The sequence below is a fragment of the Nicotiana tabacum genome, chromosome 3 (genome assembly GCF_000715075.1).
Source record: "Nicotiana tabacum cultivar K326 chromosome 3, ASM71507v2, whole genome shotgun sequence".
Lineage (NCBI taxonomy): Eukaryota > Viridiplantae > Streptophyta > Magnoliopsida > Solanales > Solanaceae > Nicotiana > Nicotiana tabacum.
The window spans coordinates 7,014,305-7,086,393 of record NC_134082.1 but is presented as its reverse complement, the minus strand read 5'-3'; the positions used below and the strand labels follow the sequence as shown (position 1 = coordinate 7,086,393).

At 36.7% G+C, this 72,089-nt stretch overlaps 2 protein-coding genes across 4 annotated transcripts; one reads left to right on the top strand and one right to left on the bottom strand.

Annotated features, from left to right (window-relative positions):
- The first annotated feature begins 43,643 nt into the window (after positions 1–43,643).
- LOC107797116 (sterol 3-beta-glucosyltransferase UGT80A2) lies at positions 43,644–63,416 on the top strand. Of its 3 annotated transcripts, none has more exons than XM_075249173.1 (14): positions 43,644–44,121; positions 46,844–47,031; positions 51,121–51,360; positions 52,646–52,757; positions 53,497–53,667; positions 54,991–55,054; positions 55,189–55,246; positions 55,400–55,577; positions 55,820–55,950; positions 57,614–57,716; positions 57,857–57,933; positions 62,065–62,112; positions 62,192–62,341; positions 62,909–63,416. In XM_075249173.1, the coding sequence occupies exons 1-14, from the start codon at positions 43,926–43,928 to the stop codon at positions 63,074–63,076; spliced, it is 1,884 nt and encodes a 627-aa protein (XP_075105274.1). In that variant the 5' UTR covers positions 43,644–43,925; the 3' UTR covers positions 63,077–63,416. The 3 variants fall into 3 exon arrangements, 1 of the variants encoding a protein (XP_075105274.1); XR_012707381.1 differs by lacking the exon at positions 62,909–63,416 and adding an exon at positions 58,849–58,966 and having other exon boundaries at positions 43,648–44,121; positions 62,192–62,279; XR_012707382.1 differs by lacking the exons at positions 62,192–62,341; positions 62,909–63,416 and adding an exon at positions 58,865–58,966 and having other exon boundaries at positions 43,648–44,121; positions 62,065–62,099.
- Positions 63,417–64,052: 636 nt separating this feature from the next.
- On the bottom strand, positions 64,053–67,278 carry LOC142179387 (uncharacterized). Its single transcript, XM_075249172.1, has 4 exons — positions 66,861–67,278; positions 65,157–65,218; positions 64,945–65,049; positions 64,053–64,419 (listed from the first exon to the last, which is right to left on the bottom strand). The coding sequence occupies exons 1-4, from the start codon at positions 67,102–67,104 to the stop codon at positions 64,282–64,284; spliced, it is 549 nt and encodes a 182-aa protein (XP_075105273.1). The 5' UTR covers positions 67,105–67,278; the 3' UTR covers positions 64,053–64,281.
- Between the last annotated feature and the right edge of the window lie 4,811 nt (positions 67,279–72,089).

Sequence of the window (72,089 nt, the reverse complement as noted above, 5' to 3'; positions counted from 1 at the left end):
GACTATTACCATACCCCTCCCATGTGCCTTTAAACTTTTCAGTTCCACTTTAGTTAATTAGGTATAAAAACCCCATCATTCCTTGGCAGATTTAGCTTTTCCATTTTATTTAACTAAAAGCAAGTATGGGCAGTAGGATATGTTGACAGCATATGCTGTCAAACCATTTTAAAATTAAACAAGGACCTTTATGCAGGCCACAGGTTGTGCACAAAGCACATGAGGTGCACCAATGCACATGAGGTGCACTAATGCAAATGCTGTGCAAGAGTGCACATGCCCTCCAATTCAGCATTTAAACCAAACATCCCTTTTACATTACTGATCCAAATCAACAGCTATAAGTAAACAAAATTGTTTCTCAATTGATTCAAAAAATGTTCGACAGAAGCAAATCGATTTGCTATGCTCAGACAGTTGAAACTAATTGACGACTCATGTCGACTCGACTATATTAGCATTAACGTACACAATCGTAGCCAAAAATCAGACATTCAGAAGTATGGGACACATGACTCGACTTATACTGATTAAAATAGAATGGTACTTCGAGGAATCAGTTAGTCAGTACAAATTGGAATACAACCAATACGCATGCCGTATCAGAATAGGAGGAGAGGGATTCAGACAAACACAGATGTTCAAACAAAGTGGACAAACAAAAGTTGATAAAAATTAAAACAAATATGAACAGTCTTTTAAAACAAATCATACGGACTAAAAACAAATAAAGGAAAAGAAAGAAGACTTACCTTAAAACTTGAAAAGTTTAACAGTTTGAACTTGGATTTGGACAAACTTTCTTAAGGCTGAATGGACTTTAATCGAAGTGTTTCTCAGATGAGAAACACTTTGATTGAAGTCCATTAGACCTTAATCTCTTCGGTTGAACCGGTATGAACCAGTGACGAAGGACACAAAACCTTTCAAACTTAGATCTGGGATTCAGGCTTCCCTGATCAGATTCGGACCAAACCAAGTATGGTTTGGTCACGAGGGGGGTCTGGGGAGTATCTGGTGTGAAGCTAGGGTTGAACCGTGTAGATCGAGTTTCGACTCGAACCTTCAAATGAAGATTCGAGAAGGTGGGGAGGGATTCGAACTACAGGGTTAATGGATTCATGCTCAGGATGGCAAGGGGGTTCTAGGGTGTTAAGGGGAAGGTCACCGGCGTCCATGCCGCCGGTTTTCATGGTGGAGGATACAGGGGCGGCTCTAGGGTTTGATGGGGATGAGGTTGAAGACGGGAGCTGGGGTATCTGATGGGGGGGGCAGGGTAAGGTTATAGGCTTATATATGGAATAGGCGGCTGATCTCAGCCATCGGATTAACTGGAATCAATGGCTTGGATCTAAAGGCCTCGGGGAAACGATGTCGTTTCAACTAAAGGGGGTTCGGGTTGGTCCGGGTGGAAACGGGTCGGGTTCTGTTCGTGGGTATAGGAAATGTGATCTTGGCCGTTGATCAATTTGAGATCAACGGCCCAGATCAACCTGTACCAAAACGACGTCGTTTGGATTCTCTGGGCATCAGGTGGTGTTGGACCGGGCAGGCCTGGGTTTTGGGCTGTTTGTTTGGGCCAATTTTGTTAAAATTGGCCCAAGTTCGGGAGGGAAAGGGGTCCTTTCAATATATATTTTTTCTTTTTTTTCTTTTTTTTTCTTATTTATTTTAAAACTAAGCCAAAAAATCAAATTAAAATTAAACACACACTCAATACAATTATTTGCACACACACTAAAATATTTCAAAGCAGGTAAAGTTAATCAAAATAAAATCACGGACGAAGATGCCCATTCGTGATTTTCTTATTCAACGACCGGATTACGGTTCGAATTATGCAGGACACATATATTTTTTGAATTTTGTTTTAATAAAGTAAATAAATAAAAATGGGCCGAAGTCACAAATAAATCAACAAGGTGCTGCACAGAAATCCAAAATTTGTACAGCAGGGCCAATTATTATTTATTTTTTTATTTCCTTTTGGAGCGATTGTCGTGCGAAACAAAAATCACGTGCTCACAGCTGCCCCGCTTTGTTCGGAAACACGAAGGGTTTTCGTGCAAAGATAAAGTGAGCGTGTATGAGCGATTTTTGCCTATAGACCACTCCGTATGAAGCATGTTTTTAAAAGATCTGACCGAATCTTGCTTCAAAGATTTCCTACATATCCTGGGCTAAACAGGAATCAGGTCAATGTAGTTCGGGAAGTTTTGGTAGCTGGGACTACCATGGGTTTGCAATGCTTGCTGCTACTGCTGCTGTTGTTGTCACTGCTACGTCACTGACCGCCTTATTACAACCAAACGAAAATTAGAAACTGAACTAGCTACTTATATGTATGTCAACTGCTAGTTACAAGATTCCTATCTATGATTCTTTTACGACTTGATCTTGGGTCTTAGCTGTTTCTGCTTGTAGACTCTGATCTGAATCTTGATGCTTGCGAGTTGCGGCGACTTGTTTAATCTCCGGGATACTGAATAAAATGTGACTGGCAGAGTTCAGGACCTTAGTCAAATGTTGGAGTCGATCTTCTTTCCCTTCACTCTGATATCTCGGGATATCTTCTTTTGTCTTTTTTCTTCTTTGATTCCGAACTGGGATTTATCTCGTGGGTCATTTCGATCCATGTGGCTCGAGGTCAGACCTGCGGGAGAAAACAAACAAACGAACGAAATTTTCTGCCCCAGTTTCACTAGGAAAATTTCGTTAATTATTCACCAGGAAGTTCATAAAATTGATGAAAGAGGATATACATGTTCAGTTCAGGGCTGGAGCCCTAACACCGGCTAGCTGGGGAGAGGTTCGGTTTGGGGTTTAAAAACCCTAACGCCGAACAAAGGAAGAATTCAGTTTAGGGTTTAAAACCCTAATGCTGATTGCATGGAAAAGCTCAGTTTAGGGTTTAAAACCCTAATGCTGATTGCATGGAAAAGCTCAGTTTAGAGTTTAAAACTCTAATGCTGGCTGAAAGGAAAAAGTTCAGTTTAGGGTTTAAAACCCTAATGCTCACTAAAAGGAAAATTCAGTTTAGGGTTTAAAACCCTAATGCTGATTGCATGGAAAAGCTCAGTTTAGGGTTTAAAACCCTAATGCTGGCTGAAAGGAAAAAGTTCAGTTTAGGGTTTAAAACCCTAATGCTGACTAAAAGGAAAATTCAGTTTAGGGTTTAAAACCCTAATACTGATTGCATGGAAAAGCTCAGTTTAGAGTTTAAAACTCTAATGCTGGCTGAAAGGAAAAAGTTCAGTTTAGGGTTTAAAACCCTAATGCTGACTAAAAGGAAAATTCAGTTTAGGGTTTAAAACCCTAATGCTGATTGCATGGAAAAAGCTCAGTTTAGAGTTTAAAACTCTAATGCTGGCTGAAAGGAAAAAGTTCAGTTTAGGGTTTAAAACCCTAATGCTGACTAAAAGGAAAATTCAGTTTAGGGTTTAAAACCCTAATGCTAATTGGCTGGGGACAAAGTTCGAGAATACTAAGCGACCTCTTTTTTTTTGAATTTTCTTGTTTTAGTAGAAGATAAAAGGGAGTTTCGTGGAAACTTACCTTTCGAGTGAATTCCTTATTGCCAAAATATTTCTTGTACCCATGTACCTTCTTCTTTGGGCGACACCTGCTTCTTGCACGGTTGTCTTGGATTACACCTGTTTCAACTTTTCAGACAAAGGACAATTGTTAGTTCGGAAATGACGGTCGGTTTGGTGACCTTGATCGTTCCCGGTTGCTTTGTTGCGTCTTCATTTCTGTTGTGAAGTCCCGCCATTGATTTGATTCATATGCCGAAACCCTTTAGACCGCTCAGGCTTGTATTTCCAGATTCTGTGATGATTTGCCTCGTAAGGCTCTTTTTTCTTTTCTCTTTTTTTTTGTGTCCCGTTTTGCTTGGAGGTTCTCAACGGGGATTTTATTGGAGGTATTTTGTGGGGATTTGTACAAAGGAAACCCTATGGGGGAATATTTACAAAGTGGATTCTTTGTGTGTATTTCTGTACAATGGGGCATGCTGGGGATTTGTTTCGAAGCGGGCTTTCTAGGCTTGGTTGGGGTAAGCTTGTTGGGGAATTTTTACAAAGGGACTCGCTGGGGATGTGCTGGGGAAATTCCAACGGGGATTTTTTTTATATATATATTGGGGAGACTTTGTGGGGGATTGTACAAAGGGAGACTCTGTGGGGATTCGTTCGAAGGCGGACTTGCTGGGGGAATTTCTCTTTTTCCTCTTTACTTTGAACGCCATCAAACATCATGATTCATCAGGCTTGGACAAACGTACCAACGAAACGAGGCGTTTTCCTTCATGAAACGGAATTCCGTGAAAACAAACTTGCCACCTGCCCTTTCCGGTGTATCCTGAACTTGGGGTTAAAACATAAAAGGGATTCGAAGAGAAACAAAGAAAGGAGAAAACAAATTTCAGGAAGGGAGTGTCCCTTTTGGGACGAGAAAGACTTATCTGAGGAAGATAACGCTGGCTTTAAATGACATGACATGCTCTTTGGACTGGACGCCTGACCTTCCATGAACTTGCGTTTCCCTGAACCAGAACGGATCTGTGATTCCAAACCGGTGGAGCTTTGCCGAGACCTCCTTGGGGTGGAGTCATTCTTTTCGGCCAACAGCACCCTTTGCGGGTTTTCGCTGGCTGACCTCTCTCATTTCTCTTCCTGTCATCGCTTGATAGCACTCTTTGTGAGTTTTTAACTAAACAAGCTCTCATTTTGGTTTCTCTACTCCCGTCGCCTCGCGGTGCCCGAAGGTTTTCACCGACGAGACTCTCTCATTTTATCTCTCTCAATTCAGAGTGTGTCGGTCTCCATTTGTGACGCTTATTGGCTTCCCACTATCTTTGGTAATTGATTTGAAAGCTTGTGCTTGGTAAAGAGAGGTAGATGATACTAACTTCTAAACTGCTCGACGTGCCCCGGTTTCAATTTCAGGGTGAATGGGATTTTATTGTTGGTGTGACTGAACCTCAGGGAGAGGCTGCCTACGTATCCTTTCGGAATCAAGTCAAACGTAGTTCAGGCCTCAATCAAATTTTGTTTTGTTTTGTTTTTTTTTTTGTTTTTTTTTGTTTCTCTTTTTTTCTTTTTGTAGAGAGGATTGGGTAGTGTTTGGGAGTAGTGGGGGATAAAACCTTCGCCATTCTCAAACGTGTCAGGACCACTGGAGTATGATTTAGACGTAGTACCTCTTGACTGCATCTGCATTTACTGCTGTGTCGGGGTCATTTCCTTCGATATCACCTAAATACAATGCTCCTCTTGGCAATATTTTCCTTACGATGTATGGGCCTTTCCAATTTGGGGCAAACTTTCCTTTTGCTTCTTCATGATGCGGCAGAATACGCCTCAGTACCAATTGTCCTACTTCGAAATTCCGGGGTCGGACTTTCTTGTTGTAAGCACGGGCCATCCTTCGTTGGTATAACTGTCCGTGACAAACTGCAGCCATCCGCTTTTCATCAATCAACGTCAATTGCTCTAACCGAGTCTTAACCCACTCGCTGTCCTCGATTTCTGCTTCGACAATGGTTCGAAGCGAAGGAATTTCTACCTCTGCCGGTATTACAGCCTCGGTCCCATAAACCAAAAGATAAGGAGTCGCTCCTACTGATGTGCGTACCATAGTGCGATACCCCAACAATGCAAATGGTAACTGCTCATGCCACTGTCGGGAATTCTGGATCGTTTTCCTCAAAATCTTCTTGATGTTTTTGTTTGCCGCTTCTACAGCGCCATTGGCCTTCGGCCGATAAGGAGTAGAATTCCTATGCGTTATTTTGAATTGCTCGCATACATCTCCCATCAAGTGACTGTTCAAGTTTGCTGCATTATCTGTAATGATAGTCCCAGGAATACCGAAACGACAGATAAGATTTGAGTGTACAAAATCCACCACAGCTTTCTTGGTGACCGACTTGAGAGTGACAGCCTCTACCCATTTTGTAAAGTAGTCGATGGCAACCAGTATAAACCTGTGTCCATTCGAAGCCTTTGGTTCAATTGGTCCAATGACGTCCATGCCCCAAGCGACAAATGGCCAAGGTGCGGACATGGGATGCAGTTCCGTGGGAGGTGCATGAATCAAATTACCGTGCACCTGACACTGATGACACTTCCGGACAAAGCTAAAGCAATCCTTTTCCATGGTCATCCAGTAATAACCTGCTCTAAGGATCTTCTTCGCTAAGACATACCCGTTCATGTGAGGTCCGCACACACCTGCGTGTATTTCGTGCATGATCTTTCTTGCTTCCTCGATATCGACACATCTTAAGAGATTGAGGTCCGGAGTCCTCTTATATAACAATTCATCGCTCAAAAAGAAACCACTTGCATGTCGCCTAATGGTCCTCTTTTGATCTCCAGTAGCGTGCTCGGGGTATTCTTGCGTCTTCAGGAACCTCTTGATGTCATGGTACCAAGGCTGCGTATTTGATCCCGCCTCGATTACACTGCAGTAACCGTGTCTTTCCTTGATTTGGATTTCCAAAGGATCGACGTGGGCGTTGCCCGGGTAGGGTAGCATAGAAGCCAAAGTAGCAAGTGCATCTGCCAGTTCATTGTGACACCTCGGAATATACCTGAACTCTATTGAGGTAAAGCGCTTGCTGAGGTCCTCTACATGTTGTCGGTATGGGATAAGCTTGACATCCCGAGTTTCCCACTCGCCTTGAACTTGCCGGATGATCAGGTCAGAATCTCCCATAATCAGTAAGTCTTTGACATCCTGATCGATTGCCATATGTATGCCCATAATGCAGGCTTCATATTCAGCTGTATTATTTGTGCAGAAGAAACGAAGTCTAGCTGTGGCGGGATAATGCTGACCGGCAGGTGAGATCAAAATTGCCCCAATCCCTATACCCTTGGCGTTCACGGCTCCGTCAAAGAACATCTTCCAAACATGAGCTTCCTCCGAGATCACTTCTACGGTGTTTACCTCTTCATCTGGAAAGTAAGTATCTAATGGCTGGTATTCCTCATCGACCAGGTTTTCGGCCAAATGATCTGCTAACGCCTGGGCTTTCATTGCCGTGCGAGTGACATAAACTATGTCGAATTCCGTAAGCAAGATTTGCCATTTAGCCAGTCTCCCAGTAGGCATTGGTTTCTGAAATATATATTTCAAGGGATCCAACCTGCTTATGAGGAATGTAGTGTGGGCTTGGAGATAATGCCTCAGCTTTTGAGCAACCCATGTGAGAGCGCAGCATGTCTTTTCCAACAGAGTGTATTTGGCCTCGTAGCTGGTGAATTTCTTGCTCAGGTAGTAGATCGCCTGCTCCCTTTTCCCGGTTACGTCGTGTTGCCCGAGGACGCAGCCAAAAGAGTTCTCCAAGACTGTCAGATACAAGAAAAGTGGCCTCCCTGGTTCTGGAGGGACCAAGACTGGGGGATTCGAAAGGTACTCTTTGACTTTATCAAAGGCTTCTTGACACTCCGTTGTCCACTTAATCGCCGCATCTTTTCTTAACAACTTGAATATGGGCTCACACGTGCTTGTCAGCTGGGCAATAAACCGACTGATGTAGTTCAGCCTGCCCAAAAGACTCATCACGTCTTTCTTCGTTCTCGGGGGAGGTAGATCTTTGATAGATTTTATCTTAGTCGGATCTAGCTCGATACCTCTCCTGCTTACGATGAAACCCAAAAGTTTACCTGACGGAACTCCGAAAGCGCATTTGGCTGGATTTAGCTTCAAGTCATACTTCCTTAGCCTCTCGAAGAATTTCCTCAAGTCTTGGATGTGATTATCCTGTGTCCTGGACTTGACTATTACATCGTCCACGTACACCTCTATTTCCTGATGCATCATGTCATGGAAAATGGCGGTCATGGCCCTCATGTAAGTAGCCCCAACATTCTTTAGACCAAATGGCATGACCCGATAACAGTAGGTGCCCCAAGGCGTGGTGAAAGCGGTTTTCTCGGCGTCCTCTTCATCCATCAGCACCTGATGATATCCAGCGTAACAATCTACGAAGGACTGTATCTCGTGTTTGGCGCAATTATCAACGAGGATGTGGATGTTAGGCAGCGGGAAATTATCTTTAGGACTTGCTCTGTTCAGATCTCGGTAATCTACACATACCCGAGTTTTCCCGTCCTTTTTCGGTACTGGAACCACATTCGCCAACCACGTTGTGTATTGGACTACCCGGATCACTCCTGTTTTCAGTTGCTTGGTGATCTCCTCTTTAATTTTGTCACTGACCTCGGTTTTGAACTTTCGTTGCTTTTGTTGAACTGGAGGACAATCAGGATGAATCGGCAATTTGTGAACCACTAGATCGACACCTAGTCCCGGCATGTCATCATATGACCAAGCAAACACGTCTTTGAATTCGAAAAGAAGTTGAATTATCGCCTCTCTCGTTTTCTTGTCCGTGTGAATGCTTATCTTGGTCTCCCGGATTTCTTCCGGGGTTCCTAGATTTACCGGTTCAGTGTCATTTAGATTTGGTTTAGGTTTATTCTCAAAATATTCCAACTCTCGGTTTATCTCCCTAAAAGCCTCTTCCGCATCATATTCTGGTTCTGGGTTCATTAATTCGCAGTTAAATAGCTCATTGTGATCTGGGCGTGAAGTCCGCAAGCATGTCATATTTAAAGCCGCATTATTTGGACTGAAAAGGAAGATAAAAGGAAAAGTAATAAAAATCAGAACAAGAGAAAGAATAGGAAAGCAATGATGATTTTTTTGTATTTTTGTATATTTCTTTTGGAAAGTTGGAATACAACAATGTTTACAACTAGGAATTCAAAACAACAATCGAAAAGAAGAAAACGTTCAAGTTATGTCCCGGGGATAACTTGTGATACAGGAAAGGTGGCAGGGCAGGTCTACCCGGACTTCCGTCTAGTCGGGAATGGCGTGGCCTTCCAGTTTTGAAGTTGGGCGTTCAGTCCCATGTACAGCATCTCAGCAGTGCTTGTGCCTTCACCTGGTTGAACCATGTGGACCTCGTAGAGCATTTCTCTCATCGCCCCACATATTTCCTCGATTTCCTCAGCTGTGAAGACCTCATCATCTTCTTCTTCAGCGTACCTTGGCCTGACGAAAGTCGCATATAAATCTGGCAGCGGTTGAGGCAACTTCCAGCCCTCATTTCTCCTTTTCTTTGCCCATTTTTCGTCTGCCGGAGTAGGTTTGAAACCTAGTCCAAAAGGTTTCTTGATGACTGGTAAAGTAATGGGTTCCGTCATTCCCTGAAGGGTTCGTCCAAGCCCCTTCCCCGGCCTAAATCCGTGTCGGATCATCTCTTTGGCCACCATAACCGAAGCGTTAGACAAGAAAGGCTGGGGGCAAGGTACTCCCTCTTCGTGCTGCTCTGCCAATACCACCTCGAAAGCTTGATAGACCGTATGCTCGCTCCCTTCTCTTGGTTCAAGATACGGGATGGATGGGTCCCGATAAATGGCATGTTCGTCTTCCCCATGGACCACGATCTCTTGGTCTTCATACTCGAACTTCACCATCTGGTGAAGAGTAGAAGGCACGGCTCCTGCCGCATGGATCCAAGGCCTGCCAAGGAGGAAATTGTAAGATGTGTCCATGTCGATCACTTGGAAAGTGACTCGAAATTCGACTGGTCCTATGACCAGCAGCAGGTCTATTTCTCCCATGGTGTCTCTTTTGATACCATCGAAAGCTCTTACACAGACGTTGTTGGGTCGGATTCTTCCGGTCCCAATTTCCATTCTCTGTAGCGTGGAGAGCGGGCAAATGTCAACACCTGATCCCCCATCCAGCATTACCCGCTTGACCTAGTAGTCCTCACATTTGACTGTTAAATGCAATGACTTGTTGTGTGCTGCTCCTTCCGGGGGTAGATCGTTCTTGCTGAAGGAGATTTGGTTGACGGTGAAGAATCTTTCTGTCATCCGCTCTAATTGCTCCACCGAGGTTTCAACCGGCACATATGCCTCATTCAGGGTCTTCAGTAAGATCTTTTGATGCTCGGCCGACCTTGTCAATAATGATAGCATGGACACCTGCTCAGGGTGCTTGCGCAACTGATCTATCACTTCGTAATCCGGCATCTTCATTTGTTGGAAGAACACTTCCGCCTCTTCAACACTCACAGGCTTCTTTGGAGGAAAGCGCCTTTGTGTGGCGTTGTTCAGTTCTTGGGTATTTGAGTACCCTCTAATGAAAGTATTTTCTGGAAGTTCTCCCACGACCTCTTTTCCTTTGTACATCACCAAGGTCTTTTGATAATTCCACGGCACTGTGGTCGGGTTGGTCATTGGCTTTTGTGGCACGCGTCCGATAACCACTGGCTCATTCAGCCGAGGTGGTTGAATCGTCCCTCGGACCACATAGGCCCCTTTTGGCACGTACATAGGTTTTGTCTTTTTGATCCCGGATTTCTGCGTCTTCTCAGCTTGACCTCGCGGTACGTAAAGAACTCCGCCCTTTGCTGGTACCACTTTCTTTTCCACCTTCTTTTCAGACTTGCTCTCTGCAACCTTGGCCTCCTCCCCTTTTTCTGATTTTTGGTCTATTTCAGGCCTCTTCCCCATGTCGACAATGGCAATTATGGCTTTCAAAGCAGGGTCGAACTCTTTGTCTTCACAAATCATGCCGATCAACGGCCCATTATTGTGAGCGGGCAATGGATTGTTTGTTACATTCGGGATCTCCTCGTCCCTTAGCACTATTTTCCCCTGCTCTATCAAATTTTCGACCAATCTTTTCAATGACCAGCAGTCGTTTGTATCATGTCCCTCGGCCCCTGAATGATAGGCGCATCTGACTCCGGCTTTGTAAGAAGGAGATGTCGGGTTTTGCCTTATTTGAGGGATGGGTTGCAAGAAACCCAACTGGACCAACTTTGGGAACAAAGTTGAGTATGGCTCACCGATGGGCGTGAAAGTCCGCCGTCGAGGTGGCTCTTGGGGGCGGTAGTTATTCTGCGGGGGTTGTGGGTTATAGTGGTTGCGGTAGTGAGGCTGATTTCTAGGAGGTGGAGCTGGGCCTCGGTTGGCTTGTTGTGGTGGATGGTTATAAGGTTGGGCATTCATGACCATATAAGGTTGATGAGCATATGCCGAATTTGAATGGGGGTAATAGTGTTGTGGGGCTCTTTCCGGAAAATGGGGCCTGGGATGACGATACTCCCTTGCTTCAGAGGCTGCCATAGTCGTTTCTTCTTTCTTCTTCCCCCTTGTTGTTCCTACAGACCCGCTTTGGACGGCCTGGGAGGTTGCCCTTATGGCTGCTTGACTCAAAATCCTTCCCGTTTTCAAACCGTTCTCCACCATCTCTCCAATCTTGATTGCTTCCGCGAATGGCTTACCCATGGCCGACATCATGTTCTGGAAATAGTCAGACTCTTGAGCCTGGAGAAAGGTAGTGACCATTTCCACTTCATCCATGGGAGGCTTCACTCTCGATGCCTGTTCACGCCACTTAATAGCATACTCTCTAAAGCTTTCTGAAGGCTTCTTCTTCAAATTTGAAAGAGAGTTTCGGTCTGGCGCAATGTCGATGTTATACTGGAATTGTTTTACAAAATCTCTGGCGAGATCATCCCATATATGCCATCGGGACATTTCCTGATCCATATACCATTCCGAGGCTATCCCTACTAAACTTTCCCCAAAGTATGCCATTAGCAGTTCTTCTTTTCCGCCGGCTCCCCGCAATTGGTTGCAGTATTTCTTAAGATGTGCAATGGGGTCACCGTGCCCATCGTACTTCTCAAACTTGGGGGTCTTGAAACCCGTTGGCAGGTGTAGGTGAGGAAACATGCATAGGTCGGTGTAAGAGACGCTCTTTTGCCCGCTCAATCCTTGCATATTCTTCAGACTTTGCTCAAGGCTTCTCATCCTTTTGGCCATTTCGTTTTGTTCTACAACTCTGGGGTTCTGATCCTGCCCTGATACAAGCTCGCACTGAGGCGGTAGAGGATTAGTACTGGTAGCGAACCTATTTGGTTCCACTGAGAACGACGGTGCTTGGAATGTAAAAGAGGATGAGTCAAGGCTTTGCTTGTACGTGGCAGGCTGTGCCGTAGCTGGGCAAGGCGATGTAGTAAAGATGTTCATGCTTGCATCATTGGCCGACATTCGGGGATGAGGCTCATACGGTGATCCTGCAGAGAAGGCGGAGGTGGTTGGGTACCCAAATGGGGTAGCAGGGTAATTTATGGGAACATTAGAAGTCCCACTTGACCTGGAGAATAGTTCAGGGAATCCAGGGACGACACTTGGCGGCTCTTTCCCATTGTTCCAGTCATCCAACATTTCCAACATGCGGAGCCGTAGGATCCTATTTTCCTCCGCAGTTGCGGATTCAGGTGTGAGGATGGCTGAGATTGAGCTCTCCTCGGAGACGGGGACTGTTTGTAATGGAATTTCCGAAGACATTTCCACACTTCCTTTTGACCTGGTGAAGTAAGTGTGAGTACTGCTTCTGGTCCTAACAATAGGTAGTTGAACACCTTTCCTTGATCTCGTGAAGTATGAGGGCGATGCCAGACTTTCACCAAACCAACCGTCTTTTCAAAAACCCTGAAGGAAAATGCTCAATGACAAACGCACGGTTAATTCTGCAGCAAATAATAGATAGTTAATCTCACGTTGGGCATGATGCACCTATACAGTTAAGTGGATTACTATATGTTTGCTACGAGAGCATGCGTCATTCCGGCATTTTTTCTCTTATTAGTTTTTCCCCCTTTTTTTTCTTTTCTTTTCTCTTTTGTTTTCCTTTTATTTTATTTATTATATATATATATATATATATATTTTTTTTTTATTATTTTTTTATTTTTTTATTTTTATTTTTGTAGTAAAAGAAATGCGACCGGATCCGATGAGGATTGCCTACGTATCACGATGCCTACGTGAATCAGATCATTACGTAGTTCGAAAAACACAAATGGACGTAAAAGAAACAACCTCTTCATTGTTGAAATGTTCTATTACAAGCTACATTCTGCAAAAGAAAAAGCAAACTTGGAAAATGAACCTAGACTCAAAATAGACTGAAAATCACCTTGATGAAAAAACAGGCAGAAGATGCTAAAATACAGATTTGACCTATGAATGCATTATGGTTTTAAAAATTGGTCTCCGCGGGGCATCGTTCGGCCTCGCCGCGGTCCTAGGCGTGAGATCCCTCTCGAGTTGCTCCAGCTCGTGCATAGTCTGCTTGACATAACCCATTACTGCCGAGAGGACGGTAGCGCTGGACATGTTCTCACATCGTAGACATCGTCTGGTGATGGCATGGGCAATGGCATTGATCCTATCTCTGGTTTGCTTCTTCTCTATGAGTAGGTGCCTTATCTGATCACTGCTCGTCTTGAATGCCTGTGAGTCCTGTATGTGCTGATCCCTCAACTGCCGCACTTCTTCCTTCATTTGGGCCAACAAGTCGTAACAGTATCTACTCTCCATTTGGAAATCCCTGGCCTGCTTAACTGCTTTAAACTCAAGTGCAGCCATTTCCCTTTTTATTTTGGAAACAGCCTTCTCGTGATCACGTTTCAATTGGTTCAAACATCGGCGATGCTTATCTACTCTTGTTTCCCACCGTGCCTTGAATTCTGTCATGACCTTTTCGGATTCTTCTAACCTGTCTCGCCATTCCGTGATCTCTCTTTTCAAACCCTTTATCAACCGCTGGTCTGACTGACTTCTGGGTTGCTCATTAAGAGACAGTCTCAATTTTTGGACTTGGGCCTTAAGTTCTTCATTCTTTTGGATCAACCTATTCTTTTCGCTTCGATCCGCCGCAATTTGTACGCTGTTATCGAATTTCAAACTATCTATTTGTAGCTTCAAATTGCCAATCTCTGCTCGATAACCCTTCTCTTTTGCTAACCAGTTCCATTGCCCTTGGGATGATTCTACGAAATCTTTGAGATGCGGCCTCTTAGCCGGTCTTTCGTAAGACAGGCTACCTCTAAACCAAGCGTGATATCCTGGGGCGACTTCCCCTTTTGCCGTGTCGATCACACAAGTGTTTGCTGTCAGATGTTGGCATTCACTCCAGATTTGGCGAACTTCTTCTTCAGGGAAATGACCGTGCGGACTGATTTCGATCACTTGGGTACTCAAATCTTCATCTTTCGGTACCACTTGGTACCTCCCAAGCTGCCTCAAAACCCGATACGGTGCATAGGGTTGGATATTTTTCAGTCCCATCAACAGAAAGTGAGGCCGTGTCGCCGGCATGTATATGATTTCCTCGATAGGTGACCATCCGAGCGTCCATTGGATTTGGCTGGCAGTGAGAGTTCGGAGAAATGAGGTCCATGATGTGACTCCCTCAGGTAAATTGAGCCCTTTGATTCTCGTGTAGAATTCTCCAATACAAGTTTTCTCTGGCGAACCATAACCCACAAGTGAGGAGCGATGACATAAATGATCGGTCATCCATACTTGCAACAGTAGGTTACATCCTTCGAAGAAGTCACCCCTGGCTCGACAAACAGTGAGAGCCTGGAAAATGTCAGCCATAATCATAGGCGCCAGAGTACTTTTATCTTGGGTAAGCAAAGTACTGACAACCCCAGTTATTCTTAGATCGATGTTGCCGTCCTTCCTTGGGAACACTATAAGACCTAAGAAAGCCGTCATGAAAGCCAATTGCCTGTGTTCGTCCCATTTTTGCCGGTTGCCTTTACTACATAGTTTGAAATCCGGCTTATTGAACCCACCCTCATGACCGTATCTAGCATACATGAGATGGAGACTGCAGAAGCCTTTGGCAAGATCTGGATGGTGAAATGTTCGGGGTATTTTCAGAAAGTCCAAAAATCGGTGTACCGTGACGGCTCTAGGTGAAATCAAGTACTTGAACCTTAACGGAGCTTCATCACCCCCAATGTATCCCGCTATTTCCTCCAGCGTCGGGGTGAGTTCGAAGTCTGAAAAATGGAATACATTGTGCGCCGAGTCCCAGTAAGTGACCAATGATCTGATAATATCACCCCGAGGCTGAATGTCTAGTAAATCCGGGAGATTTTTCAGATATTTCCTCACTTTGCCTTGCCCTTCTTTGCCTAAGTCGTTCCACCATAATCGCAACTCAAAAGAGATCTTGGTCATTATTGAAAACGATTCATTTTGTATCGTGCTCATCCTGCACATTTATTTAAGGCGATAAACTTTATTAGACTCAAAAAATTAAAATTATCTAGATTTTTTTTTTTTGAAAATGGGAGGTTGGACCCGCCGAGGGTTGCCTACGTATCTCACCCCGTGCGAGAATCAAACCGGCGTAGTTCGGTCATAGAGAAAATTAAATAAACCTAGTAATCGAGAATAAGCATTTTTATTTTTTTTGGAGAAAGATAAATACTAAAAAAAATATTTTTTTTTGTTTTATTTTTTTGCACTATTTGGACTATTAGTCCGAATTTATAAAAGGGTATTACAAAAGAAACAACACATTTTTGAATTATGAGTTTTCCATTTTTTTTATTTTATTTTTTTTTTGAAATAAATACCCTCTTTTTTCTTAAAAGAAAAGAAACAATTTTTTATATGTTTTTTTTTATCAGACTAAAAGGCAACTTTTGGTTTTATTTTTTTTCTTTTTTTTTTAGAAAAATTCCGACGAGGTTTCGACACTACTTGGACATTGGTTTTATTTTTCCAAAATAAGTAATTATCTCCCTACGCTGCTATTTTTCTTTTTCTTTTTAGAAACCGATCAACATGCGGAACCGAAGCAAATAAATGCGCAAAACAAATAAGATGCAGCAGGGTGACCTTTTCATTTCTGGTTGCTTGTCCTAGACGGACCCAACCCCTGTGTTGAGCCCCCTAAGTCGAATGCAGCATGATGCAAATAAGCGTTCCTACTAGGGATCCGGCATGAAGTCGAGTTATACTAGGTTTAAACCTTGGTATTTGTTCTAGACTGTGTACCCGAGCGGACAACTCGAGTCGAGGAGGGGCAACTTATCGGGAACCAAAAAGCCGTCCGGCTTCGTAACTTATCCGTCCTCTTTCTTATTTCGGGTATTGACACTAACAGAATAGGGAGTCTCGACCAGCGAGCTTCTCCCCGGAGGTGAAAAGAGAAAGGTTTCGGCACAGTTTATATACAGTTCAGATAATATCAAAGCGGTAAAAGACAATATTTAGCACGTTATGCAAAAATATGTAATAAAGATCAGATAATAAAGCCAAATATAACAGTTATTCTAAGCTCGAATTCTTGAACCCTGAACCAGAGATTCTGGGTTCATCCCCAGCAGAGTCGCCAGAGCTGTCACACCTCCTTTTTGCGTGCCCGGCCCCGAAGGGTTAAAATGCGCGGGTGGAGTTTTTCCAATTTAAGTGACAATATTCGAAATGGGATTATTTATTTAATTCAGAGTCGCCACTTGGGAAAGGTTTGGCTTTTGGTGTCCCAAGTCACCGGTTTATCTTGAATCCCAAATCGAGGAAATTTTCGACTTTTCCAAATGAAGTCTGCGAACCAGAAATTCTAAGTAAGGAATTCTGTTGACCCGAGGGAAGGTGTTAGGCACCCTCGAATCCCGTGGTTCTAGCACGGTCGCTTAAATTGTTATAATGGCTAAATATCTGATTTAAATACATGTTGTGACTTATGTGCTTTTATTAAGTTTTAACCGCTTTTATTATTATCATTTATTTTACAGAATTGCAACGTCGTGAAAATGCATCTCGAACCACGTCACAATCAATGCACCCGTGATTGTCGACACATTTGGACTTCGTTGAGATTTGGATTTGGGTCACATCAATGTGCACCCGAATTTAAGAATGTGATTTAATTAAGCCGCGCCAACAGAGTCTAACGCGTTATTATCTTTGTAGAAGGCCATGAAATTTATTAAATGGCCTATCTTGAATTCTAAATAATTATCATCAGTTGTTGAGGGCCCCGCAATTGTTTTTTTTTTTTTTGGCGAGGCTTGTCTTATTATTTTTAGAAGGGTATCCTACAGTGACTACATTTCTATTATTTTTATTTCCAGAGATAGAAGAAAGGAAAGTGTGTGTGCTAATTGAAGTATATACTTCAGCTTAAACCAAACTCCTGTCAATTTTGATTGATTACTTTTAAAGTAAAAAAACGTCATGCCTTTTACGAAAATGATTTGGTCGAATAAAAGATTACATATGAGATAGATGAAATGCAATACTTAATCCGAACATTTCTTAATTTGAACTTAACTGAACCTATTTGAACTAGGTTAAAGGATAACTGGCGAAGTAAAATGCTTTAATTTGACAAGGAATCATATACGAGTTAGCAAAATACAACGTTTAATCTGAGCATTTCTGGTATTAAACTTAACCAAACTTATATGGACTAGTCTTACTAAAAAAAAATGAAACAGAAAACAGTATTGTGTAAAGTCGAAATATGCATACTTATACTAACAGACAATTGTCGAGCTCAAATACAAAGGGGTGAAACTCAGTCGGCTATCAGTATACTCTTTTGAACTATTGAAACATAAGCTAAATCAATTTCCACAAGGCCTGTTAATGTACTATGAATATTACAGCAAATGCTTGAACTTCTTCAACCTTTTTCATTTCATGCTTTCAAACTGTTTCAATTACATCAATATGGGACTTGAAATGTGTACCTGAAAATGCTGAAAGTGCAAAGGAGAAGAAGAAGAAGATGGGAATCAGCAGCAGCAAAAAGGCAGAATTAACAGTAGCAGCAGGACAAAAATGCAGCAGCAATAGCGAGCAAGATAGCAGCAGTAATCAGAGCAGCACAACAGAAAGGATTCTGTTGCGAGGTGGAACTAGAGTTGAAGGAGAAACAACTCGATGAAACAGCACACAGTGCGATACTCCAGACAGTCCAATTCCGGAATATACCAAATGCAGCAGAACACTAACAATAATCTCGATTGAAATTTAGAAGAAAGAACACTGCCTAACGTATTGACAATAAATGAACTTCGGACAAACAAGACCAAGTTTCTGATTTCTTAATCTGTTTTCTCTCTTTCTTGCTCTCTTTCTATTCCTGTCAACTCTCTCTTTTCTTTCTATCTTCGCAGTGTGCGTGTGTTTCTATTTCTCTTTTACCTTCAGAAAATCCAGTCCTCTTAAACTCCTCACCTCCCCCTCTTATAGGCCTCAACACTATCCTTTTTAAACAGCCTGTTCAGACTATTACCATACCCCTCCCATGTGCCTTTAAACTTTTCAGTTCCACTTTAGTTAATTAGGTATAAAAACCCCATCATTCCTTGGCAGATTTAGCTTTTCCATTTTATTTAACTAAAAGCAAGTATGGGCAGTAGGATATGTTGACAGCATATGCTGTCAAACCATTTTAAAATTAAACAAGGACCTTTATGCAGGCCACAGGTTGTGCACAAAGCACATGAGGTGCACTAATGCAAATGTTGTGCAAGAGTGCACATGCCCTCCAATTCAGCATTTAAACCAAACATCCCTTTTACATTACTGATCCAAATCAACAGCTATAAGTAAACAAAATTGTTTCTCAATTGATTCAAAAAATGTTCGACAGAAGCAAATCGATTTGCTATGCTCAGACAGTTGAAACTAATTGACGACTCATGTCGACTCGACTATATTAGCATTAACGTACACAATCGTAGCCAAAAATCAGACATTCAGAAGTATGGGACACATGACTCGACTTATACTGATTAAAATAGAATGGTACTTCGAGGAATCAGTTAGTCAGTACAAATTGGAATACAACCAATACGTATGCCGTATCAGAATAGGAGGAGAGGGATTCAGACAAACACAGATGTTCAAACAAAGTGGACAAACAAAAGTTGATAAAAATTAAAACAAATATGAACAGTCTTTTAAAACAAATCATACGGACTAAAAACAAATAAAGGAAAAGAAAGCAGACTTACCTTAAAACTTGAAAAGTTTAACAGTTTGAACTTGGATTTGGACAAACTTTCTTAAGGCTGAATGGACTTTAATATGAGAAACACTTTGATTGAAGTCCATTAGACCTTAATCTCTTCGGTTGAACCGGTATGAACCAGTGACGAAGGACACAAAACCTTTCAAACTTAGATCTGGGATTCAGGCTTCCCTGATCAGATTCGGACCAAACCAAGTATGGTTTGGTCACGAGGGGGTCTGGGGAGTGTCTGGTGTGAAGCTAGGGTTGAACCGTGTAGATCGAGTTTCGACTCGAACCTTCAAATGAAGATTCGAGAAGGTGGGGAGGGATTCGAACTACAGGGTTAATGGATTCATGCTCAGGATGGCAAGGGGGTTCTAGGGTGTTAAGGGGAAGGTCACCGGCGTCCATGCCGCCGGTTTTCATGGTGGAGGATACAGGGGCGGCTCTAGGGTTTGATGGGGATGAGGTTGAAGACGGGAGCTGGGGTATCTGATGGGGGGCAGGGTAAGGTTATAGGCTTATATATGGAATAGGCGGCTGATCTCAGCCATCGGATTAACTGGAATCAATGGCTTGGATCTAAAGGCCTCGGGGAAACGATGTCGTTTCAACTAAAGGGGGTTCGGGTTGGTCCGGGTGGAAACGGGTCGGGTTCTGTTCGTGGGTATAGGAAATGTGATCTTGGCCGTTGATCAATTTGAGATCAACGGCCCAGATCAACCTGTACCAAAACGACGTCGTTTGAATTCTCTGGGCATCAGGTGGTGTTGGACCGGGCAGGCCTGGGTTTTGGGCTGTTTGTTTGGGCCAATTTTGTTAAAATTGGCCCAAGTCCGGGAGGGAAAGGGGTCCTTTCAATATATATTTTTTTTCTTTTTTTTTCTTTTTTTTTCTTATTTATTTTAAAACTAAGCCAAAAAATCAAATTAAAATTAAACACACACTCAATACAATTATTTGCACACACACTAAAATATTTCAAAGCAGGTAAAGTTAATCAAAATAAAATCACGGACGAAGATGCCCATTCGTGATTTTCTTATTCAACGACCGGATTACGGTTCGAATTATGCAGGACACATATATTTTTTGAATTTTGTTTTAATAAAGTAAATAAATAAAAATGGGCCGATGTCACAAATAAATAAACAAGGTGCCGCACAGAAATCCAAAATTTGTACAGCATGGCCAATTATTATTTATTTTTTTATTTCCTTTTGGAGCGATTGTCGTGCGAAACAAAAATCACGTGCTCACAGCGAGAAGACGTGCATCTTTTCAAGTATCAGAGATTGTTCAGGAACTTTTCCTCCAAGCAAGGAATCTTCACTTGCTTCCCGGTAACACTAAGTTGCATCACTAAAAAGTAGGGGGCTATCTGTATAGGGTAAAATTGGTTGATAACAAGTGGTCGAATGGTAAGATGACACATGGAGCTGTAGATAGACAAAGGACGAGTTGGGAAATAATAAGTACCGAATGCGACATGTGTGACCGGTACTGGATGGATTCCTAAAGGAATGTTGTCGGCAGTAGAAGTTCAAAGATTTGCCATCAAACAACATTCAATGAGGAAATATTTGCTAGCGTTAAATGTGCAGCCGTTATAGAGATTATTTACATTCAAGGCCTGTCGTTACATATTTATCAATGACGCTTTTATTCTCCTTTAAAGAGGAGCTTAATCCTAGGATATTATTTCCCTAGGTAGAACTATAAATAGTGGGTTAACAATCATTGTGGGGGAGAAAACATTCTGCACACAAAAGTTATACTTTATATTTCGCTTTCATACTTTACTATTTAGTGCTCAATTAAAGAGCTTGATCGTTGTTTTGTTATTATTTTTGCTCTACTCTCGGAAAGGCTGAGCTCGGAACCAGACTTGTTATCTTCTTTAATTTCAGTCGCTAAATCTCAATTTTAATCTTATTTCTTTATCACTTTTGGGGTCAAATCAATTCGTTTGTCTATAAACCATGTTGTAAATTCAACTGTATCGTTTTACGGGTAAACAGAGGTGTCTTAGTGTATGTTATTTATAGATGATATGGTTCTGATTGACGAAATATGGGGTGGTTTTAATGAAAGGCTAGAGGTTTGGAGACAAACTCTAGAGTCTAAAAGTTTCAAGGTGAACAGGACCAACACATGATACTTGGAGCATAAGTTCAACGATATTACCAGGAAGCGAACATGGATGTGAGGCTTGATATACAAGTCATCCCAGGAGAAGAAGTTTCAAATACCTTGGGTCTATAATACCAAAAAATGGAGAAATTGATCGGGATGTCACACATTGTATCGAAGCAGGATGGATGAAATGGAGGCTCACTTTCGATGTCTTTGTAATAAGAACGTGACACTAAAACTTAAAGATAAATGCTATAAAGTGGTGGTTATACCGACTATATTATATGGGGCAGAGTGCCGGTCAGTTAATAACTCCCATGTCCTGAAGTGGAAAGTAGCTAAATGGGGATGTTGAGATGAATGTGTGTGCATACCAAGTTAGATAAGATTAGGAATGAAGATATTCAGGATAAGGTGGGAGTTGATCTTGTGGAGGATAAGATGCGCGGGAAGAGTAGAAGTACATATGCCCCAGTTAGGAGGTGTGAGAGGTTGGTGTTGATGGGTATAAGTAAGGGTAGAGGTAGGCCAAGTATTAGGGAGAAGTGATTAGGCCGGTGCCACATGTGGAGCTTACTAAGGACATAGACCCCTAGATAGGAGGGTGTGAAACACAATGATTCGGGTAGAAGTTTAGTAGGTGTGATGACCCAAAAAGCCATCTATTATTTTAGAAGTCAAATCTATATTATGAGGCCTTAAAATCTCATTTTATCTCACATCGATTTGCGTGCACAGTCCGGACGTATATCCGGAAAGCCTTTATGTGAAAATTTAAGAAAAATGCTTAATTTTGCCTTTAAAAATTAAATTAAGTTGACTTCGGTCAACATTTTGGGTAAACAGACCCGGACCCATGATTTGACGGTCCCGGAGGGTCCGTAGAAAATATGGGACTTAGGCGTATGCCCGAAATTGAATTTCGAGGTCCCTAGCCCGAGAAATAAATTTTTGAAGAAAATTGTTTAACTAAAAATATAATGATTTTTGAAAATTTAACGATGCTTGATTTCACTGGTATCGGACCCGTATTTTGGTTCCGGAGCCCAGTACATGTTTAATATGGTATTTAAGTGGTGCCTGTGAAATTTGGTAAGAAACAAAGTTTATATGACGTGATTCGGACCCTCGGTTGTGAAAATAGAAACTTTAAGTGTTCTTGAGAGTTTTATTGATTTTGATGCTAAATTCGTTATTTAAGATGTTATTTCAGTGATTTGATCGCATGAGAAAGTCCGTATGATATTTTTAGACTTGTGAGTATGTTTTGTTTGGAGCCTTGAGGGCTCGGGTGAGTTTCGGATAAGCTTCGGGGTGTTTTAGACTTAGAGATTTCTGCTGTTTTGGCTATTGCAAGTGCTCAGATGTGTCCTTCTTCACGTTCGCGAAGAGTAAAGTTGTCTGAGGGAGATTTCTTCTATGTGAACGCGAGGCACATGTTGCGAACGCATAGCGTTGGGGGCGTTACCCTTCGCAGACGCGACCTGGCTATCGCGAACGCGAAGGCCATTTTGGCAGGGACATTGGGTAGGGGATGGATACATTACGCGAATGCAGCTAGCGGCTCGCGAACACGAAGGTTGGGGGGGACATACCTTCGCGAATGCGTAGTGTGTCTCGCGAACGTGAAGGTTAATAGGATCGTTGCTTCGCGAATGCGACAGGCTTCTTGCGAACGCGAAGAAGACATGTCCAGTGATTTTAAAATAGAACCTAGGTCAGGATTAGACCAAAATTTCATATTTTCTTCCATAGAATCCGACCTTGGGCGATTTTTGAAGAGGGATTTCAACACCAAATCATAGGTTTGTGTTCTTAAACTCATCTCTTTAATTTTTCATCAACACTCATTAAATTTCTAGGCTTAAATCGTGTTCTTTAAGGGTAGAAATTAGAGATTTTGGGGAAATTGGGGATTTTACAAATTTGGAAATTTAGACCTTTATTTGGGGTCGGATTCCAAAATTAATTATATATCTGGGCTCGTGGATGAATGAGTGAATAGGTTTTGGTCTGAACCTCGAGTTTTGACCAAGCGGGCCTGGGGTGGTCAATTTTTGACTTTTTGGGGAAAATGATAGAAAACCTATAATTAAGCATTGAAGTTGAATTCTTTAGTATTTATTGATGTTGTTAAGTTAATTATGGCTAGATACAAGCGGTATTTGAGGCTTGATTTGTAGTGCCCGAAGGGTTTTCACTGTCAAGCCTCTCTCATTTTGTTTTTTCTCTCAACTTTCATCGCCTTTGTCGCACCTCCTTTTTACCGCGCCCGCGGGGCGCGTGGGGAGTTTTCTCCAATTAAAGGACAGTCGAAACGGGATTTATTTAATTATTTAAGAGTCGCCACCTGGGAATTTTAAGGCGTCCCAAGTCACCAATTTCAATCCCTGAATCGAGGAGAATATGACTCTGTTTATTATTCTGCGAACCAGAAATCCTGAGTAAGGAATTCTGTTAATCCGGAAGAAGGTGTTAGGCATTTCCGAATTCCGTGGTTCTAGCACGGTCGCTTAACTGTTTTTATTATTGGCTTAATTATCTTGATTTTTATTAAATACTTTTTGTTACGTGATTTTTCTACCGCTTTTACTTATTGTGATTAAAGACCATTCTTTTGAATCGAATTACGCGTACGTATATTCGTGTAAATTAAAAGATGCGGAATTGCGTCACGCGTACGTGTACACAATAACTTTTGATAATATATTTATTAAGCAATCATTTTTCAAGATTGTGTTGAATCAAGAATATTTTTTTTTCTTAAATAGTGAACCGTACATCTCGGGTTTTTATGAAATTGATTTAACGCCTTTGGAAAAATCCTTTTATTAAATATTCGCTTGAAATTGCGCGTACGCATAATCCGAATTTTTTGCTTTTAAAAATATAATCAGGGTACGCGAACGTATCCCTCATTGCGCAAAATATTTGTAGTGGTATTAGGGATTTTTCCACAAATTGTTTATTATATTATGAGAAATCTTCATTTAAGATACCCTTTAATTCTGGAAAAAAAAAAATTCACAATTTATTGAATGTTGCCCGTTGATTATAATTTCTGCATATAACATGTTCATCCAAGACTATTCAAATTCAAAATAAAGAATAAGAACATGATTAATACTATTCTTCACAAATACAACATATATATCTACATGCCCAATAATGAATTGTATATGAAACTAAAAATGATTTATAAAGGGAAGAATATTTTTTTTAAGAACTTTTATTATTTCTATTTAGTGCAAGTCCTATTTCTAATTGTCGTTGATAAAAAGTGTTGCAATTTGTATATCTCATCTTATTCTCATATACTTGCTTTTAATCTAATAGGCCTAATTATATTTAGGACGGTAAATAGGCATCAAATTGATAATAAAGGGAATTATTGTACAAATTAATTAACAACATTACCTTACATGCCACCTATTTGTATGTCTTGAAACATTCATAGCACTTTAATATCATAATGAGCCATAACAACTCAACTCACCATCCACTAATGGTTCTATAAATACCTGTTATCATACCACATAAAAACGTACAACTTATATCATTCCATCCATAACTAAATCAAGTATAAGAATAAATTAGCAATATGGTTTTGATATTTTCACTCTATTCTAACAACGCCACATGGCCTAGTAAATGGCCAATCTTTATGTCATGTTTCTTGCCTTGACAGTTCAAATATGATTAAACTAATGAGATGAAGGACTAACATTATTACAAAGCTTTATACGAACTTTCAAAGTAAGACAATTAGCTTATAGCTATCAAATTGAATTCACTACTAATTAACTAACATGAAACAAAAAATGAAATTTAAACTGATGAACTTGGACAAATGGAAAACATAATTTCAATTCAAGCTTCATTGATGAGTCATGTTGAATCTCTTTCCAACTTAAAATTTAAAAGAAATGTACCTGAAAATGAGGGTAGAAGGAGTAAATTTCAGCAGTAGCAGCAGTGACAAAATCAGCAGAATATACCAATAACACAGCAAGTCTGAACAAGACCCGTTAACCCAGATGAACAGTGACAAAGACTTGAGAAAAATTTCAGATTTGGACCGAACAATATTCACAAGCAAACAACGGACAGATTCTAGAAAGATAACATTTCAGATTTCAGTTTCTTTCCTCTTCCTGTTTCATATTCCTATTTCACATTTTCATTCTTTCTGTTTTTTCACAAATGTGTATGTATTTCTGTATGTATTTCCTAATGTTTTAGAAATCAGCCTCTCTTAAACAGACAACCTGAAGAAAAACAAAAACTGCCTTTCTAAATCAGATTGTTTCTCCTCTTAAAATCTACCCAAGATCTCAATTTTCCTTGTTCTAATCTCTCTGAAAACTGAACTCTAAAATTTCTGTCTGAAAACTGATTTCTCTCTCTCTGAAAACTGATTTTTTATCTTTTCTGAAAAATGCCCTAAATCAGTCCCAATTCCCTCTCTAAAAAAATAACTCTTAAACTCTCTTCCAGTTCCCCCTAAATTCTGTTTTCTGTCTCACTAATAAATCAGATTTTTTCTTTTAAAATCTCTCCAAACTCTCCTTTTCTTCTCCTGAAACTGATCCCATCAGATTCTGTATTTATACAGGTCTGCCCCCTTTCTTTTAGTGCTGCCTGGACCCTTTCTTTTTTTTAAAATCAGAAAAGTTCCATTAAGACTACTTTTGAATACTTTAAATCCTATTGAGTGCTATTTATCCTGTTTTTCAGCAGCCCATTATCCCTTGTTCCCCATTAATATCATTAACTAATAGCCATTAACACTCCATTATCAGCACACTATCACATTATTTCAATCCCAATAGTACCCCCCTGAAATCCTGATGTTATTACTGAAAAATCAGAACCTATTGCAAAACAGATTCTATAATCTGTATAAACTTAATTATCCTTCTGATTTACAGCTATAACCAATCCTATTAACCTCCTAACACAATTGTATTTGACCAACTTTTGTAAACTTGAATTCAAACTTGACATTACAACAATATTACACTGAGTTCAGCATGATAATTCAAACTGAACTTCAAATTTGAACCAAAATCAAACAAACACAGGAGCATTGTCAATATACTGACAATGCCCTGAAACTCACTGATTTCAGAAATCAACATATACACAGCATTCATTTTGCTTCACTGATTTGCAAACAAACATGATTTAATTGACGAGTATTAATCAGTTGACTATTTACAACATTTGTCCATAATCAGTCTAAAACAATAGAAGCAGACTGTTTCAGTCAGCATTTTCAGAAATGAAAATTCGTAATATAACTAATCGACGAACTTAATCGAGTCGATTACACACATTGTAAACAATCACAACCAACAGAAATAATTCATGTTTGGATTAAGTAGACGGGTAGGAGACAAAGATGACAGAATTAATCAAAATAAAAACATGAAAAATTAACAGGTTATTAAACAAACAAGAATACATGTAGAATACTCATAAGAAACAGAAAAAATACCTTTGAATCCTTCAATTTTATTCCGACTTGGACTCAACTCGGCTTCAGATTTTGTTTGAAATCAAACAGACCTTAGTCGAAGTATTTTCCACTGAAAATACTTCGACTAAGGTCGATTAAACCTCAATCTTTATTCAATCTGAACGGAATCCAAAAGTTTGGTATTTTTAGGGTTCTTGAAAGTTCGATTTGGGATTTAACCATTTCTGGTCAGATTCGAGGAGAACCAAACATGATACAAGGGTGAGGGTAGCCTAGGGGTCATTTGGTTTCAGCTTAAAACAAATCTGAGTTTGTTCTTGTTTGGTCCGAATCTTCAAAAGAAGATTCGAGAAGCTCGGAACTGATTCGAGCCAAACAAACAATAGATCCATACTCAGGGTGGCTAGGGGAAGCTATGGCATCGATTTGAGACTGTTAGGTTTAGATCTAAACTCAACTCGAATCTTCAAATGAAGATTCGAGAACCTTCAGGAAGATTCAAGCCAAACGACTAACATATTTGGATAGAGGAGGTTCAGGGGGTTCTAGGGTGTTATTTTGGTGACCGGCGGCGTTGATGCCGCCGGGTTTCAGGCGGTGGGATCTTAGGGCGGCTAGGGTTAGGGGGAGGGTCTGAGGAAGATGATGAACAGTGAGAGGAGGGGGGGTGTTCAGTTAGGGGCCGGGGTAGGGGCTTGGGACTTATATAGGGGTGGGGTGGATTGATGCTATCCGTCCGATCAAGTAAGATGAAGGGCCAGGATCAATCCACTTATCAAAATGACATCGTTTGATTTAAGTTGGGGAAAGGGTCAACCCGGGGTTGAAATGGATCGGGTTTGAGTGAGTATTTTAAGACCGTGGGATCAAAATGGATGAACGGTTCAGATCTAGTTGCCCTAAACGTCGTCGTTTTATTTATGCACGGGCTGAACTGGACCGTTTGATTGCAATGAATCAACGGCTCAGATTTGAAGTACCTCATGCGACGTCGTTTAGTCTGGTTCGAATTGGACCGGACAGGGGGATGTTGGATTGGGCTGTGGGGGGGGGAATTAATTCATTTGGGCCTGGATTTTAATCCAGGTCCGAATTTGCATATATATACATTTAAATTTCTAATTTTAATTGTAAAACAATTTTAAATTCGCAAAATATATTAATTATTTTATAACAATTATTTAACACATAGACAAAACATCAATCACACAGTGAAATATTTAAAATGGAACTATTGCATATTTTTGTGATTTTATTTAAATTATCTTTTAAATGTATCATTAAATCCTATATGCATGCAATATGTATTTTATTTTATTTTTTCACTTTATTATGACAATGTAAACACTTACGGACATAACACAAGTATTTAACACCACGCAAATTCAAAAATTACACAGTAAAAGAAATTTATTTTATTTTTTGATTTATTTTGGAGTAGTTTTTCGTAAGGCAAAAATCACGTGCTCACAGTCTTATTTACTACATGTTAGTGTTGAGTACGATGTATAGGTGTGGTGACGAGTATCTATACGTTGGTGTCAAGCATGCCCGTGAGTCTTATATTGTGACTGTTGTGACTCTTATTATGTACTGTCTATGCTTAAATTGATGATTATTCATGTTGAACAAGACTTATGTTAATTTCTTGGTAATTGACCATTATAGAGTATTGGCTCAAGTTGATATTTATTTTGTAAAGTTAACTGTTGGAACGAGATTGATTATAGCTAATTCCCTTGTCGGGATGTATTTGTTTCTATTGTTGGTTCCTTTGCCGGGATGTTATTGTTTCTACTATTTGGGTGATGAAAGAGTGATAAAGCACGAAAGGTGATGGCATGCACATTCATACTTATGCATATGGTGAGGAAAAGTGATAAAGCACGAAGGGTGATGTCGTGCACATTTACATTTATATTGATTCATATGGTGAGGAAGAGAGATAAAGCACGAAGGGTGATGTTGTGCACATTTCTATTATTCATATGGTGAGGAAGAGTGATAAAGCACGAAGGGTGATGCCGTGCACATTTTTATTATTGATTACATGGTGAGGATTGAGAGTAAAAGCACGAAGGGTGATGTTATGCATTTTTTGTTTGTTGTGTTCATTTGCTATTATCGGTTCAAGTGTTTTGACTGTTTAAATTCCTTACTGTCGTAATTCTTTATATTGGAACCCCCATAGTATGTTGCCCATTTTCGTACATTTTTGCTTAGTTTTTATTACTTGTTACTCTGTTATTATACTGATTAACTACACAAGTTTATGATGTTTGTCGTGTCCTAGCCTCATCGCTACTTCGCCGAGGTTAGGCTCGACACTTACCAGTACATGGGATCGGTTGTACTGATACTGCACTTTACACTTTGTGCAGATCTCGGTGTCGGACCGTGTGAGTAGAGTTGGGTGGCTGCCTTTAGTCCAGTGGAGACCTGAGGTAGTCTTGTAGGCGTCTGCAGGCCTTGGCATCCCCTTCTATCCTGTTTCTTTTCTATTTTATCTATTTTCGAGACAAATATGTACTTCTTTGTTCAGACCATTGTTTGTAGTACTCGTAGACTGTCTGTGAGTAGTGACACCAGTTATGGGTGGAGTTTTATTACGATTTCGTTGTTTGTATTAAGATAATCTATTAAATTCTGTTCTTCCGCATTTATTCCGCTGATTTATTTTTTGTTAACTTGTGAGAAGTTAAAAGATAAAGGAAAAAGGTAAAATAATCAGTAACATTGGCTTGCCTAGCGGGTACAATGTTAGGCGCCATCACGGTCCCGACGGTGGGAAATTCGGGTCGTGATAGAAACCACGACACCCTTTTTCTTTCTTAGTCTGGTAGTATTAATGTTATTATGGGTTTGTTTATTCTTAGATTGCTATTACTACCTTTTGTTTGTGTGCTATCTTTGCGTTGGTTTTCTTAATATCTTGTATTGTTACTACTTGTCGCCACTGCTTCTTCTTATTTTTTCTTCAGTCGAGGATCTATCAAAAATATTATCTCTGCCTTTTTTAGAGTAGGAGGTAAGGCTGCAAATTTGGAATTTCTCATCTATATTATATTAAAAGGAGAGTAGTATGCATTGTGGTTAAGCCAAGTGGCAAGCTAAAATGAAGTCACTTTGCAATTTTAGGACAACATTAATAATTAGAAATTATTTATAGAAACATAATTAATTGAGGTAGTTTAATGAATCTTATGCATAATCTAAATAGATCTAGACAAATCTAATATATATATATTTAAATTTATATGTATATTTGTATCAATATCTATATTTATATCTATATATTGATCCACTCATAGATTTTTTTCTATGTTAGCTAGAAATATCTATATCTATATTATATTAAAAGGAGAGTAGTATGCATTGTGGTTAAGCCAAGTGGCAAGCTAAAATGAAGCTACTTGGCAATTTTAGGACAACATTAATAATTAGAAATTATATATAGAAATATAATTAATGGAGGTAGTTTAATTAATCTTATACATAATCTAAATAGATCTAGACAAATCTAGACAAATCTAATATATATATATTTAAATTTATATGTATATTTGTATCAATATCTATATTTATATCTATATATTGATCCACTCATAGATTTTCTTCTATGTTAGCTAGAAATATGGAGGTGAAAAATTAATTAAAAACTATAATAGAAAAAATATATATAAAGACATAAATATATAACGACGTGAATTGAGATAACCTATGACTATTTATACTTTGGAGTAAGTTAAAATATAAAATAAAACTAAAAATTACTTAAGATATTAAAGATTTATTGAGTTTAAAAACTAAATAAATTCAAGCAATAAAATAAGATCTTATATAAAGTATACAAATTAATTATAAGGTAAGAAAAAAACATATCAGCAAAAGATATTTTAATAACAAGAAAAATAAATTCATATTAATATTGATAAATCGTGTAAATGAATATTTTATACGTAAATATTACTACAACATTTAAATATAATGTGTTCAAACAATTAAGAAAATATTTTTCTATGATTAATATTTGAATTGAGTTTAGTTAGTTTAAGTTTGAAAGCATACCATAATCTTTTGAAAATATGGTCCAATTAAAAAAATAGAATGATAAAAATTATTTGAATTTGAGATGAGAAAGTATTTTAATTTTTATCTATATTATATTGGAATGAATGTGGTAAAAATAGATACTAAATTCAAACAGGCTAATAACAATTCACATGACAATGTAACAATATTAGGTATTGAATAATATAAAATCAATAATAAAGAATAAATAGAAAAAAAAACTAAGATTTTTTATCATAGGAAAAAGTGTAAAACTTATTTAAATTTGAGATGAGAAAGTTTTTTATATTATGATAAGAAAAGTCATAATATAAGTTCGCATAACTCAAGTCTAATATATTAAAATCAAAAACTAAAACTATTGAACAATAAAAATAAATTAGAGATAATATAAGGACATTTATAAATCATTAGTTTAGAAAATAAAATAAAGTAAATATACAATACTTACAAATATTTTTAAATTTTAAATAATTTAAAATTTTCGAGCAATATTTTTAAAACAAAATAAATATTTATTTTATAATTAAAAAATTATATATTTATCTTATATTATTAAAGAAAAGTAGTTGAGAATGATATTAAATAAAGTTACGAGTTAATGAAAAGCCACATAAAACGTAATAAGACTATATATTAGATTAAAAAAATAGGAAAATTATGTTAACTTATTAGAAATTTACTATTAGAAATGAAAAGAAAAAACTATTTGAATTTGAGATTAGAAAGTTCTTAAAACTATGTTGTGAATGCTCAAATTATGAATAATACCACGAAATTGAAGTTTTATTTATGAAAAATTTATTATGTAAAGAAGTAAAATGACAGTGAAAATATTACTACAATATTTAGATATAATATGTTCAAACAATTAAGAAAATATTTTTCTGTGATTAATATCTGAATCGAGTGCAGTTAGTTTGAGTTTGAATGCATAGCATAATGATTTGAAAATGCGGTCCAGTTTAGAAAATAAAATGATAAGAATTATTTGAGTTTGAGATGAATTTTTTTTTTTTGAAAATATTACGTAAAGGATTAAAATGATAGTAAAAATATTATTACAAAATTTAGAAATAGTGTGATAAAAAATTAAGAAATTTTTTTCTATGAATAAATAATTTTTTTAAAATAAAAAATAAAATTCTAATATTGGTAACCTTAATAATGAAAATTAAAAAATAAATTTTATCTTATAGCTAAAAAGGAACAATAATTTAACTGCACCTAATACAAAATTAATTATAAGAGAACTCAATACATTTGGAACATGATAATCAAATAATTTATGTATTAATATTTTAGACTTATGATTAATATCTTAATCAAGTGCAGTTAGTTTGAGTTTGAATGCATAGCATAATTTTTTGAAAATGTGGTCCAGTTTAGAAAATAAAATGATAAGAATTATTTGAGTTTGAGATAAAAAAAATTTAAAAAAACTATTACGTAAAGAATTAAAATGATAGTAAAAATATTATTATAATATTTAGAAATAATGTGTTCATAAAATTAAGAAAGATTTTTCTATGATTAAATAAATTTTTAAAAATACAAAATAAATTTCTAATATTGATAATCTTAATAATGAAAATTAAAATAATATTTTATCTTGTAGCTAAAAAGAAAGAAAATTTAATAGCATCTAATACAAAATTAATTATAAGAGAACTCAATACATTTGGAATATAATAATCAAATAACTTATGTATTAATATTTTAGACTAATTAAAAATTACAATTTAAAACAAAATATGACATTATTTTGGTTATAAGTAAAAAATTAATATAAAACTAATTAACATTTATAGTAGGGAAGAAAATGTATATTAAAAAGAAAATAGAGGTAGTGTGAGGATACTTATACTATAAATTAATTTTAATATATATAAAAACAATTAATTAAATTATATTTAAAAATATTATTGACAAATTTAAATGACTAAAATATTATGAATAAGAGGATAAAAGCATAAAAATATATCAAATTTCTAGAATAAAACATTTATTTTATCACATATTATTAAAAGGATAATAAGCAAGACATTAATTTAATCATAAGCTAACAAAAAATTATATGATAGTATGATAATATGAAATATTAAATAATATAATAACTATAAGAAAAGAACAAAAAAAAAGAATTTACGTAAAAATGATGTGATGAATAAGACATATTTGACTTCGTGATAAAAATAAAGTGATTGCAAGAATTTTGTTAAAATAATATGATCCAGTGTGCTCGAACAAGAGAGATCACAATATGACATGTTTAGTATTCTTTAATATCGACAACGGAACGAAATGCAAGTACTAAAATCAAGGGGTTAGGTTGCTACAAATATATGTTAAAAAGATTGGTTGTCTACTACGAGATTTGATCAATAATTTCATATCCTACTTTATAATTAAATTCTCATGTTATATAATTTTTATATGAGAGATATATATTTTAAGGTTATTTGTACATAATTCAAACAACATACATCGCAATTTGAAATGATTTGTCCGCACATCCCGCGGGTATTAATACTAGTATTCTTTAATGGGAATACACTAATTTGTTGTTGTTGCATAACTTTATGAATTCTACATTGCTAATGTCCCACTAAAATCTTGTTTTAAAAGAAAAAAAATAACTGTTGTGATCAGTATTTTATTAGTTTGACGTTTGAATGCATCTTACCATTATTTAATTTATTTTGATAGAACCACCCACTCAAAAAGACAACATTAATTAAAAAGAAAACAAAGATTATCAGTTAATTAATATAATTTAGGCTTTTGAATCACGAAATATATTCACAAAATCTTTTATTCTCCGAAAAAATGTACTCCAACTCATGACGAGAAAAAGAAGGAAAATAAAATATTCGCCAACTGGAAACCTCAGTTCCGTCAAGCCAAAGCCAGCTGATATTTATAAAATATTATATCTTCAATTATTTATTTGAATATCTGTTAATTTTAGAACTCCTCTTTTCTCGTTTTAGATGGTATTGTTATTATTAAAAAGGCAAATAATTTGTTTACCTATAATATTTATAACATAATAAAATATGGTTTAGCTATAGAATCATTATTTTAATCATGTAGATTTTGTTGCAATATAATTAAAATTGTAAGAAAATTGATGTGTTCATCCTCACACTCTAGTCGTGCCGTTATTTTTGGGATGCATAAGATACTTTTATCAATAAATTTGGACTCTAGACAATTCTTTAATAAGTCAAATAATATTTGTATGATATCTTCTTACGGTTTGAAATATTTTTAGCTATAAAAATTATGAATTCATCTTTTTATAACTTCTAGGGTGTGAATGTTTTTCATGAAAAATATTTTTAATTTTTTAATTTATTTTTTGGTGTTTGTAAGTAAGTAGAAAATATTATTTCAACATCATTTATGTATAATTTATACAAACAATATGAAGCCTTGAGCCGAGAGTCTATCGGAAACAGGCTCATCTACCTTCACAGGATAGAGGTAAGGTCTGCATACATAATACCCACCTCAAACCCCACTTATAATATTATACTAAATTTTTTATTATTGTTGTTGTTGTTGTTGTTAGACTAACAATATAAAGGTGGGATAGGAGCGGGGTGGGTGGGGGTTGGATGAGTGGAGGTCAGGTGGAGCTGGGGCGTGTTTGGGGTGAATAGAAAATTATCAACATGAAATATCACTAATAAAACTTACTTTTTCTTTTTTATTTCCACTAGAGAAGTTATTTTTCTTTTTTTAAGTAACTTATTTAATTAAATTTGGCCAACTAAACATGATAAAATTTCTCCCTGCTCAAGATTTGTTTCAAAATCATTATTAATTTAAGTAAATAGATGTATTAACTTTAGATCCAGACATTTCTTTTTGATGAAGGGCGTATTCTCTTTTCGTGAAAATTGGACTTTGGACAGTACCAAACAACCAAAAGGGAATATAAGACAAGGTAGGAGATGAAGAAAAATAAAAAGAAAATTTACACATGTAAAGCTGATTTTTAGAATATTTTTTTTCTTCATTTTCTTGTGCATTTGGCACATGTGTTAAGACAAAGATCTAGTAGCAATCTCGAATGTCGTGGTAGAAATTTTCAACTTTTAATTTACCAAAGTGGTACTTCTAGTCCTTTTCTATTATTTTCTCCGTCTCAAATTATTTGTCCTGATTTCTAAAAATAATTATTTTAACTTATTTATTATTTTAAAAGTTCAAAAGTAAATTAATTATTTTTTTCTATCCTATCCTTAATATTAATTATTCTTGAAAACTACAAATATCTTAATTATGAGTAATTATTAAATGAAGAAAGATTAAATTTTAAGGCATAAATAAGGGTAAAATAGTCAAAAAACTTTCATATCTAATATTTTCTTAAGGAGCGTAAAGAGAAACACGACAGATAATTTGAGACGGATGGAGTAGATATATATTACATAAAATACAAATAAAAAAGGAAAAAATCCTTTAAAAAGTTTCCAACGATGTTTTGCGCTTTACGTTTCAAGTATAAAAATTTCATTAACATAAATCAAGAATGTAATAAAAAGGCCATTACTCTTGGAGTTTAACTAATATAATTTTCATTAATCTCAAATTGAAATAAAAATTCTCGTTTAATCCTAAAACTATCCGTTTGATTATTGTTTAATTGGTCCTTTTGGATTGTCCAATTAGAAAACGAGCAAGAAAATGTCACCTAAGAGAAATTCAAGGTCAATTATGCAAACATGTAAATCAAGATTGGCTAAATTTAAAAGTTTACCTGGACCATGAATGCAAAAGCTTTTATTTAATTACTTTATCTTTAATTAAAAAGGAGACAACGAGAACAAGAATAAATACCACCAGAATAAAAAGGAAAAAGTCTGAAAAATTAAAGAACAAAAAGGGAAAAAGACCACACGAATATTGCAAAGTCGTTTTTATAATACAAAGGAAAAGAAAAAGGAGTGTTCAAGAATCAACACAACTTGAAAAGTAATAGTACTATCAAAATTTAAAATGAATTTTATAATCATTTTTCTTCAATTAATATGGTTTGTAAGAAAGTTTGATAGTTCATACACGTTTAACAGTAACAGAAAAAAATTAATTAATTTATTTTAATTTATATGACACTCTTTTTAATTTTAAAATATCATAAATTTTTAGCGCCATTTTCTATACACGCTTTCACAAATTTTGATTATTCAAATCATTAGCCATTTACTTTAACTCTGGTATAAACTTTTTTCCATATTAAACTGTTTTTTGATATTTCATTCTACTATGATAGATAATTTTGAACTTAAATTTAACATTTTGAACTCTATGTATAGTACAACATCGTATAATAAAATATAATAGAAGGATTAATAAGCGATGAATTCATAGTACTGGTATTTTTTTCCCCCAGATCATTATAAAATATTTGAAATGATTTAATTTCACATTTCCCTTTTGTCAAGTGACAATTACAAGAATTTAATGAATTACCAATTATTTGATGGAATTAAAAAATTAAATAAAATCATAAAAAGTAAAACCAAATAAAATTTGTTGTATGTTTTGTTCGATTTTGATTAATATATTTAAAATACCAAGTTAAACGATTTAATTTCTTTTAAACAAACGAGTGAAAGTAAATGGAATTACAAATGCCAAAAAAAAAAAACTAGCTTAAATGTGATTACTGTGTCAAATCTATATTACACAATTTAGCTCGACACAAAGTTCGTAGAGAAATAAATACTTTTGAAATTTATGATTTTAAATATGTCATAATGTTTTTATAGTCAAAAAATTCTTATTAAGGACAAAATAGTAAATTTAAGTTAAACTATTTTTAAACGAACTAATAAGAAAATTGTATTACATGTTGAAACATGAAGAGTAATTAGCAATAATTAAAAGTTATAAACCATAAATACAACTATCCTTTTATTTTATTTTTTCCATACCCGATACGTGGAAGTTATAAACCAGCTCCAATTAATTTGAGGTCTAGGATTTAATTTCACTTAACCATAATTTTTTTAACAATATAGGCTCCCTCAGACCGGGAAGCAATTATTTGTCGAGTAATGTCATTTCTTTACTTTCTATATTTTCCCATTATATATATATATATATATATTAACATTTCATTGAATTAATATGCCTACATTTCCTTTACTATCTAAATATTAATATATGCATTTTTTTGGTGGTCAAAACATGTAATTTTTATGTACGGGTTAGTTGTTCATTATAATGGGTTGATGTGTTACATCGCCCGTATCCACAAACAAGGAGTAGTCTAATGCTACATTAATAATATTACAGACTTTGGTCTTTCTTTCAAAAATAATTCCTAGGGTGTTTGCCCATAGCATTTCATTGGCAAACACCGAAGAAACTACCAAAAAATTAATATTTGCTTCCCACTACTTCCTTTGCCAGTTTGTCCGCCACCCTATTTGCCTCTCTGTAGATATGGCTTATTGGTGGATGCCCAGTGCTGCTAGGAGTAACCTGCATTCACAGACCTTAATATCACAAATCAAATGACCTTTATTTATGCATTGAATTACCTCTGTTGAGTCGAAATTAGCCTTCAAGTGTAAGAAATTGTTTGATGCTGCCATCTTTAGGCCCTACATGAAAGTTGTCAGCTCAGAATGGAGTGTATTATTGCAATGTGTCTTTCACATAAACCTCATTACCCAATCGTCATTGTTGTTTCTAATTACTCCTCTTATACCTCCTATTCTTTCTTTTGGTAGATTGCACCATCAGTGTTTAACTTGTAAGACCCCCTCCTTGGCGGCTACCATTTCACTATTATTACAGGACTTGGTTCTTTTCCTTGGCTTCCCACAGCCAAATGCATGAACTCTACTGTTCTAATTATAGCATTTTTTTATTGGAGACGGATTCTCTCTTATTATTGAAAAAATTGCTATTCCCGGTGAGCCAAATTTACCATAGACAGAAGGGAAGCAAATATCCCCATTGCAGGAGGTTTAAAACTTTGGTGTTTCACTATGCTAAGAGTAGAATTCCACTGATTTTGACCAATCAAAAGAGTAGTGATGCTAAAGGTGGTTTGGCTCTGTTGTGAGAGCTCATCCCAACATTGTTTAGCATTATTACTGTTGATGAGGATGAGCTATATAATATTCTCCTCTTTATTGCAAAATAAGCACACGGGACTTAAATTTATCCCCCTAGAGTGAAGGTACTAGCTAGTAGAGAGCCTACCATAAGTCATAAGCCATAGAAAGTATATAATTTTATTGGGAAGCTTTTGTAACAATACTCAACTGAAGTTGTCCCCTGGGTTGTGCCACTGCTACTGATTTTGGCCTACAATTAAGGTATAGGCAGATTTGATTGAGAACAACCCATTTCCAGTTTGGTTCCAGACCACATTGTCCAATCTCCCAGAATTTGTCATAGATTATGGCAGAGTTAATGATGGTCACTACACTTTCAGGGAGGCTGAATTAAAGATTATTGATGTTCCATTGGCCATTAGAGTAGTAGGAGGATACTCTGACTCTCATCACCCCTATTCAGGGGTCCACTAATTATGGTTCTGGGGGGTTTTATGTTAGGGATCCATCTATCCCGATAGAGCTTAACTCTAATCCCTTTATGAACTATTCACCTAGTAGCTTTACTACACACAAATCACCCATTCCTAACACTCTACCAATTCCTAGAGGCTATATACCTAGTGGAGTTCCTACTACTGCAGTGTTTATGAAACAACACTCTAGCCCACAGTGCATTAGGGTTGTTATACATTCTCCATGCAAGGGTTGCACGAGTGACAGTATTCCTAAGCTCAGTTGTGTGCATACCCGGGCCTCCTTCCTCTCTAGGTTTAGTTATAGTTCTTCACCCCACTAGGTGCATTTTTCTCTTAACAATAGTGGTACCCCAGATGGAATTTCTCTGGATCCCATCAATTTGGTTGCACACCTGGGCCAGTAGTTTTATGTATTGCATGACATGGCTGGGTATGCACCCTAGTGAGGACTTAGCTAGAGTGGTTCTCCATGCCATGTTTAGGAAATGAGTTTTCCAGCCTGTTAGCTTTGCCTGCATACTATCAATGATGAACTGGAAGTCTCTATTGGTAGGCCTTTTGTGAAATATAGGGAAGCATATGTACTTACCAAATGATTTGATAGCTTTGATGGACATGCTCCTGGCCAGTCTATCTACTTTTCCCAGGTGACAGTTTGAGGAGAAGACAACTTTGGACATGAGGGTGTTGACCATTTGGCCAGATTTACAACTAAAATCATGAAGAGTTTCCATTATGGTGGTACAGTTATTAGAATTTGCTCTAGCAAAGAGGGTGAGATCATCAACAAAGAAAATATGTGAGATTTTGGGTCTCGTGTGACTAATTTTAATGGGAAAGCAGCTACCAGTCTGCACTTGGGATTCAATGCTTCTAGAGAGGCTCTCCATACACATGATGAAGATGTAGGGAGACATAGGGTCTCCCTATCTAATACCTCTACTAGGGTAGAAGAAATCATCCTGCCCCCATTAACCAAGACAGAAATAGAGCTAGAGGTTATGCAGGAGAGGATCAATTTGATAATGTTATCAGGGAAACCAAAGGACACCAATGTGTCCCTGATGAAAGATCACTCCAATCTATCAAAAGCTTTTTTTCAGATCAATTTTGAGGATCATGTTGGCATTTTTTCCTTTCATTTTATTAAAATGGTTAATGTATTCCTGCACAATAATGGCATTATCACTGGACCTTCTGTCGGATAGGAAGCTAGCTTGGCTAGGACCTATAATATAAGGAAGAACTTGCTTGATTTTGTTGACAATGATTTTGGTAATCAACTTGTACATTGTATTACAGAGGCCTATTGGACTGAAGTTCTTTAGGATTGTAGCCTTTGCACATTTAGGTATCAGGCATGCAGGTTGTGCTGATAGTAAGCTTTATTTCAAGAGTATGAAAGACCTAGTTACAAAAGTTGATTACCTTACCCTATAGGACATTCCAGTATTTTTAGTAGAAAAATGGATGTAGGCCACCAGGGCCAGGAGCTTTGGTAGGTTTGAAGGAAAATATGGCATTCTTTATCTCACTATTCCTTAGGGGGGATTTTCAGATTATTCTGCTCCCTAGGAGAAAGAGTGTGTGTATGTTTTAGGGTGTGCTCTGCCAGCTTATGGGTGATGAATGATGGTCACTGGTGTAGAGGGATGAATAGAACTGGTATCTGGCATCATTAATTTCCTTTTGATCCTCGATCCAATTCTCTGTCTCACTCTGAAGGGCTAGGATCCTATTACCTATTTCCCTATTGAAAGTGGAGATATAAAAGAATCTAGTATTTGCATCATCTTCCATAAGCCAATTAATCCTGGATTTGGTCTTCCAAAATTCCTCTTCACTTCTCAAAATGGATGAGTATTCTTCTGAGAGTTGGGCCTCTAGGTTTTGGAGAAAGGAGCTAAAGAGGTAGGCTCTATATGTTTGGATGCCTCCTAGCCTAGCCAGAATGTGTATTTTTTTTATAGAAGATGTTGCCAAAAACTACTCTGTTCTAAGTAGTGACTTGAGATTGGAATTTGGAGGTTCCCTCTTGGAGGCCACAACTACCTTCATAAGTCTGTTGAACAATATTAGTGAGAGCGGGGTGGCTGCACCACATGGCCTCAAACCTAAAGAGTTTTCTTAAGGTATTGTTTGGGTTGTGCCAAAGGTTTACCAACATGGGATAATGATCAGAATGAGTTCTAGGGAGGTAACTAATTATACTAGAGGGGTATTTTTGGATCCAATTATCATTAGCAAGGCATCTATCTTGTATATCTAGGATAAATTTACTTTATTTCGATAAGTCATGTTAGTCCAAGTATACTTGTTGCCTTTGAAACCCATATCAATTAATATATGATTAATACACTGCTAGAATAGGTTAGCTCTTGGAGAAGAGATGCAATTTCCCCATTTCTTATCTCTAGATCTCAAGACTTCATTGAAGTCCTCATCTACTAGCCAGCTCCTATTATAGTTCTAAGGTATAGCTCTAAGTTGCTGCCAAAGGTTTCTTCTATTTGCATAGGTATTACTAGCATAAATAGTAGTAAAAAGCCAAAAGTTAGAAGATGGTGTTACCTTGACCATAAGATTGATGCCCCGAGGGGTGGTAGAGACCTCATTAGTTTTCAGGATGTCATCCTTCTACATTATGACAGTGCCTCATGACAAACCCACAGCTGGGTTTTGGATTTGGCCTGAGAAGCCCATTTCCTAAATGAGGTGCTTGTGCTTAGTCATCCTAGTTTCCAGAAGGAAAAGGACAAGCATTGCAGGTTTATGCGGCTTGACCATCTCAGCACAGTGCCTCCTAAACTCTCCACTATTCCCCCTAATATTCCAGATGATAAAATTTATTAACAGTTTGGTATGAGTGGGTAACTTACTCTTCAGGCATTTGGCCTTCTCTTTCAATAGTGGACCTTCCTGGTTCTCCTGCACATGGTTGTCCTGATTGATTGCCTGGGCCATTGCTGAGCTTTGCTTTATAGCTGAGTCCCTTGAGCCTTTTGTTAAGGCTGGCCTTTGACTTACACCGCACATTACCATGCTCCTTGGGCATAATGCGATAAGCATTTCTCCCCCAGGCCCTCTGAACTCCATTAGTTCCTCCGGTTGCAGGAGCATTGCCTTTGTTTTGGGGACCCCCAACTTTACTATCAGTTCCCCCAGCTCTGTATTGGAAGCTTGTAGGTAATCATGGACTTTTTTTGACCCTGCCATATGTGTTGCCATTGATGGTGGGGTCATAGTCCATGCTGATGTCCATTGGGAGAAAGGTGGGCTGGGAATCTTCTCCCCTAGTAAGACTAGTGGGAAGAAGGGGATATGGCTTATCTGGTCCATGAGTACACCGAGTTGATTGGTCGACATTGTTTGTTGGCTCAGTGCTAGTTGGGCTTCTATCAGGGTTGCTAGCCATAATTGGTGCTCGAAGTTCATCATTGCATGGTTGAGGCATGCCGTGACAACTTTGGCCAAGTTGTGGAGGTTCTGGATGACCACTGTGATAGGAATTGACCCTATTGTGAAGGTTAGTTGAAAGGATATTCCCTGAATAACCATTTCCAGCCATGAGGTTGGGAAATGATCTGGTGGTAGAAGTGCAAACATCACAAGGAGGGGCAATGGTTCCCCTTCTTGGTTCGGCATTTAGGCATTGACATGCAGGTTATTTGGGTTGTTTACCATTTTTGGTGATAGGTCGGAAAGGTGGTTAGCTCTAGTAGACAAGCCATAAATACCTTTTAAGTCCTCCTTTTCTTCAGTTGGTTTTTGTGCACTAAAATCTGCCATCATTTGAGATATTTGGGAGGCGACGACGACTGTCAAGTCATCAGAGAGATGATGATTATGAGGGGGAGATGAGGGCGTAGAAGTTTGAATGAGAAACAACTCACTCAGAGAGGTTAATTCTCTCTCTCCTTTGTCGATATTGGTAGTATCCCTTGAGGATTTTGCCTCAGTCATGGACCCCACCAATTGACTTTTAATGGGGATGGTTGGTACCATTTTTGGAATACAATCGGGTATGTTATACTTACCCGTTGTAGGTGGGGTTATTTTCCCTTGGGAGGCATATTGGGCAGAGGGTGCGTGTGTGTTCAAAGGGCATGCGTGAATGTGGGTTGCTTATTAGTGGCCCATTTTAATGGTTATTGTGTCGGATTAGCCTTTGCTGACAAGTCCAATGTGTGCTAAACTGGGGTGGCCTATCAGAATTGTATTGGCCTCGTTGGGCTAGTCAGATTTGCAGCCATACGTTCCCCTTCCCCATAGTTCCCCATGACGGCAAACTTACCTGAATCCGGTGTGAAAGATCTGCTTTACGTTCAACTGCCCGTTGCTCCTATTTGCCTCTACTTTTGTGGTTCTGTTGCCTTTCCCATTCGCCTTGTCCTCCTTGGGAATTCCATCATTTTCTAGTCTTTGCCTTCCTGTGTAGGGACTCGCCGTTGACATTTTCGGTTTTTCCTCAATCCCTAATGATGCATGTAGTGGGCATTTCTTGGATAGGTGACCGATTCCCTCACACCCCTTGCACAATATTCCCTCACCTTCATACTCGATTGGTTGTCTATGGTCTCTAATTACCACAGATATTTGCAATGGTACCTCAATAGGCACTTGGATGCAGATTTGTGCATATCTGCCTTTAAGGGTAGCAGATGTGCACGTATCTATCTTCAACAATTTACCTATCTTCATCCCTACATGTTCTAAGATTTCCTTGTCGTAGAACTTAATAGGTAGTTGTGATAGCCTAATCTATATAGTTGTTGCTTGGATTTTTGAGTTTGCCGAAACAAAATTTGGCTCCCAGTTCTGAACGGACAGGAAATGACCCATAATGAACCATGGTCCTCCGTGTAATACTTTTATCATGTTCTCCTCCTTCACGAACCTGTCGATGAAAAAAATTCCATCCTAGGTCTATGAGGGTTAGCCGCTCTCTTGGGATCCAAAGTTGTTGTAATTTGTTCTTTAGGATGTGGTATGAGGTTTATTAACCAAATACTTTAATGATCACTCAGAACCTCCATAGATGGTAGATTTTTAACTTTTGGTCCTAACTTAGGATAATTGGGAAAGTAGAATAATTATACGGAGATGCCAGAGTCTCTCTCACAAAGTTTTTAAGATATGCATCTTAATTTCCCTCAACATGTATTCAACATGTATCCGTTACCAAAGATTACTTTATTTTTTTGGTTTTCTTAGACTCGCCTTGGGGTTTGCTCAGGGCGGGACACTATTAAGATGCCCTGAGGTTTAGTTCTAAGAGACTTACGCCTCAAGTGTCGAAACACATCTAACCCTTAGCGTTAGGAGCTCATCTAACGGTTACTAATGCAAATTATGCATCAAGTTCTCTAAATAAGTACAATATTTCGCCTCATGCCCCTATCTTTTAAAATATTACTTGTGACTCAACTTGAAAACTCTGGGTTAAATATTTTTTTTATCACTCTACAACTGTAAATAGCATACATTTATTATTATTTCAAATTATTTCAATCCATGACACGTTTTTCAGTCTGTTGAGCTTCGTTGTCCTCCAGCACAATTTCTTTGTCCTTTTTTCTTTTAATTTTTGTTGTTGCTAAATTCCAGCACAATCAATTTCAGACCCTTTCTCCACTCATCTGAACGTGGTACCCTTTCTCTCTCCTCTTCTTCTCATTCTCTCTCTCTAAAACCCTCTCATTTCAGCAAATTCATCACTTCCTCTATATACTCTCTGTGTTTCAACAGACTTATACAAAAATTCTACAGCTTTTGAGAAGTTTCGAGAATCTACCAATGGCGGAATCGTCGTCGAAATTTGATCGGCCGAGCTCTCCTTCTTCTTCGTCTTCTTCTAGTTCCGGCGAAGTTTCCGTCGCCGTTGAGAAGGACGTTAGTGATGAAAATGGCAGTAACACTGGTGGTGGTGAAGGTGCTGACGTGGACAATAGAGAGTCGGTTGGTGGTTCAGTTGGCATTACTGACTCTGCAGGTTTGTAATTTGTATCTATAACGCAATTCTGCTATTTCTCAGGGATTATGTCAATAGTAGAATTAACATACATAATTGGAAATTTATACTACCCCATTTCTTTTTACTCATCCATTATACTACAAATTAAATCTCTTTTAATTATAGCGTATCAAGAGAAAATTAATTAATTTTTCCACTTGTACCCTTAATTATAACCTTAATAAAGGTAATTTAGTAAAATAAACACTTAATTAATACTTTAGTAGCCGAATCAGTATACAAACAAACAACTATATGAATGAAATCTTACTAACCAATTCTGCTATTCGCCAGGGATTCTGTCAATAGTAGAATTAATATAATTGGAAATAAGAGTAAAATCTACTTTACCCCTTTTGGATATTTTTTTTGGTGAGAGTTTCTTTTTTAAAATAAAGATTTTTTCTCTCTCTGTCCTTTCAAAGGTGAAGTATAATATTTTTCATCCAAAATAATACTTGAAGTTCGTCTTTCTTGCTGGTAAAATTTAAGATATTTTTCTATTATATTGAGGCCATTGTTAAAAAATTTACAATAAAGAAAAAAAATTTGCATACAAAATTCAAGAAATACATTAAATGCACATTCATCATGGATGATTTAGCATTTCATGAATTGAAAAAAATACACTGAAATAGTCAATTCTCTGACATATATTAGATGAAAGAATTATTGCTATGAGTATTAATTTATTTATGTATTTTCATTGTATTTTAAAATTATTATACTAAAGCAATTATTAAACTTTACTTATTTTGAAAATATCTTTGTTGAACAAAAATTATAGTTGCTAATGTCATATTTGAAAATTTATTATGAAGGCGATTTTATATTACATCATATCTTAAATTATGTAGGAAGAATGCTAACGGGGAACTCCATAAACTATATAGATCCTAATTGTTTGTCGTATGTTGAGATTTTGACTATAATTAAAGAACTTGGTTATTCTAAAAATTATCTATTCAAAAAAGAAAAGATTTTTATTAAAAAAATTATTTCACCAGAAAGCTATTGCACAAGGGGGTTTCCTTTCCCATTCAAAATGTGAGGGGTATTGTTTCCCAACCTTTAAAGGTTAAAGGGGTAAAGTGGATTTGACTCGGAAATTAATACTACTTCCTCCGTTCCTTTTTATTCCTTCATTATACTAAGAATTTTTTTTTAACTTGTCCACATTAGCAAATCAGGAGAGAATTTATTATTTTTTCCACTCTTATTTCCTTAATTAATTACCATTAATTAGGGTAATTTAGTAAAATAAACACTTAATTAATACTTTCAGGAAGTGTGCAAAATGCATACTGCACGAGAAAAATGAATGAGGGGAGTAGTATATATTACGACTTGTCATTGTGGAAGCTATTTTGTTGCATTTTAGTAGCCGAATATGTAAACAGACAAACAACATACGAAATGCTTTCTCTTTCCTTTCCCGTTCTTATGTATGTGTTTGAGTAGACACGAAGTTTGAGAAACAAACAAATAATTTCTTTTGATACCTAAGCTAATAATATGCAAAGTACCGAAATTGCCCATAATACGAACACAACAATTTAATTAGAGATTGTAAGAGTTCCACATGCTCCTTTATCTTTCTATATCTAATAAAATGAAATCAGCTTTTATATCAAGCATGTTCCAATAGGTCATGTTAGTAATGGTAAAATGGGGATATTAAGATAAAGTAATTACTTCTCCTATCCCAATTTATGTGACACACTTTTCTTTTAAGCTTGTCCCCCCAAAAAAGTCACCTTCCTCAATTTAGAAATAATTTAACTTTAAAATTCTCATTTTCCCTTAATGAGATGATTTATAACCAAGCACCCAAGGGTATAGCCTAGTGGTCAATGAAGTGGTATGAGGTCTCAGGAGAGCCAAAAAAAGCTGCAAAAAAGTTATCATATTAAGTTCGCATCCATTTTCTCAGAATAATAAAGACTATAGTGATAATTACAAACACTGATTTAAATACTTGATTTGTCTTTGCAAAGATATCTCCTTCATATTACAAGGAGATGAAGCAAGGGGTAAAATGATGATATCAGACATTTTTTTTGTTTTGTTGATGATCGTGGTGTCCTGTCGGCTCTAATTTAGCTTTGTGTTTTAAAGCAAGCAAGCTGGACGCTAATTCAGATTTTTATCCTTATAGTCATGTATGAGCTTCCATATCGTTTTTATGCTTAGCTCTTTAACTTCTTTTTTTTTCCGGCTCAATTCAAAGGTGTGTGTTGCCTATATCTGTCGAAAGTTTTTTCTTTCTTCTCATGGACAAAATAGATGAACATTTATAGGAATAGGCTTTCTCTTGCCTATTGTTATTAAGGTCCAAGAGTCGATGTTTATCCTTCGATTTTTTACTTTTAAAAAAATGACATGCCTTTTTTTTTTTTTTTTAAATTTGAAAAAAGAAACATGTCCTTGCCTGAAAAAAGATGATATTTCCCTCGTATAGGTCTGACCAATTATTGCTATACCAAATTCTAGTTCTATAGTAAAGAAATATAAAAACATGATTGTCGACAACTTTCAAGATAAAAGAGGAATGAACAGGGCTTATCTATCTAGCATTACAATTAGAAAATGACTGTTTATGAGTTGTGCAACTGGAAATGCAGTTGATTATTGTGGCTTCCGAAGCTTTTTGAAATGGACCATCTGAAGCTGACCGCAAGCCTGCAATTTAATATGCTAGGGACCCCTGCGATGGAACTTACAAGAGTAAATACGTTGCCTCCAGAGATTTTGACTTCTGAGAAGCCACAATCACCTTCACATCATCTTAAGTTGGAGAGATCAAAAACTGAGACACCAACACATAGTAGCGGATTTGCTCAAGCGGCAGCAAAAATATTTGATAATAAAATTTCTGAACAACAGAAGGTATAGTGCAAGATTATCTCATCATGTCACATCAAGTTTAATTTTTTTCTTCCATGATTAATATATCATGTCATAATTCATTTGCCCTCTTGTATTCATCCTTCTCTGCTATCCTTTCTGTTGAACGTAACCTGCATTCTTTTCCACTTACTTTTAGCCTTTTATTAAACGATATGATTGCCAAGACATGTCTGTAGTCCAGAATCTGGGATGTAGCTTTTTGCAAAACATTCAACTGTAGCATAGTGGTTTACTCCTGAAATGTTGGCAGGAAACATGTCAATCTCCATCCTATTCAGTTGCTTGCTACAGAGCTGGCATTACTTAACTGCAAAATGGGGGAATCATTTGTCAGGAGACAGACTTTACCCAATGACGAAGTTCAAAAATCTATCTTTCCTCCTAGAAAAACATGCCAATGCCATTTGAGTAGTGTGAGAAGAATTAGATATACTTTAAGAGATTCCATTATTTGAGTATACATACTTTACACTTTTGTCCAACCCCCGAAATACATTACTACAACAACAACAAATAAAAACTTAGTTTATTCACACAAGTGGGGTCTGGGGAGGGTAGTGTGTACATAAACCTTACCCCACCCCTACCTAGTGAAGGTAAAGAGGTTGTTTCCAATAGACCCTCGACTCAGAAAAGGTGAGAAGAAGAGGAGTAAGAAGAAGAAGAGAAAGAAGAAAATGAGGGGAATAGAAGGAAAAGGAAGAGAGGGGGGGGGGGGAATAAGTAGTGCTAGATAATAGCAGTTGTGAATACGGTAGCTGAAGCGAACTATACCACATGCCGTAATATAGTTCTAAGAATATGAAGGAGCATGAGTGATACTAAAACTACCGGTAAGAAAAGGGAAAAGTTTCAACTACCTACTGATCTTCTACCCTAATCCTCGACCTCCACAACCTCCTATCAAAGGTCACGTCTTCAGTAAGCTGAAGTCGCGCCATATCCTTCCTAATCACCTCTCGCCAGTACTTTTTTGGCCTACCTCGACCTCTTCTCAAACCCGCCATGGCCAACCTCTCACACTCCTAACAAGAGCGTCAATGCTTCTCCTCTTTACGTGCCCGAACCATCTCAGCCTCGTATCTTGTCCTCTACGGAGGCCACTCCCAATTTGTCTTGAATGGCTTCATTCCTACTATTATCTCTCCTGGTACACCCGCTCATCCATCTCAACATCACCATTACTATTTCCTAAAATAGAAAAAATTATAGTATTCATAATCCAGATTAAAAAAATAAGATTAGTACATCAAAGAACACAACCAATCCCAAGTTAGCTGGTATTTCATTAGATATACAATAAAGCTGAATTTGAAATTTACATTGCTCCGTGATATGTGTCCATTGGACCCTTTGCCCGCTTAGTAAAGGGTTTGAACCATTGACACACATGTCAATTATGTATTTTTTTCTAGCCACTGGAATAAGATTGGTCAATAAGTGCAAAGGAAAGAAAAAAGAGGAGAAGTATCCCCAGAGTTTGGTTTACTTGGGGAGTTTAGAAAAATTAGTGTAACTTATGGAAAGGCAACCGGTGAACCAAGGGGCAGAGGCTTGGACGGAGAGACCTTCTTTACTTTCTCTTACTTAGCCTCTATTTTGTGCTATGGCCTATATCTAATTATCGATAAAGCTTTTCTCTTGACAAGAATGATCCAACTTAATCTTTGGAAGCGATAGCAAAAGAACTCTTGAGACAGCTTAAAGTGAGCCCCTACATCCTTTATTTTTTTATGACGGAGAAATCCGTTGGGCCAACGACAACCTTTGAAACTCGGGCATGATGGGCCCCCCTCTATCCTTATCCACTTAAATACAAGAGTTAGTTCGCTTGGCCCAAGTCTCGAACCTATTACCTAAGACGACAAGTCCCTCATCCTTAGCCAACTGAGCTAACCTTTTGGGGCTAAGCAACTACATCCCTATGGAATATAAGGCCAAAGTCACAGGAAAAAGCAGGGGTGTCGCAAATTCTCAGTCATATATATATATATATATATATATATATATATATATATATATATATATATATCAAGTTATTCTCTTTTATTTGTTTAAGCCTTAATGGACAGAGTTATCCGGTACCTGTGCTGGTAGGAGGTAGAAGGTGACCAATGGAATTAGTCGAGGTGCGCACAAGCTGGTTCGGACACAACCATTTTTAAAAAAAGAAAATATCACAGGCCAAAGGCTGGAAAAAGTTTAAAAGAGATAAGGAGACCTTGTGGTTGCCAATTTGGGTAGGTGATGACTTCAGAAATTTGGTTTAGAAGTGTGTATTTGCAAATGTGAAGATACAATTAAATAATGTTATTGTATTCCAGCAAACTGATTAATCATACTAATAATATGAAGCACTGACTATGAAAGGAAAGATGAGGTCTATAGAGTGAGGTCCAGTTCATGGAATGTGCTGCTACGGAAAAGAACTGCATTTTCTTTCAACTTACCGAAATATGTGAAGTGCAGAACTAGCATCTAATTGCTTGTGAGGCCCTTTATATAATTTACAAAATGAAAACTTGAGAAATAGTAGGCATGCATCGATGAGCAAATGATTGGCATTGATTTCTTAAGGCAAACTATCACAAAAACTTTATTGCAAACTGAGTTGATGATTTGCTTTGAGCGTGTTGTCGTAGGTAGAGCTTTTGCCTATATGAATTGAGAAAGAAGATCATATAAACTAATAAGTAGGAAGACTAGAGGGCCACTGAATTAAAGTAGTTATCCCTAAGATTCTGTAGCGTTAAAAGTGACACATATATACTGGCTAGCCACATATAAACTTCACTTGCATTCAGGTTTTGCTAAGCCTTATATACTGGCTAGCCATGATTCTCATTCGTGTGGATGGGGCTATTCTCCTAAATAGAACTTTAGGGGTGAGCTTCTGTCAATAATGTCAAAACAGATCACAAAATCAGTCTTGCCATACAAAGAACGTCTTACCCAATTGCAAAACAAGCAAGGCTCAATCTCCGCCCTTTGACTCATAGTTTGCATTGGGTTTCTTTCCTTTGACTCATAGTTTGCATTGGGTATTGATGCAGGGCTTTACCTTCTAGTTGTACTATACCAGCCATCTATTTCGTATTTCGTATTCTGTATTTCATATTTCATATCTCTTATATATTGTTGTTATTTTTATTACGCATTTTTATGGTACTAATATATCATCTCCTATTGCTTTTTTGAGCCGAGGGTCTCCTGGAAACAGCCTCTCTACCATTCGGGGTAGGGGTAAGGTCTGCGTACATATTACCCTCCCCAGACCCCACTTGTGGGATTATACTGGGTCGTCGTTGTTGTTGTTGTTGTTGTTTCCTTACTGTCTGCACTTGGCTCTTTGCAGGCTGTTATAAGTCAAATATGGAATGGAGGTCTTAGTGATGCCTACATTAATCTATATATAGTGGTGTGATTAGACTGGAAGCATGTTTTCTGAAGAGGTTACTAGAGGCCTAAAGAAAGGAAGAACAGTGAGTGAGTTTTACCGTAGAGAAATATGGGAATGGAGGTTTTAATGAAGCCTACATTAATAATTAGAGGCCTAAAGAGGGAAAGAAGAGTAGAACCGTACCCAATGTTCCTTGGCTGCAGGAGAACATTGGCTGCTTAAGCTCAGGACATATAGTTATAGCTTTCTTTTATGAATGAGTAGTTTGGATTCTCAAGTAAACACGCCATTTGCAAGTGATAATGTGAAGTGCATTACTTGATAAAGAATCTAGCAATTTTTTTTTTTTTTTGCGAAGTAACTTTCCTAAATATCACGCTTTGGTCAACCAGGTCAAATAGTGTTCGTGAAAGCATGGCTGTTGCTTTCTTTTTGGTTGTGTGTATATGATAGTTTTTTCATTTATACATCTGACGATATCTTAAAGGTAATATGGAATGTCTTCATTATTATCTTATTTTTTTTAATTTATGGCAACATCATATAGTTTTGTTTGTCTAGATTCTGTCATTTGCTGTTTATTTTTACTGGATTTTATAATGTCCCTAAGGCTGGACATATATTCATTTACTGCATGAGATATGTGTTAACCACTTAAAGTGCTGCAGCTCAAATTGTTGAAGAGAATAGCGACTGTCAAAGATGATGGTACTGTAGAATTTGAAATTCCGGGTGATGTTGAACCCAGAGTGCTTGGAACTGGATCTGAAAGTGTGCATAGCGCAGTTGAGGATGAACCTCTTGATGCAACAGAACTTCAATATATTCCCCCTATACAGATTGTAATGCTTATTGTTGGAACACGTGGTGATGTGCAGCCTTTTATTGCAATTGGAAAGCGTCTGCAGGTACTTGGACATCATTTGGCAAACAGATTGTATATCTAAGAGTTAGGGATGTCACTAGATTGTAGATACATATGTATGTGCTCTTTGCATGTTAATTTGGCGAAACAGATTTCAGCTCTGCTAGGTGTGTATCTTTCTCTATGCACTGAATTCTACAATGGAAAGGGACATGCTACCTTTTCTCTTTCCGGTTTCCCACTTTTTTCCCTTTGGCTTCCATGCTAGCCCCCCCCCCCCCCCACCCCCACCCCCCACCCCCAAAAAAAAAGGTGCAAATCTAAGAAAATTGCAAACTTTTTGTTCTTTTGGCTGCAGTGCTAGTTATCTCACATTTCTTAGTTTATAAAAGTCCAGCCCTCTGAGTGCTTGTTATTGACACTGAACATCCAAATACACTCTCACCCCATTCTAAATCCAAGAAAAGGTTATCTGAAGAGTTTCCCGAGGTTATCAAGGACCTGATTTTCATGGTTGGTAATTCTCAATTTTTGTTTAATTATTTTGCTTTCTGGGACGCTGTTTTTGTTGAAAATGGCTCTCTAAACTAGCCTGTAACTGCCTTTCCTTTCAAATATGGACCTAACACCTTATTGCATGAGTTTGTACAGAAACTCGCCATGCCTCTAGTCCATTTCTCAATTAAATTAGGACATGGTCAAGCCTGGAGACGCCACTAAACAAGAATACATGTTAGTGGTTCCCAATTTGAGGCCTAACCCTACCTCTTTCTCTTTGCTCATCTCCTTCACTAAAATAGAATTTGAAATGATTCTTAAAGCCCAGACGCTATCCTTTGTTGTACCGCTTCAATTATGTATCATATAAGGTCTTCTGCATATTGACATTGCATCGTTTTTCTGCTGATAGAACATGTTGGCTCATAACTTCAGTTTGTAATTCTGGATCTAGCAGATTTTATTTAGTAATTGTAAATTGTTTCAGTCATAAGTTACAAGGGCTGCAACCATAGAAACTTGTAACTGCCGTTTGACTTTTTGAGCTGTCATTGGTTAGACAAAATTTTGTAAACTTTCTTTTATGGGAGAATCCTGTGTTTCTGAGATCTTAATCTAATTCAGTTTGACTTTTTAAATAGTTAATAGATTAGGAGAGTAATTGTTCCCTCACTGCTTCTTGCGTGACCCTAATTTGCTGTAGAAGTTGGACTTTATGTGGTACATTGTGAACTTCCGTCAAAAGAACTTTAATAATTTGTCATTCCTTGTCATAGTTGAAAAAGTATGCCATGGTCTATACTAGTTTGTTGACAGAACTGTCGATGCAGGATTTTGGCCATCGAGTGAGGTTGGCGACGCATGCAAATTTCAAAGAGTTTGTCTTGACTGCTGGATTGGAATTCTATCCCCTTGGGGGTGATCCAAAAATTTTGGCTGGATGTATGTTCCTAAATTTCCCGCTTGTTCTGAAACTGATTTGGCAGTCTATTGTGGTTCTCCTGTCTCGCTTGAACTTTGCGCAATTGCTGTTCATTTGTGATGGATGTTTACTACTTTTAAAATAATACATTGTGAGATCCAGTAGCCCATTCAACATACACTTATGTAACTCTGCTAAAGCTGGAACAAATGTTGGAGAACCAGCTTTTTCTTGGTTTACATGCTTGTCGAGAACCTTGATTTTAAACAGTCACATGGGAGACTTCAGGAATAAGCACAAAATAATAATAATAATAATAATAATAATAATAATAATAATTCAGTAATAAGCTTCTTGCACTGGTTAGATGCACTCAAGTTCTTATTTTCTCTAGTTGAAATAATTGTCTTGCATTGCATTACTTAGATGCACTTAAGCTTTTTCTTAAACCCACTACAACTATGCTCCGTGGGAATTGCACTTTATTTTCACTAAACTAAACAACTGCATCATATGCCATAGTTTGCCTTGTGTGCGAATTTTCTTTTCGTGAATTCTCTTGGGCATGAATTTGAGGATTAGTATTATATATGATGTGTATTTTCCTACGTCATTTGAAAGACAAAATTCATAGTTGCATCTGGCGTATCTGGTATATCTTGCAGTGTGTATCTGGTGGATGCATCCGGTCATACTTGCAAGTCATTAAATATGTAAGTCAACTAGACAATTACAATTTTCTTCCTCTTGCATATACAGACATGGTTAAAAACAAAGGATTTTTACCTTCCGGACCTTCAGAGATTCCTACTCAGAGAGCTCAGTTGAAGGATATTATATACTCTCTACTCTCACCCTGCAAAGAACCTGATAAGGATACAGGGGTTCCCTTCAAAGCAGACGCAATTATTGCTAACCCCCCAGCATACGGTAAGATTAGTAGTTTATGCATCTTCTATACTATTTTATTCATTTCCTTGTTTATGTATTGGCTTGCCCCTTCTTTCCTGTTTTCATTATAGTCAAACTCTCCTATTCCTATATGCTGATATTTTTATTGAGTGATATGCTTCAAGTTACTTTTAAAGGCTGAATTAGTAGTATTATAAATTGAAAAAAGAAGGATCTTACTCCAGCAGTTAGAATAAATATTTCAGGTACAATCCCAAAACATATACTAAGCTCCTTCTTTTATTGGCAAGGGCAAGTAAAGTGAGTAATGCTTGGACAGAGTAAATTATATTACCTTAGACATAGTAGGGAAAACTCTCCATGTGTGTCAAGCTTGAAGTGTGTCCTTTTCTTGCAGCACACGGGGAAAAATTCTATAATATTTCTCAAATTTTGCTTCTTCAGTTTAGTGGAGAACAATTCACATGTACTACATTTGGCAAGGGATCAAAGAGTCTGTAATCACCGAAAAGAAACTGTCTCAGAGAATTTATTGATTCTAACACTTATTAGCATATAATGAAAAAATTTATTGCTATCTTGGAGATTCTTTTCAAATTATCTTTTTTTTGGATAACCGTGGTGTTTTTTTTCGAATATTTATGTTGAATTAGTGCTCATGAAGTCGACATTTTAATGCATAAAAGTAGTAGTTACATGTTAATCCAACAATTGCGTTCAAGCATTAATGTTGATGACCCACGAGTGTATAGTCAATATGTATATTTCCATTTAAATTTGGAAGATGGGTCTTACATTTGTTATGCCATTATTTCAGATGTGTGAAAATATCTTCTCTATTAGGATTATCTTTTGTGGATGCAAGTAGTAGTTAAACTCTTGTTCATTGGGTTAGAAGTGCAGTTGTGGAGTGGATTGACCTGCAAACATTTTAGTTCTTGCTGTTATAAGGCATAGAATTTGATCGGATCGGTGGTTTTGTGTAGGTTACAGCTAATACAATTGAATCTTTAGTGGAGTTTGACATTTGAGGCAACGATATAACATGTTCCAACTCTCTATCTGGATGTACAAGATGTATTATGCATGCTTGGCTTTGTTTTATTGGTTCATAAAAGACCATTTCCACTTGTCGTAGATAATGCAGGTCCAAGTGAATCAAATATTCTATTGATGATTCACACAGTTTTCAAAAATTTGTTGTATGGCATGGCTTATGGACCTCCTTTCAACTCTGTTGGGGCCATGTCAAAGCTGTTGTGCTAGTCAAACATTTTGGATGTATACATATGCTAGTGTTATTAGAGTAGTATGTCCTACTAACATTGAATCCCATTTCAGGGCATACACATGTTGCAGAAGCATTGAAAATCCCAATTCATATATTTTTCACAATGCCATGGACGTAAGTCTGCTTGGGTAATGGAGGCTTAGGAAGCTACTTAGTTTTCCGTTCTATTCATTTCCATTTAGATATCTTGTTGACAAGTTAGATCTGGGCCTTAACTTATCATCAAATGTATTTTATCTTTTGCACAGGCCAACTAGTGAATTTCCTCATCCTTTGTCCCGTGTAAAGCAACCAGCTGGATATAGGGTAAGTTGGATTTCGGCATCTACCGTTCGTATCTTGTCTTTCCGTGTTTGTTTAATGTTGCAATGATGTACTGTACTTTTTTTCTATCTCCCTTCCCACAAAAAATAAAATGGTTGGTTTCTGTTCACATTTTTTCTTTTACGAACTGTGCAGCTATCATATCAGATTGTTGACTCCTTGATTTGGCTAGGAATACGCGACATGATAAATGATGTTAGGAAGAAAAAACTGAAACTTCGACCAGTCACATACTTAAGTGGTTCACAAGCCTCTGAGTCGAATATCCCACACGGATATATTTGGAGTCCTCACCTTGTTCCTAAACCAAAAGGTTCATCCTTCAAATTTCTTTTTACCTGATATAAGAACTCCTTTATCTTTCTCAGCTTTAACTTGTTTATCTGATATAGTGCAAACTTTGTATAAAATCCCTTTTATATTCCATTACTCCTATGAGAGCCTAATAGTTCGTAGTGCATCATGTTGTTAATCTTTTTCATATTCTGATCCTATGAGATTCCATTACTGTTTATTAAGTTGTCACTCTAGCTTTATACTGTCTGACTTTTGCAGATTGGGGACCTAAGATTGATGTGGTGGGATTTTGCTTCCTTGATCTTGCATCGGGTTATGAACCTCCAGAAGTACTTGTAAACTGGCTTAAAGCTGGTCCAAAGCCCATATACATTGGGTTTGGTAGTCTTGTGAGTTTCTTGGACGTTTACTTTCTTTATAATTTTTCTCTCTATCTATTCCCTTCTTCTCTCCCTTCGATCCAACAAAAAAAAAATACAGAATACCCCCCCCCCTCCCCAAACCCCTCACCCACCCCCACCCCCATCCCCATCCCCCTGAACTTGGCATTTCGATAGCCTCGACCCCTTAACCAATCTCACCTGATGTGGATGAGACAAATGCGCTGCCACATGGATTTTTTTTTTTCATGTGGCATTTTTTAAAAATAAAATATATTTTATTACTTTTTAAAATTTGTTAACGTTTTGGATCATCTTTTTCAAGCCAAATTTGTTAAGAAACTTGGCTGAAACTCCATTATTTAGGTTAATCTTTTTTACCTAAGAGTAATGGAGTTTCAGCCAATGTTGTAATAGATTTGACCTTAAAAAATTACGCAGTTGAAACAAATTGTTGTTGCATTTAAAGAAAGAAATAAAATAAAATACACCAATATAATTCAATTATATTGGATAGAACTTTTTTATTTGACCAAAAATAATTGAGCTCTAGCAAAATCTTTTTACAGATTTGGCCCCAAAAAATTTAAAAAATACACAGAATGTATAGTCATTGCATCCAAAGAAGAAATACACAATTGAAGCTCCACTATTTTGGATAAAAAAAAAATGGCTAAAAATACTGAGTTCCTATTTGGCCCAAAAAGAAGAAATACACAGTTGGAAAAAAATAGTCATTACATCTATAGAAGAATAAAAAGAAATGCACAGTTGGAACTCCATTATTTTGGCCAAAACCTCTTTTATTTGGCTAAAAACAATAGAGTTCCAGCCAAGCTTTTACATATTTGGCAAAAAGAAGAAATACACAGTTACAACAAGTAGTTACTGTATATAAAGAAGAAATAAAAAGAAATACAAAGTTGGGGTGAAAATATGCCATTGTATATGAAGAAGAAGCAAGATGAAATGCAAAACTGGAACAAATAAATCATTGTATATGCCTACGTGGCAATAACGGTTGGAAAATACTCCACTTAGAAGCTGATTTGTTGATTTTTCTTCATTTCCACACGCCTAAAATAGAGTGTATTCTAGCTATTTGCCATGTCAGCAGTCTAGGGGTCGAAGCTGTAAAACTGCCAAGTTCAGGGGGTAATCAGGACTAAAAATAGTTCAGTTGTGCACTGAATAAACGGTTGCCAAGTTTAGGGGGGTTCAGATGTATTATGCCAAAAGAAAAAGGAAAAGCAAGAAAGCAAAAATCTCTCCGTATGTAACCATCTGTCCCTTCTTTGGTTCTGCTGAGGAAGCTTTGAAAAAAGAGCTGTGATGATTTCTTGTTGTTGTACCTTTGCAGTTGGATTCCGGTGGTTAGTGGCTATCTATATATATTATGAAATGTGTTCGACAAACTATTATTCCTTTCAGACTCTTCTCTCCACATTAAGTGCATATTAAGAGACGCATAAAATGCAGGCTCACTAGGAAAGTATCTGCTATACAAACTAGGTTCTAGGCGTTTTAAAGTACAATTCAAATAATGCTAAATATCCTTCACGCTAAACTCTTGCTACAGATCAAATTATTGTTTAATACCCTGACTTCAGCTTTATTTTTTTTCTTGAAAATAGTATCTATCTTCTAATTTAACTTATTTCTCCTATCTCAGCCTGTTCAAGAGCCAGAGAAGATGACCGAAACAATTGTTAAAGCACTCGAAATCACTGGACAAAGGGGAATCATTAATAAAGGCTGGGGTGGCCTCGGAAACGGTAAGAAGTTTTCTTCTGCATTTACTTTATTCTGCTTTCGAGAATAACCCGTTATTTTTACTATAGTACTTGTGTATTTGTAGATTATCTCTTAGAGGGTATTCATTAGCTTATTTACCTGCTTTTCTTTGTGGCTCCAGTGGCAGAACCAAAAGATTTTGTGTATTTGCTCGATAACTGTCCCCATGATTGGCTTTTCTTGCAGTGTGCTGCAGTGGTGAGTCTCTACTAGCCTTGCTTTTTTGTTTCTTCATTCTTTAAGATATCCATTACATTTTATCTTTCTTCTTTAAGCTATACCATCTATCTATATTATATTTATATAAATATAAAGCTGGGCAATAGGCTAGCTTATGTGGTGCTCTCTTATGCCAGCTTTTCTATTTATCTTTTTTCTTAGAATTTTGCCCTTTTCTTTTTATGCAACTTTTGAAAAACGTGGCTCTATTAGAAAATTCAACAGTTACATCTTTTAGAAATGTTGCTACATTAACTATTACAGTGAATTTAATGTTAATTAATCCCAAGAATTGTTGTTACTTCTCAAACCTTTCATATTCCTTAACTTGAGGAGGTATCTTAAAGTCTCCAGCACACACACACATATATATATATATATATATATATATATATATATATATATATATGTGTGTGTGTGTGTGTGTGTGTGTGTGTGTGTGTGTGTGTGTGTGTGTGTGTGTGTGTGTGTGTGTGTGTAATAGAGATATGCAATAATCCATGCAAGATGTGAAGTAATCAAATCAAATATTCTATACTTATACAGTCGAAAACATAGCTGCGGCCGATTGCTTTCATATATATATATATATGTGTGTGTGTGTGTGTGCGTGTGGCACCAATAGAGATATGCAACAATCCATGCAAGATGTGAAGTAATCAAATCAAATATTCTATACTTATACAGTCGAAAACATAGCTGCGGCCGATTGCTTTCATATATATATATATATGTGTGTGTGTGCAACTTGTATGTGTGTGTGGCACCAATAGAGATATGCAACAATCCATGCAAGATGTGAAGTAATCAAATCAAATATTCTATACTTGTACAGTCGAAAACATAGCTGCGGCCGATGGCTTTTCTGACCATGTTTCTTCCCTCACCCGCTAGCCCTCTTCTGTTCAAGGTACTTTCTCCGGGTTAGAGTTTGGTTTCAACGGATCCTCCCTAAATGGAGAAACAAGATAACTTTGTTTGCCCCAGAAGAAAGAGAAAATTTATCGAAAAGGTAGGTAACTGAAAGAAAAAAAAAATTGGGCATTTTTTCTTATACTCTTTCGGGTCCTATCCTAGATTTCCATATTGGCTTTGTTGTAGTTGTTGCAGCAAAATCTGAACTAACCAATGAAATTTTTACTTTTTAGTCGGTTTGTTCTGCCCTTCCTGGTGCTATCTGTGATAAATTTAAAGGAGGAGTTTTAGGAGTACTAGAATGGTAAGAACAATAATTAAAAGAAAAAGGTAGAATTATTAGATTTTGCATAATATTTTGTAGCATAGAGAAGATTTTACTGATTTTAGATAGAAATTAGGATGAAGAATGAAGAGAAATATAAAAAGGGAAAAAAATAAGAGAAATAAGAAAAAATATAAATAAAATGGCTGGAGATGGCAACTATGCAGAAGTTATAGGGAAGGTGAGTAATGACCGGTGATCTGGAAGAGAAAGAAGAAAATGAAAATGCATAGAAGGAATTAAGGAAAAACAAAAATAAAGGAAGAGAATACGGGATTCTATCATTCACGGGTGGCCCGTGGCCCTTATTAGTATTGATGTGCATTCCATCAATTTATTATTTCTTTCCTATGTTTGAGCCTTCCGTTTTTTCTTTTTATTCTTTTATTCTAAATTATTAATTTTTTTTTTGAAAAGACGAAAGTTGCCAAAAAGGAAGGTTGAGACGCCCGCGTGCGTACACTACATCCTAAAACTCCAACTGTAGAATACGGGTGACGTTAACTTCGTGTGCAATCAATTGCAAATTTCCTAGGAGATACTAAGAAAAGTTTTCCCAACCTTTTTCTTAAATTTTATTTTAAAAATGCAGTGAATAGTAGTCTCTTTATAAAAGTTCTAGAGATGTTGCCTTTCTTAAAAATTGAAGATGTTGCCTTTCTTCTTTAGTTGTCTCAAAGAAAGTCAATTACTTGAAAGGAAAAAACCCACCTCTGAGTATATCATTGAATATTTTGTAACAGAGAAATAAATAATATGTGGTTATAAATTTTAACTCTATTATTTACTGTTTGTGACTATGAGACGATTACAATATTCACTGTGTTGGCAATAGCCAAGTGAAAATGAGGCTTGACGCAAATAAAATTGGACTCACTTTTATACCATCTAGAAGTTTGATTTAGTAAAAATAGGATATGTCTATTACACTAAAATGTTGATTATTGAGAAAAAAAAAAAGGACGGTAATGATATTTTTTGACAAGTTCTATAGGAGTAAGCTTAATGCCTATGTAAAGGAACTCAAGCCTGGCCCCAAAGCAGAAGTGTTTGTTACATAATGTCATTTACATTGCAACAAGAAGTAAGTTGCTCAGTAGGACTAGGATAGTTCTCTTTGAGTATTGTATGTTATAACTCATGAACAATATTTACCTTTAAATATAGTCACTAATAAATATATTATTATTATAAGGCAGAATAGCCTAGTAGACACTTGTAATTGTCCCACTTGGTCATGCCGGTCCCAGTACTCTATAGTTTGCCAATTAAACACTGATACTTGTTCAAATTCTATATATTAAGCCCTTTTCTAAAGAGGTCAATGGTGCGTGCAACACAATCGTCTCCACATAAGAAATAATATGTTAAAAATTAAATAAAAAACCCCCAAACCCTATTTCCCTCATTTTACACGGATTGTTTCTCTTTCATTGTCTATTTCTCCTTCTACGCTTCATCTTCGTTTCTCCTTCTATGCTCCATCTCTCCTTCATCTTCATGCGTTTTTACTAAGCTTTGTAGGATTTTCAATGTAAATGTTTATAAGATGAAGATGATGAGATACATGATTGGTAGCAGCCATGGCTCATTAGTACCTTTGCCCCGAAACCACTACGCTATTAGGAGCTAATGACTGGCAGACTGAAACTGGACCAAGTTTTGGCAGAGTCAATAAATGACAAGCTTGTATTTCTTTTTCTTTTTTTTCCATCTTTATCTGTGTTCTCGTAGAATATTATAGTATGCGCAAATCCTAATATTATCATTGTTCATTAGGTTATGACTTGGTAATGGTAGGAATCCAAATTAGTCTTCTGATTTTTTAATTTTTTTGTAAGTATGTTGGGTTCCATTCTGGATTGTGGTCACCAAGTTATATCATAATATTATGGTATTTTTGGGGAAGATAGAGGAATCTTGCATGCCTTTCCAGATAAAAAATTAGGGGTTTTTGTTTGTTTCTTATGGAGTCCCTTAAAGGTGTAATTTTATCTGGGGAGATTCCAAACAAGGACGAAAAAGTTGGAAAAAATTAAGGGAAAGAAGAGGTGATTTTGCTAATGCCGAAAGAGAGCTCCAGGTAGGTTCAACAATGGAGAATGAATCGAGAATCAAGAAGAAGACCAATAAACAAGGGGAAATATTATTGTTAGGGCTTTCTAATAGGTCCCACGCCCCTAAAAGGCGTGTGAGTCACGCACTGAAGCCAAGTCAGCCATGTAGTCTTAGTCAACGGTCAAAAGGGCTTAATATATAGAATTTGAACAAGTATAAGTGTTCAATTGGCAAACTATAGAGTACCGGGACCGGCATGACCAAGTGGGACAAGTACAAGTGTCTACTAGGCTATTCTGCCTTATTATAATTAATAAGTATTATTTATGTACAACATTTAACACCATTCAAAGGCTTACGTTACTTTGATTTTTAAAACTACTAAAAGTTATGTGATGATTTTTATTTGGATTTAATTTTTTATTGTACTGCTATCTCTTTCTGTTTTAAAACATCACTTTCTAATATATTGATATATGTCCGCGCGAAGAGCGGACAATTTAACTAGTAATAAGATAAAGGTAGCTTAAGGAAACATTGGAAGAGAAGTTATTGATTGGCGGGCGGCAGAATGCAAGCTGGAGACTGACAACTGATTTGAATCAGGACTTTAGGGAGCTCTACTTTTAGAAAACCTTTAATTATTTTGTCCTGGAACGAAAGGGAACGAATTGAGTAGAGTGAATATATGTGATTCATTAGCCAACCCAAACTAGTTTGGGATTGAGCGCTAGCTGATTGATTGACTAAATTACTCCAAGCTTGGTATTCGTATAATAAGCAATATGAACAAATCTTATAATTCCTTTCAGGTGCACCACGGGGGTGCTGGAACAACTGCTGCTGGTCTTAAAGCCGCGGTAGCTTTTTTAACTTCCTTATTTCCCCGCTACTATCTATTCGGGCTACGTATAACGTATCATCTTTATTGGATTGCAGTGTCCAACAACTGTTGTCCCTTTTTTTGGTGACCAGCCATTTTGGGGGGAAAGGGTGCATGCCAGAGGTGTAGGGCCTCCACCCATACCGGTCGATGAATTTTCACTTGATAAGCTGGTTGATGCAATCAAATTCATGCTTGATCCGAAGGTAATTTTACTAAAAGGTTCAACACATATTCTTTACTGTAATTTGATAAAGTTATGTCTGCGCACACTCTACCCTTTCCAGACCTCACTTGTGGGGTGGTTGTTGTTGTTGATAAAGTTGTGCTAAGTATTCTCCGGATAGCAAGACACTTCAAACTTTTGTTTGTGGTTACCAATTCAGAGAGATATCACGTGTTCTCTCGGTTGAACTACTACTACTACTACTACTATTATTATTATTATTATTATTATTATTATTATTATTAATTGCTCTCCAGTTCAGCTTGCATGCATCTCGACTATTCCACCGGGTACCTGCCACCTTCCACCAGCACCGGTACCGAGTAACCCTACCCACTTAGATTTGGATAAATGGAAAAAAATCACTTACCATTTTTGTCTCTGTTGAGATTTCAACCATAGTCTTCCATGGTTTTCCTCCACATAAATGATGATAGGCCACACCTTTGGGGTGCAACAATATCCTCTTATTTCGTTTGTGAAATATTTCGGATATTTAAGGCATGTTTGAAATGTTTTTTATATGAACTGGTGAGATGGTGCACAGGTGAAGGAGCAAGCGATTGAACTGGCCAAAGCTATGGAGAACGAAGACGGAGTCACCGGGGCAGTAAAAGCCTTCTTTAAGCATCTACCGCGCAAAAAACTTGAGCCTGAGCAATTGCCTAAACGATCAAGTGTTTTTTCAATAAAAAGTTGCTTTGGTTTTTCCTAAATCTGAGTGGTAAAGATGTGCTCCAGTTTTTGTGCATTCTTCACTAGTAAATTATTGTATTCCATTCTTGTGTAATTATGTACTCCTATTATTTATACATATTGCCACTGGTGCTCTTCTGACAGAAGGACATTACAACCTGTTCCATGCCGGTTCCAACTGGTTTGGGATTTGCCGGTTCCAACTGGTTTGGGGTTGAGGCGTAATTGTTGTAATCATTACTTTGTTCTATGAATTTATGTGCACTTCGATTTCCCCAAATGATACCAATTGTAACATTTCATCAAAGAAGAATCTGGTTGTAACGACAGTTCCAAATTAACCTTGAATTCGCCCTCATTCATGTTTTTGTTGTCCTTGTACTACAAGATCTATTCCTCCTTTCATTCTTAACAAGTGAAGTGTAGAAATTTTGTTTTTATTACTTTAACTGGCAGTACATTTCATAAGATGAACGTGGTAGAAATGTGGATTAATATATGGGCATCAGAAAATCGGACAAGACAGAAAATACTTCTAACCACTTTCGATAATATGTACAAGCAGCAAATATATCTGAGCTTGTTTTATGATGCCTGTTTGTAGGTGTCATATAGTAATAGATAACTAAGGACCGTTTGTCCATAAAAATTCTTTTTTTTGGAAAATTTTGGAATAAGTGTTTGGCCAAGAAAATTTTAAATTTCACTTCCAAGTGAAATTGAATTTTGGAATTTCTCAAAATTTTGAAAAAATCAAAAAAGGTTGTTTTTAAAAATTTTCACTTCAAATGAAAAATTCAAAAACAGCTCTAAATTGTATTCATGTCCAAACACAACTCTAATTTTCAAATATCATTTTCAATTGAAAAAAATTTACTTTTTTTTTGAAAATTTCACAATTCTTATGTCCAAACGCCCACTAAAAGTGCTAAGAAGCGAAAAGTAGATCTAAAATCACAGGTTGGTCGCAGTATAAAACAAGGAAATTTTAGGAATAAAAAGAAAAACTGCAACCATTACAGCATAAATTTTCAGGACACTGCACTTAGATAATTAACATAGGTACAAGACACCCAGAAACTTACAACCAACCACATTACCCTTCAACAAATACATTCAAGAATAGGGGATTCCTTTACTATAAGATTTGAAAGCCTACTAGTAATATTGGAGCAAGTCAGAGACACTAATAATTACCGCGAACAAGATCCATTTCTGCATTTCTTACTTGTACTTTTCCATTATTCTCCTTGCTTCTTCTAGACTGTCGTCAACGGAAGTGGTGCCTGTGCCTCCACCACCTTTTGGACCATCATCTTTGTTCAAGGCTATAAATCCAAAGTAAATGACTCCCATCATCGCCTATACATTAACGAGGAATTTTTAGTCGTTAATGAACAAAAGTTAGTTTGAAGATCTACCATGAAAAGTTGAGGAGGAAAATAATGAATAAAGCTAAAAGCAGACATGGAGCATTGAGGAGCTTCTGAATATTCGATTAGTCAGATTGAGGTTTCTGGGATTTATAGTTTTATGTCCGAACTGTGTTGAGCAATTCCAGAAGTTTTTAGCTGCAACATTGACAATATCCACACAAAAAAGGTGATTTATGAAACCAAAGTAAGTTGTCAAAGGGGCAAGTTTTGCCCGTTACAACCAGGCCCGACCCAGGGCTTGTACCGGATCGGCCTGGGACCGTTAGGGGAAGGGGCTGGGCTTAAGAGAGAGGGGAGTTGGGCGTGGGATGGTGTCTGGTTGGGCCCACCAGACCGGCCCCTCAAGGACCAGACTGGACCGACACTTTGACCCTAATTCTTAACTATAAATGCCAAAGTAGTAGGAGCTAAGTTTCCCAATCCATGCAGTAATGAGGCACTGGAAACATACCAACACGAAGAAAGCTGTCGACAGGAATGACTTGAGTGCAAAAAGAGCAAGGCCCCCTGAAACTATGGTCACAGCAATCCTGGCTATTGGTCTTGGAATGGCATCCTAACATCAAACAAGAGAAGTATATGCAATTCGGTAAATGGATAAACATGATCTCCTAGTATCATCATTGATAACGTGACTGACAAATTGACACAAACTCGACTTACAGGTACCATGCTGGTTCCAGCTTCAATTCCATCCTTCCCAACTCTCCATGCAGTTTGAAGAACTATCAAAATTTCAGCACACATTGGATTATCATTAGAGTCTAGACTATATGTCAAGAAAATAAGGCAAAGGAAAACTTCCTGTTCTACACGAAGCTATCTGAAAAATACTCCTTTTCCTAACTAAAATTTTCCCAACTAACCTTTTATATTTTATTCTCCCAAAATAGGACATAAAGAATGCAAATAGCGGCTTGTTCTTTGAGTCCAAATGCGGAAAAAATGCCTTCTTTAGGGAGAACTAACTTCCAGTACAATTGCCCGCAAAGACCCTGTGCATTGACACTTCCAAAGGATATTTTTTAAAGTTCGAAAGAAATTCTTTTGCCATTGAAGTTTCTTGTCCTGATAAGCATAAGTACTTATCTCAATGCAAGAAGCAGCAAACAACATTAAAGTCAAACTGCTTCAGAATGCAGTCGTGATTCTTTACATGTAAGTACTAACAACTCATGCCCCATTAGAACATTGTCTATCTAGTTTTTGGATAGAGCACAAACAAGAATTCTCTTCGAAATATCTTTGCAACAATCAAGAGCTACTTCTCCTGAAATTTTGGTCATAGAACTTCATAATAACATCATTCAAAATGTCATAGCATCCAATAAACAAAGGGGAAAACTGGGAAGTACTCCACACCTCCCTAGTTGCTAATGGATTAAGCACGATTCCAGAACTGCTTCAATTTTTTCCTAGTTCCTAATAGTACTATCAAATAATCTTCAAGTTGAAAACTTGATTCCTCATTGTCTTTTAATCCAAACAAGCTGTTCTGCCTAAGTTTTGCATTTGGAACAACCCCTATAGTAGAACCAAGCTCCACTACTCTCTATACAATAAGACCCAAAAGACAGGCACTATCACCGTTTGACGAGTCAAAAAGCATTTTTTAAATGTTTAATTACAAAACAATTTTTTCGAGACAGAGGGCGTACATGATGAATGCAAATAAGACCCTGAAGTAATATTTTTAATCATCCATGAATATAGTACTAAAACAAGATGTAACCAGGAGCAGAGCTACAACCCCAATGAAGGGTGGTCTATTCAATAGCCTTCACCGAAAAATTATACTCCTATGCAGGGGCGGAGCTAGTGTTGACGTTACGAGTTCGGCTGACTCAGTAACTTTAGTCCAAACTCTGTATTTATCTTAAAAGAATCATGGAAAATATATAAAATATTAATTTAGAATCCAGTAACTTAAAAAGACTAGAATCCCGAACCCATAAGTTTCAAATCCCGGCTCCGCCTCTTCTCCTATAATAGGTCAATTATTGCTTTTATACGTACATGTTAAATCTTGAACACCCTTAGCGAAATTCTTGGCTTCGCCACTGGATGTACTAAAGTAGATACTACTACCAGAGCAAACAATCAGAGAATTCCAAGCTAAACAATGGGTCTACTCATTAATGGTCACAAAAAGCTAATATCAGTTCCACCTATGTACAAAGCATACTCAGTCTCTAAACCCAAAAACAGTCTAATGAATCCTCCTAATACTGAACATAAATTCAAGAAAATAGATACAGATGATTAATATAGCCATCCCCAACTGAGATTTTCAGTTAAACAACAAGAATTTAACTCAATACACTTTAGCTAATCCACAATGTTCTCTATAACAGTTAAAGATTGTACCTTTCAAGAAATTGAATTGAGCTGCAAATATTAAAGGTGTGGCCTGAAACTTGTTGTGGCTCCTCAGATTCTTGAATTGTTTGGTTGATAAAGCTGTTTGCTTTTTCAACTTAAGCAATGAATTTGTGGCAAAAAATGGTGATGGGTTGAGAGCAGAAAGTGTAATTTGATTTCTACTGTAAAAACATTTTGGGGATTGCACTGAAACAAAAAGTGTAGAATGAAAGGTAAGTGTTGAAGCCATAAATATTTCGTTCAATCAAATGTATGACTTTACAAAAGGAACCAAGAATTTTATTTTAATTAGTATGAGCAGAAAATCAGATATATAGTAACCATTATTCTTTGTGAGGCTACAAAAATTGAGTCTGAACTTAAAATTTTAGAATTAAGACCGAAAGAGATGGTGAAATTGGGTAAGAGTCGGAGAAGCCAGGAAATGAGATACAAATATTGGGCTTGTTTTTTAGACTGGGCCTGAGGGTACCTGTTGTAAAAATACAGGGCGTACTATTTGGTCGCCCCATTTAATTTATACCCATTTTTTTAAAAAAATTTTAACTTATACCCACTTTTTAAATAACTTCAGCACCCTTTCTCCTACTCCTTTTCCTCCTTCGTTTTCTTCTTCTTCTGTTGCTACTGTTGCTGGTGCTGCTATGAAACTTCAGTTCATGGGATGATTGCCATACGTATATTTATCAGATTATTTAAAAATAAATTATAAATAATTACGTAAGTTGGTAGACAATAATTTGTGAACATTTTCACGTAATTCTGTTCTTTTCACGTTTATTGTTTCCAAAATTTATGATAGATACTGTTGGTAATCTGATTATTTTATAGTAGTAATACACTATGAAAGAATAAGGTGATTATTTATCTAGTATGTTAGAAAGCTTTTTCAAAAACTTCAGCTTATATAGTGCTGAAGTTTTTACAAATGAACTAAATAACTTCAGCATCTTCTTTTGAAGTTTTTGAAAAAGCTTATCCAGGACAAAAAACTTGAGCTTATTTAGTGCTGAAGTTTTTACAAATGAACTAAATAACTTCAGTATCTTCTGCTGAAGTTTTTGAAAAATCTTTATGACAAATGAATCCAGGACAAAAAAAACTTCAACTATTTTAGTGCTAAAGTTTTTACAAATGAACTAAATAACTTCAGCATTTTATCCAGGACAAAAAAACTTCAGCATATTGCCTTTGCTACTTCAGGCCCGTTTACTAGAATGCTGAAGTTTTGCGTGATTGTCTTTGCTACTTCAGCCCCGTATGCTGAAGTTACGCGAAAAAGTGGGTACGCTTGCAATTTTTTTTACAAAGCGGGCACAAGTTAAAACGTGACCCAAAAAGCGGGTATAGATGCAAATCCCCTGGACCTGTTCTAGGGAAAAATCCACTTTAATGGGCTGCAGGCCCAATTTTATGAGAAGGCAATTTTAAAGAGAAATTTTCAGAAACCACTATGTTTTAGTGATTATTAGCTTGCTATAGCTCCATTTACTAAATTACTTCCTATAGCTATGTTTTAACTTGTTATAGAATGTACTCGATGTATTTAAGCTAATGTATTCATGAATACAATAGGAAGAGTCGGCGGAAGAAAGGGATTTACCGCTAATGTATAGACTGTATTCATATGTATTCGCGAGCTGTATTCGTGAATACAGTAACGAAATTTGCAAAAAAAAGGTCTTCAGCTGTTTAAAAAACGGTAAGTGAATCAATTAACGCGATAGACTCCTAATATAACTCAACAAACTCAATTATAACACACAAAATTTGTATTTTCAGTTATAGAAAAGATTCTCAACCGAAAAACACCCCAAAAATAGAGCAATATTCAGAGATTCAATCCATCCTTTTTTTTAGTGGTATCTTTACTAAAATATTTTTGAAGTTATATATCTTTACAAATAGATTTCCATATTGAAGTTATATAATTATATTGAATTCAGTTAAATACATAAAAATACATTAAATACATAAAGTATAGTATGTCATCTATAGTACAAAAACATATGAATACATAATGCAGATACATTTGAATACATATATACATCTGAATACATAAATTATATTAATTAAAAAAAATATATGAATACATTCTACAATACATTGAATACATACTGTTGAATATATACTGCTGGACAAAACAGTGAAACAAAGTGAAGCTTTAAAATTATATAATTACATTGAATACAATTAAATACAATGAATATATTGAAAAAGTAGAAAAAACTAAAGACAGTGAATACAATAAAATACATGGAATATTATAAGATACATTGAAATACAATGAAAAAAAGGTAACAGACTCTTCAAGTTCCTCAGCCCTAAACTTCGTCCCCAATACACCGATATCCAGGCCGCCTCTATGTGCTACTTCTCCGATGTCAAAGCCGGAATCTTCATCAGCGAGCAGGAAGTCGAAGAGACTCGTAACAAAGATAGATCCAGTAGTAGCTGCACCAGCTGATAGTGATTTTGAAGAGTCGGAACCTATTTTGTCAATGAAGAAGGAATTTACGAGACGGACAACTGAAAAAGAACCAGTAGATCTCAATCGAAGAAACGAACTGTCAAAAATTCAGGTTCTTTTGACAATGGAGATGAATCAGTGGAGAATCGTTGATAAAAAGAATGGGGAAGAGAATGTCGCTGTGATGGAGAAAAATTGGAGAGAGAAGTTTACTTCCTATACGGTAATTTTGTGAGAGAAAAAAAAAATAATACACAACATATTTAATGGTTTAAAGGTAGGAAGTGGCCATAATAGATATTTTGCTACAAAAATTAAAAGGTAGCTATAGGAGATAATTTTTTAAAAGGGTATTTATTTATAATAAATAAGGTATCAACCTTTGCTATAGGAGGTAAAATTTCCTTTTTAAAAATCTTAAACAGAGATTTTGGAAGAAATTGTGTGGACTAGCTACTTTTTAGCCAGCTATTAGAGTTATCCAGCTTTATAAAGTAAGATTTTCATGTGGCATTCAGTTTTGTACCACCCATTAAATTTGTATTTACTTTTTAAAAAAAGTTTAACGGATACCCAATTTTTGGATAACTTCAGATATATTATCTTCTTCTTTACTGTTGCTTTCTTCTTCTTTGTGCTTAGAGTTTTTCTTCTTCTACTTAGTTGCAAAATATGTTTGCTAAATTTGTTATTGTTGATAATTTGATGATTGAGATTTGTTCTTTAAGATATTTGAAAGTTATATTTCAAATTTGAGCTCATTTGGAGTAAATTTGGGCATTGAATCGTGTATTGGATTGCTAAAATTTGAAGACCAAGTTTATTTTTCAAAACTTAAGATTCGAAATCTGAAGTTGCATTCAATAGATTGAACTACTTAAAATTCGAATTTCTGAAGTTGCATTTGAGAGATAGAATAACTTCAGATTTGATTTCTGAAGTTGCATTTGAAAGATAGAATAACTTCAAATTTGATTTCTGAAGTTGCATTTAAGAGATGGAAGTACTTCAGATCCGAGCGGGTACACTTTATAAAATTTTTTGCAATATGGATATAACTTCTATAGTGACCCCAAAAGTAGGTATATATAAAAATGCCCCCTTTATAAATGTATTAAAGTAGCCACTAATCCATTTAAATTAAGTTCAATTATTCGCAAGTTTTGCATGATGAACAAATCTTATAGTATGTGTGATTCAATTATTCACAAGTTCTATCGGATACCCATGACTTGTACTACTATCTTAACTTCATCAATCTAATTAAATTTTGCCAGATAATGAAATTGTTCATAAACCTATAGTAAATTTTCTGCAATGTTATTGGAAATAAACACAAGGTAGAAGATTGAATCCATTTCAAAATGGAATCTGAGGCACAGGTCCAAAAGGAAGCCCTAGAATTAGAAGATCGAAGATGAGGAGTCAATCGAGCAATTAGAAAAATGGCCGACGGACTTAAACATTAACAAAGTAGTAGGTTAAGTCATTCTACAACTAGAGTATTAGACTCTTATTACAACTAAAAAACTTAATTTTCTAGAAAATCAAATCTTAGAAAGATTGTATTTACTTTTGTAACTAGTCAGCTTTGAGGTATTATGAGATATTCTTCATGGAAGGTGGTTGAGGAATATGTACCCTTCTGTTTCAATTTATTTGAACCTTTTCGAAATACGATGGTCAAATTGACTAAGTTTAGTATGAATTAGGATATAAATTCTTTAAATTTTCTGAAACGATAATAACAACAAACCCAGTATTATATGGGTTAATATTACCATAATTATATATGGACCAAGTTGGCATTAAGGAAACCTTCGAAGGCTGCCATGTTTCGTCAATAGGATATACTGATTTGGCTTCAAAAGGTCGATGTCATGAGAAAACAACACTGTCACGATCCGGATTTCCCACCCTCGGGAGTCGTGATAGCACGTACTAGTGAGAGCTAGGCAAGCCAACTATTCTGATTAATTTACCCTTTTCATTTTTAACTTCTTAACAATTAAGAGCTAACATATTATAAACAGTGGAAATAATAGAGCGAAAGAACGAAATTTAATTAAGCTAATACCAATACGAATCCATAAACATAAACCACCCAGAACTGGTGTCACAATCTCACAGACTATCTAAGAATACTACAAATAAGGTCCAAATAAAATAAATACATGTCTGTCTCTAAAATAGTAAAGAACAGAAGAAAACTAGGTAGGAAGGGGACGCCAAGGCCTGCGGACGCCTGCAGGACTACCTCGGGTCTCCTGATAGACTGAAGGCAGCAACCCCTAGCTAAGGTCCGTATGCTCCAATACCGGGATCTGCACAAAAGAATGCAGATTGTAGTATTAGTACAACCGACCCCATGTACTGAGTAAGTATCGAGCCTAACCTCGGCGAAGTAGTGACGAGGCTAGAACACAACAAACAATCATAACCTGCAGTGAAACAATATCTAGCAAAATGACATTAATAGAAGTGATTCAAAAGTAACGGAGGAGGGGTAACATGATATGGGGGAAAATACCAATGTAAAGAGTCACAATAATAATGGAATAAGACAATTAAGGTACTTGAATCGAAAACATCAAGAAATCATAACAACAGGCAATAAGTGCATGGCATCACCCTTCGTGCTTTTACTCTCAATCCTCACCAATACAATCAAGTATGAAAATGTGCACGGCATCACCCTTCGTGCTTTATCTATCTTCCTCACCATGTGAATATTAGAAATGTGC

What these genes read in the sequence shown, in the direction of transcription:
- LOC142179387 (XM_075249172.1), bottom strand. Translation starts at nt 67,104, where the DNA reads ATGGCTTCAACACTTACCTTTCATTCTACACTTTTTGTTTCAGTGCAA. An exon ending in CTGGAACCAGCATGGTACCT is followed by an intron (nt 65,050 to 65,156) that starts GTAAGTCGAGTT and finishes GTTTGATGTTAG; the next exon opens with GATGCCATTCCAAGACCAAT. An exon ending in CGACAGCTTTCTTCGTGTTG is followed by an intron (nt 64,420 to 64,944) that starts GTATGTTTCCAG and finishes GTTAATGTATAG; the next exon opens with GCGATGATGGGAGTCATTTA.
- LOC107797116 (XM_075249173.1), top strand. Translation starts at nt 43,926, where the DNA reads ATGGCGGAATCGTCGTCGAAATTTGATCGGCCGAGCTCTCCTTCTTCT. An exon ending in TGGCATTACTGACTCTGCAG is followed by an intron (nt 44,122 to 46,843) that starts GTTTGTAATTTG and finishes TTAATATGCTAG; the next exon opens with GGACCCCTGCGATGGAACTT. An exon ending in TTTTTCACAATGCCATGGAC is followed by an intron (nt 55,055 to 55,188) that starts GTAAGTCTGCTT and finishes TCTTTTGCACAG; the next exon opens with GCCAACTAGTGAATTTCCTC.